Below are 72,089 nucleotides of genomic sequence, written 5' to 3'. Positions count from 1 at the left end.
CGTCCAGTGGTTGCAACTTTCCCCTCAAGGCGCCAACCAATTGCACCCGGCTCAGGCCGGCCCACTTGACGTTATTGGCCTTTGCCAGTGACCCCAAGCCTTCACTATCCAAAATTCCGAAGTCAATGGACGCCATGCTCCCGGTTGGGGGAGCAAGACGTCAGACGTAAAAAAACTCGCAACCACACTCGTCAACTACAAAAAATGCTTGTCGTGATACTAGCACAACCAACAACACAACAATTTGGCATAGCAGCGGCTCAGGTGAATTGGCAACCTACTTTCTGAAGTTACTTTCGTCCTGAAGAAAGTGAGATTCAAAATCCAAGTATTTTCGCACCATGCCACAATGACGTCACACAAACATTGGTATGGAGGCGTGGCTAAAATTGAAATATCTCAAGAACGCTTTGTCGTAGAGACGTCGGACCAAGACCATTCGACTCAGCGCCCCAAACTCTACAGGATATCAAATTTTCATTTTTCGCGGAGTTCCCCTTTAACACAGCCATCTGCATGCCGCACTCACACAGCCATCTGCATGCCGCACTTTCGCGGGTGTTTCCTCCTTCAGGCCGTACAGTACGGCCTTGTTTTGCCTCTGGAAGAGCTCGAAATGCTCCTCAATCGCAACAGCTGGGGCCGCTTCTTTGACACGTATTCGAGGACCTTGAGTAGGAGTGGAAGTGATTGTTTTCTTTTTTTTCTTTTGTTTTGTTGTCTGATGATAGGGAAGGCCTCTTTTACGGGCAAAGCAAAGCACAATCATCACCATGTATCAGTACAATGAGTAGGTTAACCCAACACGAATGAAAAATGAGAAATGGATTAAAAACAATATTTGTAAAAAATAAATAAATAAAAATTCAATATCGAACACGAATAAAATGAAATAAAAATATGTAAAAAAATAAAAATAAACAATATCGAACACGGAATTAATTCCGGAACTATCTACTCAACCAATTCATAATGCAATACCCGCACACACACAGTACGAGTGGAAGGAGATGTGACCGCTATGGTACTCGCCAAAGTACGCACGGTAACGGTCTCGCTAGGGGTCGGGTTTGGGGTTTCGAGGACCTCTACTCGTCTATCCAGGTCTTGGCAGATCTTCTTCGTGTCTGCAGCTTCAACTACCAAAGCAGCCGCTCTTTGGTCCTGAACGTCAGTTAATGTTGGCCAAAGCTTGATCAGTGCTTTTGACCACATTGTCCATGCGATGCGTCAGTGAGCGTACTGCATCCCTTTGCACATCTTGACTGCTGCTTTCGGTTTTTCTTTGTATCTCTACTTCATCATACTTGGCAGACAGGAAACCCATGCTCCCTTCTAGATCCCGTACGCTGTCTTTCAAATCTCGTGCCGTACATAGTACATTCAAGTGTGACTTTTCGGTACAGTTCATCGTTTTATCCAGGGCGGTTAGTCGAGCATCCAAAGAACTACGAACCGCTCTCAGTTCTTGGCGAATGTCATCAACGCCACTTAGAACCACACCAAGCTTCTCCTCCATCATTGCACTCATGCATGTCCGAATGTCATTCACGAGATAATCGGTACTTACGATATTACCACCACCATGATGGTCCAAAAAGGAAGGGGAGCCTCAGGTAGCGACAGGTTTGAAAGCTGATTTCGTAATCTCCGACCCACTGAGGGCATTCTCAACTGAATGGTCGGAGAACTCTCCAAGGTCGAAGGATGGCATTGGTTAGGCAGTCACAGGAGCTCCTGGCGATGACTCCGCACTGCTAGCTTGCCTTCGCTTCAATGAGGCATCCGGATCTCTGTGTGGGCTCCTAGCCAGGGCGCCGAGAATACGCACCAAGCTCTGAAACGACATAATTATAAAAGTAGTCACAGTATTGGAAATTGACCACGTGACCGGAACCACACGGCTCGCCTACACTTACCCTTCCACTAAGGCTATCACCAGGTCACTTCTGACTCAGGCTTCCTTGCCTTAGACAGGCGTGTCACAAACATTCATGCAGAGCTTCGAAATCTGCATCCGTGTTTCGAGTAGTCCAGCAACTGCGTAGGCTATTACTATGGACACAGTCCCGCCAAATGAGTACGATTGGCGGTCTGCGTGATATGTAGGGGAGATTTTGGGAGCAGGCAACGAGATTCAACAGTGTTCAATCTTCCTCCTCTTCTTATTATCAAATTAGACCAATGCTCGAAGGTTTTCATTGAATATTAGTGCGGTAGGAATGGGGATAAAACATTATAGAAAATGGCAAGTGCGCGTGAACCTCTAATCCATCAAAGTTTGGAAGATACAAAATTGTAAAGATTGAAATGTAGCCTTCAAAACGATGTGTCGATTTTCACTCATTACGTAAGTGGTATCCCGACGGTTCACCGAAAACGCGTTCATAGAACGATCATTCACAGACCGACGTTCCACTAAAAGACATGTCATAGAGTGTCAGATTTAGCGACTGGTCACTTCATCGAAAATCAGGTTCACAGAAAACAGGTTCTTCAAGGGCATGTTCACAGAATTTCCATTCACAGAATAGCAGTTTTCCCGAATGGCAGTTTCAACGAAAACATGATGATGACATCGATAATAATATAACTATCGCATTTGAATGCTTCCAAATATAGCAGTTTCACCGAATAAAAGTTTCATCGAAAACATGTCGCTGATGCCAGCGCTATAATAATTATATCATATTTGAATCTTGCATTAATTCCGCGGGGAGACGTTGCCAAGTGGTTTCAGTCACTGGAAGCTGACTTTTCCCCTGAGGCGGAGGAAATAGTGCTCTACTGTGAAACTTACAACACCGGCGGGCTAAGAGCGAAATGGACGAGTAAACACGCCTTTGTTTCACCATCAGTCGTTGTACGTCCAGACAAGAATAGCTAGTGGAAATCGTAGAAGCAACAGTATCCAGGAAGGTTGTCATCGCCGATTTGAAGCCGTAGTTAAAATTAATAATTAATGCCATCAAGATCGCGAACGGTATTATCTGCCTCAATGTTACTCTGCTTCAGGTGACATTGCTAGTTCAACAATATAAGATAACTGGTTTAACGCCTTTATGGTCAACTTACTGGATCTCTGTTAATTAACGTTTATTGTGACACTGTCGGCCGCCAAGATGATTTTCGGTTTCCAAGACTCGGCTTCTTTCTGTGGAGCAGCCTATGCACGTTTAGAGGGAACCCAGATTGTGCAACCAAAAACAATAATGGAGGACGAGGAGGAAGAGTACTCTTGGAAGGATATTTCGGCACATATACAGGACAACGAGTCATTGCTACGCTTCTTGGCGAGAAGGAAGGTGATTCGTAATGAAATTCAATGTAATCTATGCGAATTACCAGCCAGGATATATGTTCATCCATCGTCAAAAGGCGGCTATCAGTGGCGTTGCAATCGTTGCAGGTCTGCATGGCAGGTCGTAGCTAAATCAAATCTTTCCAGTGCCCCAGGAAAGCTCATGGAGATTGTGCTAGGCTTCTTCACATTATTTGACCTACCAACCTAATGCAAAGTGGAGATTATATCGAAAGCAAGATCTTATCTTTGGATAACCTCCAAATGCGTCGAAGTGCTTGGAAAGAAGTTGAAGTTTGGACCTTTGAATCTAGTATATTTGGATGTTTTCAAGCCCTATGCCGAATTTAACATGATTATTGCGTTAGAGATGAACACTAACTTTGCTGTGACCCTGCTGGACCGTTCTGTTGACCTTTCTGGCATGCACGCATTTTTACAAAAGTGGTTACAACCAGGAAGCCAGATCATTTACAAATCTTCCTCCATCAATCTTTCTAAGGAAGCTAACAGTGCCCGTGACTACTCGCATAATGATGTCGATGATCACACACAATTAACGTCAGTGAAGTACAAGGATACGCACGAGGCAGCTATATCCTGCTTCATTGATGAGATGCTCGCAAACCATGCTAGACTACATGGGCTCTTAAAGGAACCGATTGATATTGGAATTTGCGCTCAGGTGCTATCATTACAGCGGTATTTCTATATACAGTCTTCATTTCAGGCTATAAATCCGTTTGCAGTTTATCTCGTACATAGTAAATTGCCCGTATTGTGTGGTATTGAATAGACAGTCGTGTTGACCCTTCCAAGTATTTCATATCTATCCATAATCTCAACAATTCAATTCATTGTGCTTGTAAAACGAACAATCTCGTCATCGTGTTGCTCCACTCTTTGTTAATGTGTCGGAACCAATTGCACATACTTTGAAGTATTCGTTGTTTTGTTCCTCCCTTCCGTTTGGTCTACTGCTCGGACCAACTATGATATATTTTTGCTCGTGTACGTCTTAAACTTGAGGAAGAGAAGTTCAATATTTTACTGCAGGAGTGTATACTATGCTATTAGTTTCACCGACATGAATTTTCTGACGACGTCTGGTTTATCACTTATTGTGCAACGTTATATGGTCTGTGCATGTGATGTGCGTGTGTTTAAAAGAGCATGCCTGAGAAAACCAGAAAAGCTGGGCTATGCCATCTCTCCAAATTCGGTCAAATTTTGCAAGTAGGTTTCCTTTGGCGTCAACAACAACAATGCAAAAGGGCTCGTTCCATAACTTACGGACACCTTGGAACTGGCGTCCACCTCGAATTGGGCCGAAAATACGATTGAATATTGGGTCCAAAAACGAGCGTTGGTAAAACGTCCAAGATTGAGGTGAGAACAAACCACAACCATGCCAACATGACCTCACGTGAGTAGTCTTCACATCACCACCACATAGAACCATGTCTATATCCAGCAAAGCATTAAACATTATCTCCAAACATCACACAATTGCATCGCTAAAATAGCCAAATTTCAAGGACTATAGCCGGAACCATTTACGGCGTCTATTTTTCTGAACCATGAAATGCAGGACAGTGGACTACAGTCAGACCTCGCTTATCCGGTCCTCGTTTATCCGGATCCCTCGCCATCCGGAAGAAAATCGCTGGTTACCGATGTGCAGCATATGTTATGCATACAACATAACCGAACCTCGCGATCCGCATACCGGTGCATGATTTTGTGTACAAACTGGTTGAAATGTGTACAAAAAGCTTCGTCGTATCCGGTTGCATGTGCCTTGCAGAAGCTAGAATCAGGGAGTTGTACAGGCAAATGAGGTCCTTCATGCTGGGTGCATGTGGACAGCACTCAGTTGCATGCACTTGTCATTTTTCTCGCTTGTTTTACATACTGTGCACGCTAGTTGCACTGCATAGGACCCGTCTACATGTATATACGATGTCCCCTGCTTTTGATATGCCACATGCATATACAGTATGTGTGTTCAGTTATCCGGTTCCCTCGCCTATCCGGGTATTTTTGTGGAAAACAGATGTGTGCGGGTAAGCGAGGTCTGACTGTATCTCCACTACCACCCAGGACATGTCTCGTTAAAAGTGTTCCACGTTTTCTGGAAATACACAAATTTGATTATTTTCATGGCGACATTGCCAATTTCTAACCCGACGAAGGAAATCGCCTCCTCAAGCCCTCAAGCTCAAACACCAGGCACCGCTCCAGACGCCAGCACGCCAAACAATGCAGCGTGGTTACCTCTACCGAGTGTGACAAGAAATTCAAACTGACAACACTTGTAACTCCAAACAACAACCATTTCTTTTGCTGAACGACTCGAATTTCACAAGCAGGAAAGCTCTGAAAAAGTAGAAAAATGGTTGAACAAATCTGGATTTGTGCGATCGAAGCTCGATAAGTTTGCGTCCTGAAAGTGGCTGTGGGCCAACAACCTCGTGATAAAGCAGATCGACGAATTTGATGGAGTTGATGGACAATCAAGATCAGAATCAAAATCTGGACGATCATGTCGATCAGAAACATGATGTTAGAACACCTCTTCAAGCGCATCTCGCAATGTAATCCAAAACCTGCATCAACAGTGCGCCAACAATTATTGGTGGCACAAGAAGAAGCTTGTCGTTTGAAGTGACAAGTGATCACCGCTGCTTTTCCTTGTCAGAGTCAACAATACACTTTGTTCTGCAGCGTTGGGAATAGTGTTGAAGTAGAAATTGCTTAGGAAACGTGGCGGAGAGGCAAAAGCCGTCTTGCGCAGTTATGACTTTGGCCGTATTTCAGCATGGTCGAGGGAAAATTTCAAAAAAGTATAATTATTTCAAGAGAACCCCCGAAAAGGAAGATTGGGGCATGTCCTCAGCGCTAGAAGACGTGTTCTTCTATCTGCCGGTATATAGTTCTTGCCAATTGAGTAGGCAACTGGCTGTTTTGCCAGCGATTTTAAATTGACTATATTCAAGACGCTCATTTATGGCGTCAGGGGGTGATGGACCCTGTCTTCTGGGATCCTGGCGTGGCTAAGCGGTTATGAGCCAAGAACTCTTCTAAGGTGAGGCAATGTTGGCTCGATTATGTGTTCGTTTGTAACTTGTTCGTATACGCTGTGGCATGACTAGTTTCTCGACCCATAAATAATATAATATTTTAGCCACGTGTGTAAGTGAGCTCTATTTGAACAATTCGGGACAAATATAGAGCACTCTCATTTGTTGATATTTTTGCAATATTTGATGGGTATGCTAGTTTTAAGGTTCCCTGCAGAAACGTATTGAAGGGCTTTGCACAAGCGATCCACACCCCAAGGGGACCCTACCTGACCATTTTGAGCAAGATCCACGTGCACACACACTTTGGTGTTCTCAGACATGCTCCCTTAACCTACTTTGATGGTTTTTGTGTGTTTTGTGTGTTGCGGTTGTTCTTGTTGTGCGTTGGAGAGATAGAGTCGTTAGAAAGAAAAGAGATATTACACCTCACAACTCATGCTGTTCACTGTTAACGCATACTACTACACTTCCTTCTGTGCTACGTTTCACGGACGTCCCACTGCTGCTTAGATCATGTAGGCGTTGTCAAATTGATACTTCCGTGGACACTTTGCTTGTTAATTTTCTGCACTGGCGAGTAGTTTATACTTGCATTTAGTACAGGCACTATTGTTTGCCTGGCCCGTACAATTCCCCATACAAAGATTCACACTACTACGTTTGTAGTAACACAGCCCCATGTGTAGAAATGAGAGGTTAAAATTTATTTTACAAAAACCTCGCAAGTGTGGCGTGAACATCTAATCCATCAAAATTTCGAAGATACAATATTTTAAGGATTAGAAAGTGACCATCACAATGACGTGTCGTTTTGCCATAAATATACACGTGTATAGCGAAATACAAAATCAAGTTCCAAGATCGCGAACGGGATTATCTGTCCTAGTGTGACTCTGCTCCAGGTAACATTGCTAGTTCAACAATATGGAAAGAGTGAGTAACAAAATCATCACATTGTATAATTACGTCATCACTAGGGGACTTGTATAAACTTCTTCCGACACATAAACTGGTCCAAAGCCTGTTCCGCCAAGTAACTGGATCTCTGCTAACGTTTAGTGTGACACCGTCGTCCACCAAGATGGATACCAATGTCGATGACTCAGCTTCCGCCGGTGCGTCTGAAGGAGTAGCAGCCAATGCACGTGTAAGGGGAATGGAGATTGTTGAACCAAGTAACATACTGGACGACGAGCAGTGCAAGGAGGAAGAGTACTCCTCGAAGGACCTTGAGGGAGATATACAGAACAATCAGTCATTGCTACGCTTCTTGGCGAGAAGGAAGGTGATTGGTAATGAAATGCAATGTACCCGATGCGAAAGATCAGCCAGAATATTTGTTCAGCGAAAGTCAAGCAGCGGTCATTATTGGATGTGCACCCGTTGCACGTCTTCATGGAGGACTGTAGCTGAATCGAATCTTTCCAGTATCCCAGGAAATCTCATGGAGATTGTGCTAGGCTTCTTCACATTGTTTGACCTACCAACCTCGTCCAAAGTGAAGATAACACCGAAATACAAATCATATCAGTGGATACTCTCCAAAAGTCTCGGGATGATTGAAAAGAATTTGAAGTTAGGACTTGTACATCCAGTGTATTTGGATGTTTTCAAGCCAAACGCTGACAGTACGATGATTATTGCGGTAGGGATGAGCAGTAGCGTTGCAGTGACAATGGTTGACAGTTCAGGTTACCTTTCTTGCGTGCTGACATTTGTAGAGAAATGGTTAGTACCAGGAACCAAGGTCATTTACAAATCTTCCTCCATCGATCTTTCCCAGATGACCGGCTGTGTGCGTGACTACTTGTTTATTGATGTTGATGATCAGAAACATTGCTCATCAACGCAGCGCAAGGATCACGAGGCAGCCACTTCCTGCTTGTTGGAAGAATTTAAAAAAACCCATTCTAGACTACAATTACTGTTCAAGAAAACGCCAGATTTTGAAATGTGCGCTCAGGTGATAGCATTGCAACGCTTTTTCAACACCCAGTCTGTAGTTCTGTCCAAAAATCCTTTTGCATGTTATCTCAATGTTTTGCGTGAAGGTACTTCATAATAAATTGCATATATGTGTAGTCCTGAACATACCCTAGTGCTTGCACTTTCAAGTATCTCATACCTATTCATAATCTCGGAATAGGCAATGCATTACGCTTGTAAATGTGTTACCTTGTGATATTGGTGCACACATCTTTGTTTGTAGAAACCCACCCGTACGTTCGTGTCGTTTTGGTTTGCTACTGTTTGGTCTACTAATCCTGTCATACTACACCCAGTACAGTATATTTTGCTCTTGTACGTCTTAAAACTGACCACGAGAAGTTCAAGGTTGTACAGCAGGAGTGTACACGAAGCTATTAGGTTCGCGAACATTACTGTTCTGTCCGTGATCAACTGTCAATGGTTGTGCAAAGCTACGTGGTCTGTCTGTATGTGGAAATGTTTCCTGAACGAACTTTAGCGTAGACAGATTGATCAAGAGAACATCACGTGCACCCAGCCATTCGCAGGTAATTCTCCAAATAGAGAAATATCCTGCTCGACTACAAGTGACATAGGGAGACCACTTAACCCATTATGGCTGGAATTTCATTTAAATCGGTTCCATTTTAAAGGGGAACTGTCACCGAATATTTTCTTTGTTATACCTTTTAGTTCTTTGGCTTCTGATCACGATGGTGTTATTCGTTTTTCTCTTCGATGGCTGGAAGTGGGTGAAAACTTGAAAAGAAGGTCCCCAAAATTGTCCCGAAGTACCGAGTGACGTCACGCCTGACTTGACCTCCACGCATACAATCATCGTCTAAAACGAAGTCCAGCCCGTGTGCTGGTCGATCGAGCCAACTGTTCGATGTACGGTGCACGCTTGCCTTCGGAACTCGAACACTGATGTGTACGTTGTACACAATGAGAACGCGAAAATTGGGACAAAACAAACAAACGTCGACAGAAGTAACTTTAGTTTGTTGCACTGGTACTTCCTCCACGAAGCTCCAGCTCTCTGTTTTATTTGTGATTACGAAGGAATGGAAGGATGTTGGTTTGCTGTTAGTGTGACACACATACCTCGTACTTGAAAATTATGTCGTTGTATCGATGGTGGGAGGTTGGAGCCACGTTGAGTAGGAGTAAAAGAAAGGGGAATTTACAAATAGGGTAGACCTAGCTAGGGGAAGACGAACGCAGTTTCGCGCGGTGCCATCTGAATTGAACCAATTAAGGGACTGTAAATGAGCAGGATGCTTGTCAAGACAAATTGAATGTGCCAGGTTGCACTTTGCAAGCATCAAGGTAGTGTTGCAGAGTTGTAGTGGATGCAGCAGCATACAAGTCTAGATTTGAGATATAACGATCAGTACCAATTATAGGGCGATGGAGAACTTTTAATTTGCCTATATGGGTTTTGTTAATGGTGGACCAGGCAGGGAAGTACGTGACGAGGGGAAGAATGTATAATTTATAAAAATTGATCCGGAAATTTTGGGGCAAATGGGACAAGTGACTTGACATTATGCCGACAGATCGGCATACTTTGGACGACACATGATCAGCATGGTGAGACAAGGAGAGGGCGGAATCAGGTCACATCTGACTCAGGCTTCCTTGCCTTAAACAGGCGTGTCACAAACATTCATGCAGAGCTTCGAAATCTGAATTCGTGTTTCAATCGTCCAGCAACTGCGTAGGTTATAACTATCGACACAGTCCCGCCAAATGAGTACGCTTGGCGGTCTGCGTGATATGTAGGGGAGATTTTGGGAGCAGGCAACGAGATTCAACAGTGTTCAATCTTCCTCCTCTTCTTATTATCAAATTAGTCCAATGCTCGAAGGTTCTCATTGAATATTTCACAACACAGAGTTTCTAATACCATAGTGCGGTAGGAATGGGGATACAACATAATAGAAAATGGCAAGTGCGCGTGAACCTCTAACCCATTAAAGTTTGGAAGATACAAAATTTTAAAGATTGAAATGTAGCCTTCAAAACGATGTGTCGATTTTCACTCATTACGTAAGTGGTATCCCGACGGTTCACCGAAAACGGGTTCATAGAACGATCATTCACAGACCGATGTTCCACAGAAAGACATGTCATAGAGTGTCAGATTTAGCGACTGGTCACTTCGTCGAAAATCAGGTTCACAGAAAGCAGGTTCTTCAAGGGCATATTCACAGAATTTCCATTCACAGAATAGCAGTTTTGCCGAATGGCTGTTTCTACGAAAATATGTCGCTGATGACATCGATAATAATTATCGCATTTGAATCCTTCCAAATATAGCAGTTTCGCCGCATAAAAGTTTCATCGAAAATATTTCGCAGATGCCAGCGCTATATATCATATTTGAAATCTTGGCATTAGTTCCGCGGGGAGACGTTGTCAAGTGGTTTCAGCTCACTGGAAGCTGACTTTTCACCTGAGGCGGAGGAAATAGCGCTCTACTGTGAAACTTACAACACCGGCGGGCTAAGAGCTAATGGGACGAGTAAACACGCCTTTGTTTCACCATCAGTCGTGGTACGTCCAGACAAGAATAAATAGTGGAAATCGTAGAAGCAACAGTATCCAGGAAAGTTGTCATCGCCGATTTGAAGCCGTAGTTAAATGCCATCAAGTTCGCGAACGGTATTATCTGCCTTAATCTTACTCTGCTCCAGGTGACATTGCTAGTTCAACAATATAAAATAACTTGTTAAACGCCTTTATGGTCAAGTTACTGGATCTCTGTTAACGTTTTTTGCGACACTGTCGGCCGCCAAGATGATTTCCGGTTTCGGTTACTCGCCTTCTGTCCGTGGAGCAGCCTATGCACGTTTAGAGGGAACCCAGATTGTGCAACCAAGAACAATAATGGAGGACGAGGAGGAAGAGTACTCTTGGAAGGATATTTCGGCACATATACAGGACAACGAGTCATTGCTACGCTTCTTGGCGAGAAGGAAGGTGATTCGTAATGAAATTCAATGTAATCTCTGCGAATTACCAGCCAAGATATCTGTTCATCAATCGTCAAAAGGCGGCTATCTGTGGGGTTGCAATCGTTGCGGGTCTGCATGGCAGATCGTAGCTAAATCAAATCTTTCCAGTGCCCCAGGAAATCTCATGGAGATTGTGCTAGGCTTCTTCACATTGTTTGACCTACCAACCTCGTGCAAAGTGCAGATTATGTCGAAAGCTAGATCATATCATTGGATAACCTCCAAAAGCGTCGAAGTGCTTGAAAAGAAGTTGAAGTTTGGACCTTTGAATCTAGTATATTTGGATGTTTTCAAGCCCTATGCCGAATTTAACATGATTATTGCGGTAGAGATGAACACTAACTTTGCTGTGACCCAGCTGGACCGTTCTGTTGACCTTTCTGGCATGCACGCATTTTTACACAAATGGTTACAACCAGGAAGCCAGATCATTTACAAATCTTCCTCAATCAATCATTTTCAGCAAGCTAGCAGTGCACGAGACTTCTTTTATAATGATGTCGATGATCACACACAATTGACGTTTGTGAAGTACAAGGAAAAGCACGAGGCAGCTATAGCCTGCTTCATTGATGAAATGTTCACACACCATGCTAGACTAAATGGGCTCTTAAAGGAACCGATTGATATTCGAATTTGTGCTCAGGTGCTGTCATTACAGCGGTATTTCTATATACAATCTTCATATCAGGCTATAAATCCGTTTGCAGTTTATCTCAGTTTCTTGCGTGAAGACATTACTCGTACATAGTAAATTGCGGGTATTGTGTAGTCTTGAATAGACAGTCGTGTTGACCCTTTCAAGTTTTTCATATCTATTCACAATCTCAACAATTCCATGTATTGTGCTTGTGTAAATAATAACTTCGTCATCGTGTTGCTCACCTTTTTGTTAATGTGCAGAAACCAATTGCACATACTTTGAAGTATTCGTTGTTTTGTTCCTCCCTACCGTTTGGTCTACTGCTCGGACCCACTATAATATATTTTGCTCTTGTACGTCTTAAACTTGAGGAGGTCAAGTTCAATACTTTACTGCAGGAGTGTGTACTATGGTAATAGTTTCACAAATTATTATTTTCCTTCTTGAGGTTTTGGGTGTTCTTATTAATTAGTACAGTGTTGTTGTTTTTTGTAATATTTTCCTCCTTTTGAATTGAGTTTATTGATTGAGTTTATTTTAATTATAAAAAATTGATTTGAAGTTTTATTTGTTTGGGTCCGAAATTCTGTATTTTACACAAGCATTTTTTTCTGATTTTGTTTCCAATGTATGATTTATTGCATTTAAAACCATTGTGTTAATTTGCCCGTAAAAGAGGCCTGTCTACCCCACTACAACCGATATGCACTGTTCATTGTAATAGGGTTTTTCTTTTAGTTGTAACCGATGTCGTACTTATGTCATAAGCCTAGACCTCGTACTGTCGTGGACATGGAAATCCGGTCGCACGTCTAGCCGCCCCAGGGTAGTATGCCTCTTTGGGCAAAACCAACGGAAACATCTCATCCGTTCCCACCACTAAAGTGAGTTATGGCAACTCGTTCCCGCTTTCATTCAATCAAGTTTTAAAGGGGAAGTTAAGGCAAAAATCAAAACTTCACCAGTTGTAGTCTTCGGCGTGCTGAGTGGAATGGTCTTGGTCCGAGAAAGCTGAGACGCTCCCTTCCTACTTGAATCCCAATCGAACTCGCGCGCTTCCACCGAAACTGGGTGGCTGCGCCCTACGAGATGGGGATTTGTATGCAAAATGTCACTAAAAGCGCCATTTCGTTCTTAGAAAAGCACGGATGACCGCGATTGGCCCATATGTTGTATTCTTTTGGACGCTGAGTCGACTGTTTTTTGTCCGAAAAGGCTGTGATGCAGCGTTCCTCCTTTATTCCCAATCGAACATGGTTGTTATGAACCCTCTAAGATTCTCTAAATTGTCAGGATCGTACGACCACACGGCACGAGGACAACTCTTTTCCTTTACACAGTATATTTCACTTCATCTGATAATTAAACAATGAACACGAATAACACCAGCTATTTATAGCATGCAGAAACAGCGTACATGCAAAACATAAGCATATAAAACTGGACATAACAGCGTATACAGCAAAACGCACACAACGCATATAGCGTATGCCATGCAGCAACATCAGCGGTACAGCGGAGTCGAAATACAACATTTCAACGAATACAATGCCATAAGCGCGAAGGCCTTTCCCAATTGAGAACTGGTGGTTTACAACATTCTCCCCACCAAAGGGCTTCTCACCGCCGTACAACAATGCACACAAGTCAAAAACGATCCGGGGCTCTGACTACGCGCCCAGAACGCGTCATCTCCTGCTGCCGTGGTGGTGGTAATTGTGCTGGCGGTTCATACGCTGGCTGCTGAGGGACGATAGCAGGTTGAGCGGTATCGGCAAGCCCAGGAGCCACGTCCTGTGACGATACTTCTAATGGCACTAACCTTTGGATCGGCCTCAACAGGGTACTGGTACTCAACTTAACCTTGGCAACACGACGCTTGCCATCTCGACCAGGGAATAACTCGATGATCCGTCCCAAACGCCAGAACTGTTTGCGCTTGGTATCATCGAGAACAAAGACAACATCACCCACAGCTAAAGGGCGCGACATGGTCTGTTGGTGCTTGTTCAGCTGACTTAGGTACTCCACCTCCCAACGATTCTTGACATGCTTCGTGTCTGACTGAGGTAACGCAATCTCGCTGACATATGCGTAGCGTCCGGGGTACCTGCTGGCTTCGCTGACGACATCCAAATGTTACCCATCATCATTGCAAGGGTTACTGGTGGCTCATCCAGGCTATCAGACACATAAGTTAACGGACGACTATTCACCACTGCTTCAACCTCATACAAGATGGTCTCAAGCTCCTGAACCTTCAGAAACGCTGTTCCCATTACCTTTTTCAAGGCACTCTTCACTGTACCAACCATTCGCTCATAGAAGCCTCCATGCCATGGTGCAGCTGGAGGATTGAACATCCATGGCACACTCAGTTTGTCAGATGCCGCCTTGAACGTTGTAGCGTTGTCAGACCTGATCCGAGACGGCAAACTACGTCTCGCGACAAACTTCCGAAATGCCATCAAGAATGACTCGGTACTTAAACTATCGACCACCTCCAAGTGAACTGCTCTGGTGGTGGCACACACAAACAATGCTATCCATACCTTCGGAGATGACTCACCACGGCGCACGTACAACGGACCAGCATAGTCGATGCCGGTAGTTGCGAACGGCCTCTCGTGAACAACTCGGTCTTCTGGCAGCGGCGGGCAGACTTCTGAGGCAGCCTTAGCCTTGTAGCGGCGGCATGTAACACATCGCTGAGTAATGTTGCGTAGCGCTCGTCGACCCCCGATAATCCAGAATTTCTGACGGATAAACGACAAGACTCCTTCTACACCTTGGTGCATCCTTTCAACATGCATTTTCTCCAACAGCAAATCGGTCAGATGATGTTTGCCTAACAGGACTGGGTGCTTGGCTCCATACGCCAACTCGCTGTGCTGAAGTCGTCCCCCGGCTCTGAGCACTCCATGCTCATCCAGAAACGGTGCAAGCTGATACACCTTCGACCCGGGCTTCACTGGTTGACCTTGCTTGATCAGCTCAAGATCCTCAGCGAAACAGGCGGCTTGAACGATGCGGTACAATACGTTGTCTGCTGCAAAATAGAGTTCAGCACGAGGCTCAGTGTGCTTCCACTGCAACATCCGAGTCACCATGCCCTGTGCCCTCGACCATTTACTGAATCGGAGCCACCATTCCTTATCAGATTCTCGACAACAGGTGGTGGCTGACACTCGTACTTCTACACTGGACTCATCTGTAGCTGCGGTTGAGGATGCGGTGGGCCAGTCATTGGGCTCCGTGATCCAGGCTGGTCCGCCCCTCCAGAACGGACTACGGATCTGCTGTGCACTACTCCCACGCGACGGTAAATCTGCTGGGTTGTGAAGGCCCGGGCAATGGTTCCACACAATGCCGACCTTCTTCGATATCTCTTGGACTTGACTGACGCGGTTAGCCACAAATGTTTTCCATTTGTACGATGGATTACTGATCCAATGAACGGTAGTGAGACTGTCAGTCCAGCCATAGACTTGCGTGACGGTAACACGCAGCTCCTTCACCACAAACTCAGCGTAGCGAGCCGCTAAACATACTGCTTGTAACTCAAGGCGGGCTAACGTGGGCGGAGACACAGGTGACACTTTGGCCTTGGCAAATACCAAGTGCGACTGTCCATTGACGACTGCATACAAACAACATCCAAACGCTTTCTCACTGGCATCGGCGAAGGCATGAAGCGCAATCGGCGTGTCAAGATTGCAGCAAATCCAACGTGGTATGTCAATGCTCACCACTTCGGCCAACTCTCCCCACCATTGCGCACATGCGGCTGCGATGCCATCAGGCAACATATCATCCCAGTCGCCTCCGACTTTCCAGGCTTGCTGTAGCAGTATCTTTCCCGGCACAACTGCCGGTGCTGCTAGACCTAGCGGATCAAACACTGATGCAACACACTTGAGGAGGGATCGCCGGGTCCAAACAGACGGCCTATCGGACTCGCCTAGCGCTGCTATGCTGAGCAAGTCATCACTGGTTTTCCATTTCAGACCGAGGACTTTATCTCCGGCCTCTGGATCGGACGGGATTTCGTTGCCTCGCCACTTGCGTAACTCCATGCCAGCATCCGTAAGCACACGCACGCTGAACTCTTGCATCTCCTTGGCTTCCGAGGCATTTGACACACTAGAGACCAAATCGTCAACGTAGAAACTCGTGAGCAAGAGATCAATACGATCTCGCTCTTTGGGTGCAGACAACGCCCGTAGCTCCTTCAAGTGATGCTGAATCACCGCAGTAAGCATGTACGGCGAGCAGTTTACGCCAAATGGCAGTTTCGTTAGCCTCCAGGTTAACAGTTCATCGCTGTCGCTGTCGCTGTCGCTGTCGCTGTCGCTTCGACCGGGCCACAAGAAACGCAGGTACGGACGGTCTTCGGGATTAACCGCGACCATGAAGAAAGCCTTGCGGATGTCCGCTTGCAGCGCGCTCTTATATTCACGGAACCGTAATAGCATACCTGCGAGACTCGGCAATAGCGACGGTCCAGGGTCAACCATGTCGTTCAACGACTTGCCATCTGGAGCCGTCGCCCAGGCATTGAACACCACTCTTAACTTCGTGGTTGCAGCGTGCTCGCGGAATACACCATGATGCGGTACATAGTACCCGGCATCGCTCTCACATGGCTCCAGCTCAATTGCTCCAAGCTCGCGGTACTCCCTGATCAGCACATCATCATAGAGCGCACGCTTCCCATTCCTCTTCAGCTTTTCAAGAAGCCGCGTTGCGATGACTCTAGCTTGAGCAAAGTTATCCGTTGGGCGACGCTCATTTCGCCACAAGAGACCCACTTGGTACCCGCTGCCCTGGCGACATAGCGGGAAAGATGGCAGGTGCTGATGTTGTTCTGGAGGTTCATCCAACTGCCATAGTTGTTCAATGTGGGCTGTGACACATGACACGGTCACCGGCTGACTGTTTCGACTTGGTGCAGACGCTGGACCAGATAATACATTACCTATCTCTGTGTTCCACACCGTCTCACCATTAACTTCCTTCTTGCTGTGCAGTACCGCGTTGATATAGTCTGCACCAATCAGCATATGTATTTCGTCTGATGTCCCTTGTTGAGGCTTGTCACTCAGCTCTACTCCCCAACTGTGCCACTGGGCAATGGTCTGCGGACTTGCGCACTTCAGGTCCATCTCAAGCGTTGGTTTCACGAACGCGCGTACCCGAATGCTAGCGGAGCTACCCTGGATCGTGATGGCGTACTTATCCATGCGCTGTTGGGTTGGTTCCGCGCCGAACGGCTTCACCTCTACATTTTCAACCCCAACGTGTTCTGCATCGATTGCTGACACCAACGCTGCAGTCACGAATGACGCCTCAGCACCCGAGTCCAGGAACACGCGAACCTTCGCGTTTCGAGTTCTTCCCTCAACTCGTGCCACTCCGGTCATCAGCCGCACACTTGGCGAGTGTAGACAGCACGACCCAACATTCTTCTCCGTAACTATCTCAGTCGGTTTCTCCCGGCTATAACCTGCTCTATCCAACACCTCATGTATTAGCAGGTGGTGTTTCCTCTGGCATTTCGTGCATCTCGAGCCTGACCGACATTCTCTGGCCATATGGCCATACTTAAGGCAGTTCCAGCAGAGTCTCTCTCGCTGCAGAAAACCCTTTCTCCCTTCCAGTGGCAGCGACTTTAGCTGCTTCTCTGCATCTGCGACCGATATCGCCATGCACTGTGCCGACGCCGTGGGCCTTGGCACGGATCGTTCTACTGGCTTCCTGGCAGTATCACCCTGTCGTCCGTGCGCGACCTGGTAAGACGCGCCGTGCTCCTGTACCTGGCGCAGTGACATCCCGTAGCACTGCCATTCGACCAGGTACGTCTTCATCTCAGGTCCGGATTGCTCCAAGATTACCTGCTTTGCCATTGCTTGCAGCACCGGGGACATTTTTCCTATATCGGCGCTATACTTGGTGTCCACCTCGCCATCTTCTGTCATAGCGAGTGTGGCCCACACTTCTACTTCTCGGCAAACACGGACAACGTATTGGTGAAACGACTCATCTGACCGCTGCTTGCCTGTCAGCAATGTCTTCCACGCTTTATCCGGAGTCTTTCCGAGCGAGGCGAGCAACTCTCGCTTCGCTTCCTCGTAATTATTGCATCCAATGCATATCCTCTCCGCTTTGCTACCCGCTAGCGCGATGCGCAATCGCAGCAGCCATTCGCTTTCTTCGAACTTGTTCTTGGAGCAGATGTCCTCGAACAGGTCAAGATAACGCTCCAATGGCTGCGTTCCATCATATGAGGGGATTTTCATCAACGGTGGACGCCCCCCGCTGTTACTGGGAGCTTCCTCTGTACCTCCCATCGTGGCTTTACCATCACCCTCATACGCATTGGCGATGCGCTCGTTAATCTCCTTTAGTGTTTTGTCAAACTCGGTGCGGAGCGCCTCCTCTCGCCGTCTGGCACTGCGCTCCTCACGCTCCTCGTACTGTTGGAGCCTCTGCTCCACATGTTCCATCAACAACTCGCCTTCTAATCCTAACCGAACTCCATTGGCGATAAAGCTGGCTTCCAAATTGTGTAGTTGCTCTGCCATGCTCGCTCCTATCCTGGCGTGGTCGCCAAATGTTATGAACCCTCTAAGATTCTCTAAATTGTCAGGATCGTACGACCACACGGCACGAGGACAACTCTTTTCCTTTACACAGTATATTTCACTTCATCTGATAATTAAACAATGAACACGAATAACACCAGCTATTTATAGCATGCAGAAACAGCGTACATGCAAAACATAAGCATATAAAACTGGACATAACAGCGTATACAGCAAAACGCACACAACGCATATAGCGTATGCCATGCAGCAACATCAGCGGTACAGCGGAGTCGAAATACAACATTTCAACGAATACAATGCCATAAGCGCGAAGGCCTTTCCCAATTGAGAACTGGTGGTTTACAACAATGGTTGAACAACCGGTCACATGCTCCTGGGTGCCCAAATCACTTGGTCACCACGCCAGCAGGCGACAAATTTCACACCAAGGTTCAACTCGAGTTCAACTCGGGTGATAGGAGTGCACCAAAAAACGGTCAAACAGACTAGTAAGTTGTACCCTGCAGGCACAGCGACCGGGTGACTGGTGTACGCAGGAGCACGTGACTGCTTGTTCAACCATGTTCGATTGGGAATAAAGGAGGAACGCTACATCGCAATCTTTTCGGACCAAAACCAGTCGACTCAGCGTCCAAAAGACTACAACATATGGGCCAATCGCGGTCATCCGTGCCTTTATAAGAACGAAATGGCGCTTTTAATGACATTTTGCGTGCAAATCCCCATGTCCTAGGGCGCAGTCATCCAGTTTCGGTGGAAGTGCGCGAGTTCGATTGGGATTCAAGTAGGAAGGGAGCGTCTCAGCTTCCTCGGACCAAGACCATTCGACTCAGCACCCCGAAGACTACAACTGGTCGAAATTTGATTCTAGGGTATATTTCCCCTTCCGGCCAAACCGTGATGTCAGAGTTGGAACAATCTTTTTGTGATTGCGCCTTTTTCCGAATAGAAGGATAGGTGCAGCTACGGGGGACATAAGTTGATTATTCGCAAGGTGGAGGTGACATCGGTTGGAAAAATAATGGCAATCACGAACACACTTGAACATCACATTTTTCAAAGGTAACTCAAACGAATTTGATAGTGTTAAACTCTTTTGAAAAGAAGTCAACTAATGAATACTGAGAAGAAGTATTGTTTTCTCTTTTCCCTGTCGATCTCTAGAATGCGAGGACAAATTGATATGGCGATACTCATGTAACATTTTGTTGTACTTAAGGCGACAAGCAGGTACTAAAAAAGTACATTTTCCGAACTTTGAGGCTCCATAAGTATAACAAAGTGAATATGTATCCCCGCGTGCCAAAGCGTTTTGAGGATTTTGCGAGCATAATGCGAGAATTCATTTTAAAAAGCTTAACTCTCGTAATATTGGCCGGTGTTTCCGCCGAGTCTTGAGATGTTGCAATAAATAAAAAATAAAATAAAATTCCATTATTTCGCGAGCATATTCCGTCAGAGCGTACCCTGGGGCCGCTAGACGTGCGACTGGATTTCCATGTCCTCAACAGTACTAGGCCTAGCCTCTTGGCTTTAGTACGACATCGGTTACAACTACAAGACAAACCTTATTACAAAGTTCAGTGCATATCGGTTGTAGTGGAGTATACATGCCTCTTTTACGGGCAAATTAACGCAATGGTTTTAAATGCAATAAATCATACCCTGGAGAAGAAATCAGAATAATGCATGTGTAAAATAAAGTATTTCAGACCCAAACCAAAAAACTTCAAATATTTTTTTGCAAATAATCGACGTGGAGAGAACAAGTTTATAATAGTGTTAGGTATCCCCTCCCGTACCTTTTCTAGCTGGCCTGCATGCACTTGCGTACTCACCTTTTGTCTCCTTTTGTTCCGTAGGCCTGGGTGGCTACTTGCGCGTCCATATTTGCCATAGCTACCCAGGCCCTTTATCTTGCCGTTCAGACTTGATCTCACTCTCTCTTTTCTCACTCTTCAATGTAGTCGTTTCGTTCGTCTTGGTCTCTTGTCTCGTCGTCTATAATAAATGTCGTTCCCCCAACCTACCTGTTCCCGTTTTAATGTCTGGATACGTCGTCAGTCGTCCTGTTTCGAATTCAACATTGGCGCCCGATTATTGATCGACCCACGACCCTGAGATCATCCCATGCCCAGCCGTCCTCAACCGCCATTCGTCTCGTCTATGTCAACCTCGTCTCATCCATGTCAGTCTCGTCTCTCCTACGCCAAACTCGTCTCGTCTCTATCAACCTCGTCTCTCCTACGCCAACCTCGTCTAGTCTCGTTCAAGCCATGCCGGTCAGCTACCTTTCTCTCTTTCTTTTTTTGTATGCGTTCCTTCTTCGTCAATTTTTTTTCCTGAATTTTTTTGTAGTGTGTGTGCGCGCGTGTGTTCGTAAAACATTACCAAGTTAGGTGTCCGATCATGGTGAGCCACGCTCTAATTTTTGGATGTTTAGCAAAAGTGTAACTAGGCTGTATTAGCCGTGCAAAATACTAGTAATTCATGTTCCTCGTCAAACTCCAATAGTTATTACACACTATAAGTAGTACAGGAATAATCTGTAGTGCATTTAGTACACACGTTCGTGAGATCCGTGCGGGCGTGCAGTATGTGTGTGTGTGTTTTTTTGTCCGTCAGTCATTTTTTAGTACAGGAATAATCTGTAGTGCATTTAGTACACACGTTCGTGAGATCCGTGCGCGCGTGCAGTATGTGTGTGTGTGTTTTTTTGTCCGTCAGTCATTTTTTTTTAATCTTTTTCTCTCTTTTTTTTCTCTCCGCGAGGACGCGGGATTTTTTTCCATGGAGGGGTGGTATGTTAGGTACCCCCTCTCGTACCTTTTCTAGCTGGCCTGCATGCACTTGCGTACTCACCTTTTGTCTCCTTTTGTTCCGTAGGCCTGGGTAGCTACTTGCGCGTCCATATTTGCCATAGCTGCCCAGGCCCTTTATCTTGCCGTTCAGACTTGATCTCACTCTCTCTTTTCTCACTCTTCAATGTAGTCGTTTCGTTCGTCTTGGTCTCTTGTCTCGTCGTCTATAATAAATGTCGTTCCCCCAACCTACCTGTTCCCGTTGTAATGTCTGGATATGTCGTCAGTCGTCCTGTTTCGAATTCAACAACAGCAATAAATAGAACAAGTTCTGCAGTCATCGCCACACTACAACGAAATCATGAAAGTTTACCAGAATTAATTTTCTTGTCACATTCATCAGTGGAAAGTCGTGACTGAAGAGTAACCATGCTGAACAATAATTAAATATTCAATGATGTGTTACGAGAACAAAATACAGTGCCAAAATAGAATGAGGGAAGGGGAGACAATAGAAGTGAAGTGAGAGCTAAGTGCTACGGTTGGTGAAAAACTAATAATTATAACGCTAAAACTGTGTAGTGAGACAAACAATCATGCTGTGCACCTACGAAAACAATTTTAACGCAACTACATGTTTCTTCTGCTTACAAAGATCAGGCTTATGCAAACGAATACAAACAGCCTCAAGTACTTTAAACTGACTAGCATACCGTGCACGACAAAGAACAGAAAAACTAAAATCATCATACACCTGCAGACACTTAGGGTGAGACAACAAGTGAAGAAAAACGGCAGACTTCTTACGATCACAATCACCATCTGATTCCTCGTCTCCAACAACCGCAACCTCGTCCTCCGTCTCATTTCCCAACTCGTCCTCAGTGTCATCCTCCGTGTCATTCTCCTCATCAACACTGATCGGTCCCAGGCTTGCTTCATGTTGTTTAACCTCTGTTCGTTGACTCCTCCTTTGATCTTGATGGCAAATTGTTACCATTGTTGTTGTTGTTGTTAAATCGTGTGTTCCCAGTGTCCTCGCCGGTGCTTGATCTCCAGTACTGTAATAATTCATTGAATAATTAGCCGTTGATCGTCTTTGAATGTTGATTGTGTTACTTTCTTTGTTGAATTCCGTTCCCTTCAGCCTTCTTTCTCGTTGTTCACAATCAGTGCTTGCCTCATCCATATATGCACGTGCCACCGACACCACAGTCCCAGCCCTAGCACCGCCGATGTAGGTGGCGGTTCTGGGGGAGGGAACGGCAAAGACGGCGATGAGGGCATTACCTCATCACAGCGTCCACTTTGGTCTTGAGCTGAATGTTGTTGTGGTGTGTTGTTATCTTGTGTTATTATGGTGCATTGTGTTGTGGTGACAATATGCCCATTACCCGACTCAAACGCTCTCGATACGGGTAATGGAGGCACTATTGCCGATGACGGAAATTGTGCTAACGATGGCTGTGGCCGAGGGTTCTTCAGTGGCCTGCCGCGTTTTGGTCGCAGTGCCCGTGCCGAGCCAGTCAGCATATGCAGTGCGACGTGCTGCTTGATACATGCGTTCAGATGTTGAAGAGTCCTACAAACGTACCGACTACCGCATTGTCGGCACTCAAATTGGTATACCAATTAAATGCAAGTTGGGTTGGTAGGACATCCTTCCTCACCGTGAACGCACGTACAGTTGTGAAAACGGGTACAAAATGTACCGCGTAGTAAGTTTGCTGTACAATTTTCCGTACCAAGCGACTCATGAATGATGAGAGGTTACCTTTCCAGGGGAGAGAAAGATACGTTGGACATTTGTCCGGGCCAAAACGTTTTTCCATTTTATCCAACCTTTCGCTCATGAGTTCCTTCAATAGATCGTCAGGGTACCCGTTCTTTAGAAAAACGGACTTAAGGAAGTCCAGTTCAGTCAAGTTTTATAATTAAAATAAACTCAATCAAGAAACTCTATTCAAAAGGGGAAAAACAATAACAAAAAACAACAACATTGTAGAAAGGAAAAGGACATATGGAAACGAGTTAAGAGTAACTCTCCACCACTGTAACTAGATACTATATACAGTCAGAAAGTGCAACAACTAGGCACAAAACTGACAGAGTACTGAGACTCTTAACTCGTTTCCATATGTCCTTTTCCTTTCTACTTTTATTATTGGCTCAATACCCGAGTTTCAAACAACATTGTACTAAATATTAATTACACTGCAATTGATATACATTAGCTCAAATTTTCGGGCAAGGCCCATCATCAGGATCTCCAAACCTTGAGATAAACAAAATAAACAAAGTTTAAAAGATCAGAAAATTACGAAACAAGGCGAGACTCAGCCACCACGACCGAACTATCCACAAAACGTTGGACGGGGAAACCCCGACGAGAACGAGCACCACGGACACAAAGAATGCTAGATCGTAGGAGAAAGAGAGCCGGCACGCAGCGGACTCATGACAACAGAGTACAGTCAGTATCGCCTATAGCGTTGGTGTTTGATTTTGAGCATTTTATCACTACAAGCGATATATTTCTATGACCGATACTGCATGCAATGTATGCGAGTGGGGTGTCAAACGACTCAGCGCGCCGTGCACATACGCACTACATACATGTACAATGTCATGTAGCTGGCTGTAGCTCCTGACACACAAAATCAGCATTTCCTCATGATGGAGGCATATTTTGGCAACTTGTACAAGCAAAACTCACCAAACAACACTCACTGGACAAGTTCTTCAAGAAGAAGTAACACCCTGTTCTCCTCTGACATCGCTTGATTTCACATCAATCACTATAACCGATGCAAAAATAGTGTAATAAACGTCTTTTGAAATAAGAATTTGATCACTATAGGCGATATATTACTATAGACGATTATTACTATACGCGATAACTGTGTATACTTAGTTATGGCAAATGAAAATGAATTAGAGAAATTGATCACTATATCCGGTATATTACTATAGCCGCCAACCTTATAGGCGATACGGACTGTATTCTCTACCAGAAGACTCACATTGTAAGCGACAGAGACGTTTTAAAAACGTGCACAACGGACTACAACCACCATGAGTACAAAACACTACAGTTCTCTACTTTAAAGCGATCATCATGTCTGACCTGATGTGCGGATCCAATGCGTTTTCCCCAATTCTTACTGCCAACCAATTAGATCGGCTACAAGTCATGCAGAATCGGGCGGCAAGGGCCGGGGTTTCGGACTCTCGCATCACACCTCCGCGCGTACCCTCCTGCCGAAATTGGACACCTTTAGAGTATACGAGATATTCAGGCAGAAGTTCATCATTCTTGCCTGGAGGTCTCGGAATGGGCACGCAAGTTCTGACCTGTAACCTCTTCTAGTTCCTTCGTCAGCTGGCCCAACTAGGTACACTCCACCATTGGTCTGCGCCAACCGCCAGTTTGCACCAGGTTCGGCAAGGGTTGCCTCGCGTTCCGGGGCGCCCAGCTGTGGAACACCTTACCCAGCGATATACGTGCTATCCGCACGCTCCGCCAGTTCCGCGCCAGCATGATTCCGCACACCCTTAGTACATAGAGTACCTAGAGTAGCAAACGTCCTGTTTGATGATCAGCTGGCTTAGTTATTCTCCACCTCTATCCTTATTACATCCCTCACCAATTTCATTTATTACTGCTTTCTATCTGCATTCCGCACCTTTTCATTGGGCAGATCTGCCCGTTTGGTTTGCGAATTAAAATAAACACAACAACAACAACAAGAAGAATCAAGCGCAACACCAAGTACTGGTCTCTTTACACTTACAGTAAGTATCGAAAAGTGGTGAATATAAGTGGTGAATATTAGATAAGTGGTGAATAAAAGCGGTGAATATTCAGCAAAAGTCATCGCTTAAGTAGATAGCCAATTGTATTCTTTCAATTCTGACTGTTTTCCAAGTAGAGGAAAAGGTTTTACTTGTAAGTCCTCGGGCTAAGTGGTCAATAATAAGTGGTTAATATAAGCGGTAAATATGTATAGGATATTGTCCAAGACGAGGTCTATATGGGAAATATAGGCCGAGTAAAAGACCGAGGTCCGCCGAGGAGCTATTTTAACCTTTTTAGTATAGCATTTGTACTATAGTGTACATAGGATGTTGCCTATTTTGGGTACAAGACTGTAAGAACAACAGGGTGCAGCATCTGCAGCACAGTAGCTGGGTGGTATATGGGGTTGCTTGAGATTCATACTGTTGTGGGTTCGAATCCTGCTTGTTCTCTTCCTTTGTCTTCTTTCTTTCAAATTTTCTTTTTGAAGTGGAGAGAAAAATTCTAAGTCCCTCCAAAGTCGAAAGATTACAATGCCTAAGTGGTCGATACAAGCGGTCGATACAAGCGGTCGATATTACGGCAATATGGGTAATATAGGACCAGTCAAGGATCACGAGAATTAGTGGAGGTCAATATAGATGAGTGATAAATACTGATATTTGGCCACTTAGGGATCACAAGTTTCTGTGGCGGTCAGTAATAAGAGAGTGATACTACTAAAAGAACAATTATACATGTACTACTGTGTCACAAGGCAAAACAACAGAGACCAAAACGTTTTCTCGTTACTCCTAGTTTCGCGTTCATAAACACTCATCAGACGATCTGATATGAACGCGAAACTCGGAGTAACCAGAAAGATTTTTGAAAAACTTAGTCTCTGTTGTTCTGCCTTGTGTAGTGCTAGTGTGTGTGTATGTTGTCACCGTACATGACTTCGTAAGAGCGCGAGTGGCTACAACCCTGCAATGCATCTTTGGGCAAAAATAACGGAAACGTCTCATCCGTTCCCACCACTAAAGCGAGTCATGACAAATCGCTTGTGCTTTCATTCAATCAAGTTTCAATGTCTTCCGGAAAAAAGGTGATGTCACAGTACGAGCGCTAGCCTCTTGACTTTAGTACCACATCGGTTACAACTACAAGACACACTTTATTACAATGTACAGTGCATATCGGTTATAGTAGGGTATACATGCCTCTTTTATCTACTGGAGCACTGGCTGACAGACAGCAACAACAGGTGCTCCTATTCCGGCCGTACTCCGTCTTGTGCGAGCGTCACGTTCTATCGTCATGGCGAGCGTCCGTGAAGCTCGATGGCAACAAACTGACAGGTGAGGGCATGCAGACTTTGCAGCGCGAGCACATACATGTAGCCGCTAGGTCTACCTGCGCAAGTCGCAAGACTGGCAGTCACAGTGAGTGCATTCGATTAGACACTTGAATCAATTCATCGTGAATCGATTCAAGTGCGTAATTTCTTCCAAGTAATCGAACCGCGTAAACATGTTGAATCACAATGAGTTTTGGTTACGTGGTCATCACGTTGTACAAAAGGTCAAAAGGATCGTAAGTCGTTGATTGCACGAAAAAAATCCTTTTTGAAACTGACTTTCTTTTCTTCGCTTTTCTTTCACATGTAATTGTAAATGATATAGTTCCTTTCGCATGCAGAAGATTCCATGTTTCCTTTGACGCTAGGTGTTGCCAGAAAAATGGACTATGCCGAGGCATTCCCTTGGATCTGGACGCTGTTCGATGATGACAAGACAGAAGAAATGCTGTTCCCTGCTCGGTGCGATATTGCTCCGCTTATGATGTTCCTTGCTTGTTACCGGAGCGCAGCAATGCCAAGAGCAACACATTTTGCTGAAGCAACTCACCACTGTGCCCAGTTGTGCTATGCACGATTTTCGCTAGCATATTCTTCTCCCTCCTTTATCTTGCCTTTCCCCTATTTTGTTTCTGGAAGAGGTTTTGTGGAGTTGTGTTCATGTTTCGGACCAGTTTATTACCGTCATGACTTCTTAACACGTGGCTTCTTTTCCCGCCACTGCATTGCCCGGGTGAATCAGAATCGCCCCTGGCTATTTACATCACACCATGTGAATCGGTGGAATCGATTCCGAAGCGATTCCAGGGCTCATGACATAAAAACGAACGACTATAATCCAGGCGAATGGATTCAGGAATCTATTCAAGTGTGTAATCGAACGCACTCAGTAGGAGGATCAGCCCGCTCGATCGATTGTACTCAACTTTTGATCATTCCGGCGCAAACGCAGCTGGGCCGACCCCTAGCACCAGCTAGCTAGCGCTGCTGAGTGCTGCGTACGTGCCGGAGCTGTCCAAACTACTGTCTTGATTTACTGGCCAGCACAGTTTGAAGTAATACTAATAGTTGAGAAAGCGAAGGTCAACATTAGTTGAGTATTGATGCCAGATGCACTCTGCTGTGTAGTTTTGAACGAATGTCCTCCACCCGTCTCTCTTGATTGCAGTGGCTTGGACGTGTTAGTGGTCACGATTTCCTGCATCTTTCAAATAATTGTAAGCAACAGCCCGCGTGCTCGGCGAGTTTGCCGAAGTGAGCGTGAACTTGACGAGGCTCAACGTCAGACTTCAAAGAGTTGAATAGAGGAACCCTGTCTCGCCGATCAATCATGAATGCCGAACGCTGGTGTGTGCTGGCGTTCGTAGCCTTGTGTAGCTTGTTGGGGGTGGCTCTGGGGCACAGCCACGTGTGCCCCAGCACGCAGGTGAAGGTATGTTCAAGTGGTTGGAAAAGCTTCGCCAACAGACGCTACATCTACTGTCCCGCATCGTCCGGCAATCAGGCCCTGATCTATGCTAAGTGCGATACATGCCGGGAGAGTGGCGAGTCGCTTCTGAAAGAGGTGGCGACGACTGAGGGCCAGATCACGTTTGATCTGTCGCTGTGTACGCAAGGAGACAAACTGGACAACATCGGCAGTGGTTTCGGCCTCCACACGTACTGTGTGATGTTCCTTGACGATGTGATCGAGGGCATCCTCGACAGCAACGTGGAAGAGCTGATAGCGGAACTGAATACGTTGAGCGAAGCACCGAACATCACCCTAGTGAATGATTCGCAAGAGGGATGTGGGATAGTGCGCTATCCGTACGTGGTGACGGAGACACTGGGACTCGACTTCTACAACGCGAGCCAGTATGACGTGTTCCTGAACATCACGGACAATGACCCTGAGACGTGCATCAGGAGTGCAAATACCACCGTAGCTATTTGTAAAGATGGCATCGATCCCATGACAAAGGTTAGTGCAGTGAGCAAGTGCTATGCTCTCTTCAATGATTATGTTATGTATGCATAAGCAGGGCCAGTGGAGGCTACTCACATACAGTACTCACTGCAGCACTGTTTTTTTTTTTTTTTCTTTTTTTTTACGAGAAACCACGAACCTCGAGAACAGAATACTGCATGGTAGAGGTGGTTGCAGACGCAACTGTGGTGGTGAAAACTGGAGCATCTCCGCCGACCTGAGGTCTCGGCTTCAGCGACACTTCAGAGCACCAAAAACTGGGGAGGAGTAGGCACAGGGGGAGGGGAGGGGGGGGGGGGTACATTTATATAGAGGAAGGAAAAACGGAAAGATGATACATGTGATAGAGGAAGAAAATAAAAAATAAAAAATAAAAAAAATAAATAAAATAAAATAATAAAAAATAAAAAAGGGGGGAGCCAGGGTGCAAGCAGAGAGGGTGTTCAGGGAGTGTTCAGAGGGCATCTGTGGCTGAACGCCAGTCTCGGCTGCGGAGCGACTTGTAGGCGCCTTCCTTGAATGCCTGCATTCCCTTCTGCGTGGGAAGGTTGCGTAGCAGGGCAGATGGGAGACGATTCCAGTCTTGGATCGTGGCATGGGGGAATGATCGGAGAGCACTATTACGGGCTCCGGCGTGCAGTGTCGGTGCTAGTTGGTGCTGGTGCTGGTTCTTTTGCTCTTGGCGAGTGGAGCGCCGGTGCTGGTTTGCAACTGCCCTCGGTGGTGTCATGGTGGTCAGGATTGGGGGACCGTCGATCCAATGCAGCTTGTACAGGAATGTGAGTGCTGCGACTTGACGCCGAACAGTGAGGCTTGGGAGGTATGACCCTGGGCCGATGAGCTTTAGGGCTCGGTGCTGTACCCGGTCCAGCTGGTTCAGGGTAGACTGGGACGCACCCAACCATGAAAGCGGGCAGTACTCAAGTACTGGGCGGACGAAGCCGCGATACACTGCATACTTGGCCTTGCTGTCGAGAATGGGCAGGGCCTTCCTCATGAAGCCAAGACGTTGGTGACCACGGACTGCAACCTGTCGAATGTGGGAGCGAAAGGAGAGGCTCCGATCAAAGAGCACTCCGAGCAACTTCAGCTCCTCCACTTCCTCTATGGCCACCCCATTGAAAGTGGCTGGAGGAATCGGCCAGGGTTGACGGTGATGCGAAATTGTCAAGACTTGCGACTTTGTCGGCTCGAATGCGATCTTCCAGCTCTGGCCCCATTCAGCTAAGGCATCCACAGCAGTCTGGAGCTGCGCTAGGCCAACTGGGAGAGCGGTCAGGGATGGGATGCACTGATAAAGCGTGGTGTCATCTGCATATATGGCGAGCTGGGTTGTGGCTGGGAGGTGGTCCTCCATGTCATTGACATATAGGAGGAACAGAGTGGGGCCCAGTATGCTCCCTTGCGGCACACCTTAGCTGATTCGGAATTTAGGTGAGGTTTGTCCACTAACAACGGCCTGGATTCGTCTATCCGCCAGGTAGCTGTGGAGCCACTTGAGGAGGTTCCCGGACACTCCGTAAGCCTTTGCCTTGTGAAGGACACCTGCGTGGGAGACTTTATCGAAGGCCCCCGCAATGTCGACGGCAACAATACGTACAGCACCGCCAGCAGCTGCTATCTTGCTCCATTGGTGGTGTAGTCCTGTTAGGAGATCAGCAGGTCCTAACCCTCGACGAAAACCGAACTGGTGGTTTGAGAGTATATTATTTCGTTCGAGAAAGTTGGTGAGAGCACGGTTAACAACTGCTTCCATTGTCTTGGAGATGAGCGACAGGAGGGAAATGGGCCGATAGTTCGATGGGGCTGACTTTGACCGTTTCTTATGGACTGGGACGACACTTGCCACTTTCCAAGACTGTGGTTGTGTCCCCGACGTCATGCACTGGCGGAAGAGCAAGCATAGTGGCACTGCAAGGTGCTCAGCGTTGGCTTTGAGGACTCTGCCCGGAACTGCATCAGGGCCTGACGCTTTCGAAGGATCAAGGGCCCTCAGCAATTTACGGACCTCAGCAGGGCGGAAGCGAATACTTAGGAGACGGCTTTGGGAGCGAGGCTGGACAAAGGGGAATTCAGATTCCTCATTGAAGTCCTGTGGGCCGAGGCTGCACTTATCGGCGAAGTACTGACCAAGGCACTTGGCCTTCTCCTGACTGGTTGTGTACTCAGTTCCATCAGCAGATCGGAGTGTTGGTATATCAGCGCTGCGGCCCTTGCCACCCGCACGCTTGATAATGGACCACCATTCCTTGTCCCGAAGGCTACCAGTGGTGAGTTTCTGCCGGAGCATGGTAATATGCCGTTCTCTGTTTCGCTGGATGGTACTGCGTGCAGAGGCTGCAGCTGTGCGGTAGTGTGCTTTCTTATCAGCACTGTCGGGATTTGAGCGCATCTGGTGCCACAACTGTCGCTTGGTGTTGACTGCAGCTGTACACTCCGGTGTCCACCAAGGTTCGTCGGAGGGGCGCGATGAGATAACTCTGTTGGGTATGAATTGTGCCATTCCTTCGAGGATCCTCTTGGTGATGTTGTCGCAGCTGAGATCCGGTTCAGGTCCGAGCATGCTCTCCCAGTCTGTTGTTCGGTAGAAGTGGGCAAGCCGCTCCCAGTCTGCGCGGTGGTATCGCCAGACTCTACGCGATGTCTTGGGCTCACGGGTGAGCTTCACAGGAAAGTCAACTTGGAGGACAGCATGATCAGAGAGTCCAATAGGCGGGTGTGCCTTAACAGTTGCTGGTGAAGGGAAATCAGACATCACCAGGTCCAGGGTGTTATCACCTCGGGTGGGTACGTCGACATGTTGACTCAGGCCATGGTACTGTAGCAAAGCTCAGAGCCAGCATGTGCATGATTGAGCAAGAGGAGGGGGGGGGGGGGGGAGGATGTGTTATCAGGTCAGTTTGTTTGCGGGGGAGGTCTCATAAGCAAATTAGTGACTGGGGGAGGGGCGCTCTCGTCCCTTCATAAGCAGGCAGGTGTATGACTCTGTGTGTGTGGATCGGGTGGGGCTATACATGTATAATACACAGATGTCTATGCGCAGCAATGAATGGGTTTCTATGAGCAGACACGGAGAGTATTGTAGTCGTTTTCGAGTGAGAATTTGCGCAATAAGACGGCCTTTTGAAAATGCCCCCCCCCCACCCCCCCCCGGACACAGCTAGGGAGCTCCCGCAATTTTCCTCATAATTATAAGTTTCGAATACTGAGCCTATAAATATAATTAGCTAAAATAGAAGAAATCACATGGAAACGAGTTATGAAGCAACTATTCACGACTGGAACAAGATAATAAGCAATCAGAAAGTGCGATAACAGGGCACAAAACTGACATGTTACTGAGATATTCAACGACCGGAAATGTGGAACTTAGCTTGGGCAGATTTTCGCTGCGCTCACCTTCCCCTCATTAGTCCTACCATAACCTTCAACCTTCCAAGCTGGAACGCTGTTGGTTTGCGCACTGAAGGTGTGTGAGAGCTAGGCCTCCGGTCGTTGAATATATCAGTAATATTTCAGTTTTGTGCCCTTTTATCCCACTTTCTGACTGGCTTTTTATTTATTTTTTACAAATTTCACTATGCTCCCGAATGAATGCGGAAAGTGGTGGCGGGGCCATGCTGCTCAGCCGACCTTGGTGGTCTCGGCGTCTGCACAGACAAAGCTTGCCAGGAAACATAGAGAAGGACATAAAAGAGAGGGAAAAACAAGATGAGAGCAAGACATGCATACGGAAGTGCAGCGCCCACTAATAGCGCCCACACATCCACTGCAGAAGGATAAAGATTATTATCTTGTTACAGTCGTGGGTAGTTGCTTCATATCTCGTTTCCATGTGATTTCTTCCATTTTAATTATACATTTCTAAGTGATTGAATAACAAATGCCCAATTTCGGAAAATATTTGCGTAAAGTGATCTCAGATTTTACGTGGTATTGATCCTGGCCTAACGGTTTTTTGAAACCAGAGGTCTGGACTTTTGAAACACACTGCTAGGCATTACTCACGTTACCTCGCTGCGGACATCCTTTGCTGCTGCGAAAGGTCACAACGTGCCATGCCTAGCCCAGTATGCGGTGTTGTCCTCTTTTCTTTTCGTCTGTTCAGGCGAGGAATATGTTACCTGCACAGCCGTTTGCAGTACTGCGTTATGAGTGCAACGACTGTGGTCTTAACAGGACCACCGACTTTGTTTCTGGCACGACAATGCCGAGATTCGAGTAAGTTTTTATTGAAACATGCATGATCAACAACACCAGCTGAACTGACCTCCAAGGCAGGGGCGTACATAGAGCGGTTCCCGGGATGCCCGGGAACCAGTAATTTTTTTTCGATGTGGGTAGATCTACGGAGAATGTTTCGATCCTGGCCAGCGTGCAGTGCATGTATGCCTAGGCGCCTGCAGTCCGCCTGACGGTCAGAGGACGGTGAAATGTAGGTCAGATGTAAAAGTTCTGCTGGGGCATTTTCGTGACACAATATAGATCTACTGAACTAAGTTAGTTACTTACTGGGTGCAACAAATTCTCTACAAAGACCATGTAGACCTACTAGTGACATCAATTCCTCGATCTCAGAGTCATTTCCTTTGCAGTTTGTTTAGACAAAGTAACGTTAGTTGGTTACATTTTTGACGATGCTTTCGCTTCGTGGAAAAGAAAAATGAAGCGTCGACATCCAGAGGGCCAGCGCTCTATTCAGAGCTTTTTTGGAGCAGGAGGCAAAGCGTGTAGCCAGTGACGAAGGTCAAGCGATAGATGAGATTGCGGACGCACCTGCCTTGCAAGTGGAGTCTGCAACGAGCAGCACAGGGGACAGAATCGTCGGCGAAGCTGTAGAGCGACCGCTGTTAGAAGCTGCTGAATCTTCCAAGACTTACTTTAGTGGCATTGTAGTGTGTTGGAAAGGATATTCTGAAAGTGTACTTCCACAGTGGAATCCCTGTTTCCCCCGAAATTTGCCGGACATGGAAAAGATTTCCGTCATCGACAATTATTGTGCGCCACTGAAGGCGAAGGATTTCGTTTATCGTGCGTGTCCAGACAGCGCCGCTTTCAACTATCCTGCCGGGTTGGAGGAGTTTCCCTGGGTAGTCTTTTGACCGGCGTGCCATGGTGGCTTCTGCTTGCCCTGTGTGATGTTTACTCCAGATGATTCAAAACTTGGGCAGCTTTACCGCAGTTCTCTCGAGAATAGTTATATTATTGTACAGTCAACTTCGCTTATAACGACACTCTCCGAGGGGCATCAGAAAAGTGTCCTTATTCGCGAAGTGTCGTTATACCCGAAGTCCCATTATAATTATGTATTACAGTTGGAAGGGACTTTGCTCTGGGCATGGAAATGCTGTCGTTATTCGCGAATTGTTGTTATATCCGTAGTCATTATTGGCGAAGTTGACTGTAACCCGACTCAAGACTGCATGAAATCGTCCCGCTGAACAAAACATCCATAAAAATGCCTTGGCAAAGTTGAGTCTTTTTTAAGTCAAAAATGCGTAGCAGTGACATCCAGCAGTTTATGCAGAAACTCCGTCGGATACGTATACGAGCACTAGCAATTGTGTGTAGCCATTGGCGGACTATGCTTGGCCAATCGTCAAAGTATGCTTTTGATTATGCCACAATTATGCCAACAAATATGCTGAATTATGCTGAATTATGCTTGGTTCCACTATGTATTCACGCTGTACATAGAGGATTGAGAAACCACGCATACACACACGGCCATGCCCTAAGCATAATTTTTGTCTAAACCGAAAGATTATGCCGACCTTACACGTTGGAATCAGTATAATTATTATGCCTGAGCATAATTTTTTGACGAAATCTCAAGATTATGCCAAATATTATGCCGGCATAATCCGCCAAGGGCTATGACAAGGAGTCGTAACTGGGGTATTTAAAAAAAAACATCTGCAGGCTTTCTGACAATGCTGTATTATACCCCTAAGCATAATTTTTGTCTAAACCGAAAGATTATGCCGACCTTACACGTTGGAATCCGTATATTATGCCGGAGCATAATTTTTGGACCAAATCCCAAGATTATGCCAAATATTATGCCGGCATAATCCGCCAAGGGCTAATTGTGTGGAATTTTGTTTGATCAGTTGGCATAGGAACCACTCCTGGAGGCGAGCAGTGTACGCCCCTGCAAGGCTTTATTTAATTGGAAAACTGCGCCCCCATCTTATCATGCATACCTTTCGGCAGTCATCCCGTACCCATGATAAAACACTGCGCTGGTGATCAGATCCAAGATGTTGGAAAGAGAACTGACATCACAGCCTGCCGTTGATGAGGATTTAGACTTTATTGTATGCCTGAAGTGATTGTGGATTTTCAACTCTCGATTACTCTTAGTTTGACGATCGATTGCTCGATTATAGTCGCTAGCAAACATTGTCATATTGTCCAAAGGTCACTCCATCTCCCCAAGCTATATCTTCGTACTTGGTCCGAGTTATTAAAATGTGCGCTTCGCTTCGAAAGTCAACCGAACAAATTCAAATAATCTCTCAACTTTCCAGCTACCTAACACTGTCCTTCAGTTGTCGATTTGTGATGTTGAAGAAGAAATGGCTACAACTCCAAAGGAGGCAGCGCCTTGGGATCCTAGTCGAATTGAGCATTTTGCGTCCAAAATTTGTCATCAGAGGACTCCTGTTGCTCCTCGCGCAACACAGAGAAGGCCTGGTTCTGAAATCAACACCCTAATGCGATGGGGAATTGTCACAGAGTACCAGAAACTCCTGGCCGATTGTTCTCGAGTGCCTCCTGGCTGATTGAAATCGCTGCAGTCGCTGTTTCCTTGGCAGAATTTCAGCAATGCTGGTGCAGAAAGCACCAGCATCGCCCCGTCCAGTTTGCTGATCTCTCTCGCAGTCGTTCACGATACGGCGGGCGACGAAATATGATCACAGAAGAGATCGCCGAGAATTTTATCGAAATAAATACCCGCCCCTGAGCTAAGGTCGCCTTTCAGGCGCAACCTGGCTGCAGAACCGAAGCTCAGAAAGGATGAATTATTCTGCGGGTATGTTGCGTGAATGGTGCAGAGTCCTCAGAGCCGCGATCGCGAGGCGTCATCGCTACATCAAACTAATGCTAAAGCTCCGTCACAAGACTGCCAGTCTCCGGGCCCGCGGGGCTAGTGCAGTGGATTCGTGAAACAGACAGGGAACAGCACGCATAGTCTGACTCCATGACATGTCGACACAGATCAGACTCAGCACGCACGCGGCACATGGCGATGATAAGTGATTTTTTTATGCGTGGTTGTGTACTTGTTCGCCTCAGTTGAAGGTATCGTGGGAGCGTCAGGCGAAAACAACACCGACAGCCAACATTCTGGCAGTCGTACTGCACGAGGAGGGGGCGAAATCGATCGTCTCAATCGTGCCTATGGAGTGAAAATATCAAGGATTCGCAGCGTAGCTTGGAAGAGATGAAAAATGTCGACGTTTTGCAGGTTGATGCACTTGCAGATGCGCGCTGAGACATCAGCAGCGACGAAAACTAGAAGGTCAGGCCAAGAAACGATACAGTAGTTATCTATCTACCGTCTCTTGGCTGATTTTTTAGTAAAGGTGCTCCTTTTTTACATATGCTTGAGTTTTGAAGTGAGGCGCACATTTTAACAAGTCGGACCAAGTACTACAGTAGAAATCAGATAAGATATACCTCCCTCCCTCCCCCCCCCCCCCCCCCTCAGAGAATGGGAAAATGTACATTCTATCCGAGGTGCTTCTCATTCAAAATTGACTTCTGCGGCCAAGCCAAAACGATATATGTACATCACTGCTGCCCAGTTCAGCCCATACACAGTAGCTGTTTATTTTTGTCCATATAATTAGGCACTTCCCCAAGAAGCTAAGGACTTTTCTTCTGTCCGCCTTTTTTAGAGCCTTGTCGCGCCTTTGCTTTGATTTTGTATTTCTCATTTTGTTGCAATCACTGCTTATCCATGCCGGTTCCTTTTTCTTCTCCTCCCCTTCTTCCTTCCTTGCCGTGGTTGGTTAACACCCTCTCTCTTTCCATTGGCCGGTGTTCTCACTGTGCTATGAGATGCTGTAATAAGTATATGTTATCACATGGCTGCAAGGGCCTTATGGCATAGTAGGGAGGTTCCGGAGTACGATTTTTCGTGCCAAAATCCGTGGAGGCGCTGCGGATATTTTATACGTCGTTTTCGAGCAGTGAAAAGTTCCGGGGTACGGAACTTATGTATTTGCGGTCATTGCCTAGGTTACGATCGCAAGCACGTCACATTCCCGAGCTATGCCTTTTTATTTTGAAAATTTGTACCGAAATCAAAACTTCCCGTGGAAAATCGATGTTTCTCGTACCAAATTTGTACGCGAAAAATCTTTCTGCACCCGATGACGCAAAATCTCCATACGAAACATGGTTCGTATGAAAGCCAGTCCACACGGATTCTCCGTGCCGAAAAATCGTATGGAGCACGCCTGGAAAAAATCCGTAGCGGCCATACGGATTTTGGCACGGAAACTCGTACTCCGGAACCTCCCTATTAGGGAGGTTCCGGAGTAGGATTTTTCGTGCCAAAATCCGTGGAGGCTCTACGGATTTTTTATACGTCGTTTTCGAGCAGTGAAAAGTTCCGGGGTACGGAACTTATGTGTTTGCGGTCATTGCCTAGGTTACGATCGCAAACACGTCACATTCCCGTGCTATGCCTTTTTATTTTGAAAATTTGTACCGAAATCAAAACTTCCCGCGAAAAATCGATGTTTCTCGTACCAAATTTGTACGCGAAAAATCTTTCTGCACCCGATGACGCAAAATCTCCATACGAAGCATGGTTCGTATGAAAGCCAGTCCACACGGATTCTCGTGCCGAAAAATCGTATGGAGCACGCCTGGAAAAAATCCGTAGCGCCCATACGGATTTTGGCACGGAAAATCGTACCCCAGAACCTCTCTATTATTGCCCCGAGAGGTTAGCCCGGGGGCCGTAGGACCGAGGGCTAACCTTGAGGGGCAATAAACATGCCATAAGGCCCGCAGCAACCATGCGATAACAAATTTATCACATGGCCCACAGAGCAGACCATTGGGCTGCTGTTGAAATTAGCCCAAATGCCAACACATTATGACCACAATGTATATTGATGTGCTATCATTATCAAAACCGGAAAAATGAAGATATTTCTCCTACACCCTAACAAAAGTCTGCTCCAGGCCATCAGAGAGTATACAGTACTGAAAGACGGAGACAGAAAAAGTGCCGGCACCGCATCGTCATAGCAATAGACATTGCAACGGCAATAAAATACAGCAGAATCATAATTTCAGTTGAAAAATTAAGAGTGCTACCACAAAGAGTTTCTTAAAAAAGGTAACTTCCTTTGCGGTCCTTTTCCGATGCTCCGTTTGGTGTAGACCAGGTGTGCATTGGGGTCGATTCACATGACTGCCAGTTGTATCGATTAGAGATTTATCTGGCGCTTCTCCTGATCTGTTTCATTCGTAATCAGATCCGCTATTGTTGTTATAAGAGAAAATCTGTGGGTGCACATCCAGTCCATTTGCAGATTTGTGTTCTTCTCTTGTGATGTGCGTATACATGGTGTGTGTGTGTGTGTGTGTGTGTGTGTGTGTCTTTGTGTATGTGCATGTGTGTGTGTGTGTGTGCATGTGTGTGTGTCACTTCGTGTGTGTGTCTATGTGTCTGTGTGTGTGTGCCTGTTTCGGTGTGTGTTTTTCTGCACAGGCGGATCTTACGTCGAGCGAGCTATGCGGCTGACGGCGGTCCACAGAACGCTATCTTCTACAATCGGCTTTCCTGCCAGAACGTCTTCAATGTGTCCAACGCCATAAACCTCTACTGTCGTACTGTAGAGTATTGTGAGAACTGTGTCTCCTATCTCAATATCATGAGTGGACCGATTAATGCTGACGACGTCTATATTCGACGCGGTAACAAGTACTTCGACCTATCCCTGTGCTTCAAAGTCCACGATACGTACACAAACAGCGACGGATTTGTGTTTGCCAACGTCACGATTCCGGAGTTCAACAAGACTTCCTCCGGACTGTACTGCGACGTCTTCTACGACACCGCCAGGCGTGAAGGAAAGGCCGGTGTTCCCCTTCTCAACTATGGTGAACGTAGCTCCACCACGCCGTCCGGTGAAGACAGCGGTGCGTCAGTGCTGACGCTCTCCGCTCTCGGGTCCTTGCTGCTCAGCGTATTGGCAGTCATGGCCATTAATTGAAGGCCGTGCATGCGGACGCTCTCTGCTCTCGTCTCCTTATAGCTCAGCGTATTGGTAGCCGTGGCCATTAATTGAAGGCTGTGCATGCTAACTCTCTCCGCTCTCGTCTCTTTGCTGCTCAACGTATTGGCAGCCGTGGCCATTAATTGAAGGCCGTGTATGCTGACGCTCTCCGCTCTCATCTCCCTGATGCTCAGCGTATTGGCAGTCGCCACCATTAATTGAAGGCCGTGCATGCAGATCCCTTGTCAGTACTCTTCAACACGCACTGGTTATAAGCATACCCCCCTCCCCCATCCCGTCGTTCAGACCATTTAGCTGCCCCTGCCCTATACACATGTGCGTGGTTACTTTTTCATGCCTTTCCGTTACCAGCATCACTTTTGTGCGAAAATCCTTTCGTCCCCTCTTTTGCATTTTGTTTCTAGGGTTTGTTTAGACACGCTGCCCCGGAGTCTGCTGATCTGCTCTGCATATTATTAGCCATTGTTCTAGGCGAACTGATTCTCTCTAGATGCTGAGTTTCTTTACACCATGTTTAGCACTGCGCCTGTGTGGTGAGGGCCAAGCGGCAACAAAACCGCGAATGCTTTCCGACTTCTCCAATTCGTTTGTATATAATGAGCTCCACTGGCGTTTAGTGTTCATATTGCTACTGAAGTACATGGTACCTGTGGTTTACAGAATGGACTCAGCAGTCTCTAGTTTTTGATTTCGGTGTTCAATTGCATTCGTGTGTTTCAATTTTCAAACCTTTATTGAGACACTCCAAGGCGCGTCAACCTCGGTTACTCTCTGAGCATCCAACAAGCCTTGATGTCCTTGCTGTTCTGTATTACGCTCTGCCTCCGTGGTGTTGAGCACTGTCATCACACTGGGTGCATCCTCCGGCAAAACTTTGTTGATATAATTATTCTCGCGATGGCCAGTGGCCGCTAAGAGATGATAATTATTGAAGGTATTGTTGCTCATCATGCAGTTTTCGGTAGCAATCCCAGATGCCACTGGACCTATGGCAAGGTCATTTCGGGCATGGCCACAAAGAGTCGGTGGGGGTTCCATGTGTTGACGACAGTGGCGTTTGCACACCTGTCAAGTACTGATAGTGTTTTTCGGGATTGTCAGTGCAAAATCCCTGGATTTACTTCAATACGGGATATGTACTCTTTCCCATTAGTCACTTTAACTTTTTCTGGTGACGTCATTCATCAAGAAAGACCCATTTTACACAAGTTATACAATCAAATGTGCAATATACATGTACCATCGCTAATAAGCATTTCAGAGACATACCACCACCGGGACAAACTGTGCGTAACCATTCTTCTTCACCGTTGTGGCCGAGATCCTAACCCAACTGCGTGCAGTATGCCAGAAAATCGTAAACACAGCAATTCACCTCACTTTCAGTTATTCGTGATTTTCGGGAGGTCATCCAAAATTGGATAATCGTGAAAAAATCGGTAAAATCCCTGTCAGCACTTGGCAGGTACGATGGGTGTCCAAAGAAGTGTATTGAAAGTCCATGATAATGTGATCTGAAAGATGATTGAAGAAAAATCCAAAGTCAACCCAGGCAATTCTTAGCAGTCACTACTATCAAAGAAGATCATTATTTGCAATAGCGTAACTTGGAAAGCCGGTTAAAAATCCCAGACCAATCCTACTTGTAGAGTAGGTCGATATTAACCAGAAGGTGCGTCTACAAAGGCCGTGTACGGCGCTCATCCAGAAATGATAAAGCCCTGGATCGCCCACGCAAAAACAAGGCCGGGCAACTGCGGAAACAAGTACGAACCACCTGACCAAAACGAAAGAGATCTTGTATCTTAAATGACCAATGAATACTGTAATCCAGAATGATGCATGACAATCAAGCCGACCAAGTTCTTTTTAAAATATCAAAGCCCGCAGACATTCGTGCCACACAAGCCATTGGTGCTGAAGACCAAAAGTGTGAATGCACATCTGTTAAAATCCATAGGTATGCTCTCTTCTTCCGGCTTTCATTCCTAGACGTCTGTGCAAAAGGTTGCCCCTCGACAACACGAATGCTGATGGGCGAGTCACCGTAACATCAAAAATGTATCCTGCTGTCGAGACCAGAAACCTCTTGCACAGATATCCAACCTGACTTCTTCTCTTCCATTGGCCGAGGCTCCGAAGAGCGACTCACCCTCCAGCGGCAGAAGGAGGAGCTCAATCCGGACAATGGGTAGAGCAGCGCCCATGGCATTAGCCAGAAGATCACGCAGCGTGTTGTGTGGGTGGGATAATCCCCTCTAGGATACGTCGCTGCGTGATTCAAAGACAGTACTGCTCCACACACATGTGCTCGGCAAGTCGCGGAGGGGCCAGCCGTCATCCAGCTGGATACCCCCGCCTCTGCAGTTTTGCCAAGTATCAGGTGCTGTGATGGGCTGAGGAGGTCCTTTAGCGCCTCACTCCTCTGTGGCAGCAATGAGTTAAAGCGATAGTGCTCTGATTGCTTCAGGGACTTGACCCTGGTCACCATCTGCGAGAGATCACTTGCAAACGAGCCGGCAGGTGAATCAGGGACGGACCCTTCAGGTGGAGATCCACTAGGAATGTGACCGTGCAGGTATGATAGTGCTCTCCAGGGCAAACTGTGGGATAACCAAGGGTACGAACTTACAGAGACGCTCCGTTTCCAGCACGACAAACACGTCGTGAACACCAAAATATCAGCGTGAAACAGGACGGTGAGAGCATAACCAACTACATGTAGTCGACAGGTCGTAGCTGATGTGCACGAGATTGCGGTCATCAGTCAGTCAATTACCAAGTCAATTTGGAATGAAATCTCGGGCTCAGATGAAGGGAGCGAACACTTCTCTTGTTTTGTGTTAGCTTGGAATGGATGCATGAATGCGGCGAATGGGATTTTCCGGCTTTAACCACTTTGTGGTGGATCTCATCTACTCAACTCCCACTAGGGGTGTGCAGATAATGCTCGAAAAGGTGGCAGATTCTGCTCGAAAAGCAGTGAAAGTGGCAGAATCATATATGTTGGACTCAGTAGAGCGTCCAGCCCCTATATGATGTCCAACCCCTATATAGAGTCCATTGGTCCAAAATCCACTGTACAGAGTCCAAAATTGGAATCAACTGTGAGCTCAGTTTAGATGGACATCACTCCCTGTATAGAGTCCAGCCAATTGGCTTCACCCCTATATAGAGTCCATTGGTCCAAAATCAACTGTACGGAGTCCAAATTTTGAAATCAACTATAAAGATTAAAGAGTCTTTATGTGGACAAAACTCCCTGTTTAAAGTCCAGCCAATTAGGCATCCCCTATCGAGTTCGAAATTAGACATAGGATCTGCTGTAAGCAGTGAATATTAACCAGAAAACGGCCTCTCCCTTTAATCCTTTACATCATTCACTTCTCAAGATAAAAAATATGTATTGAGGCGCCACTGCAGCCACTTCACTACATGAAAAACCCTACAAACACCATCCTCAAATCAAGTGGTCTCTTCGCAGACGCTGCAAATTACAATATCTCAATCATGCAGTGTTGAAATCAACTATAAAGATTAAAGAGTCTTTATGTGGACAACACTCCCTGTTTAAAGTCCAGCCAATTGGGCATCCCCTATCGAGTTCGAAATTAGACATAGGATCTGCTGTAAGCAGTGAATATTAACCAGAAAACGGCCTCTCCCTTTAATCCTTTACATCATTCACTTCTCAAGATAAAAAATATGTATTGAGGCGCCACTGCAGCCACTTCACTACATGAAAAACCCTACAAACACCATCCTCAAATCAAGTGGTCTCTTCGCAGACGCTGCAAATTACAATATCTCAATCATGCAGTGTTGCCAAATTATTGTGCACGCACACACACACATGCACACACCCACACAACGCCAAGAAAATACCTAGAAAAAAAACAAGAATCGAAAGAGAATAATGGAGAGCCCAGGATTAATTATTTGTTTTCAAACTATTGCGCGCGCGCGCGCGCGCGCGCACACACACACACACACACACACACACACACACACACACACACACACACACAAACTTATACAACGCCAAGAAAACACCAAGAAAAGAGTAGAGACACAATACACACGCAACTCCAACAGCCATGCAAACGTCCACCCATTTACACGTAAAGTCAAGAGGGATAACAAATAATTATACGAAACGAATGCATACGGGGACGGGTACACGCACGTTTACATACATGTAGTAGTGTAAGAGAGTAACATAGTGCAGTGGTCAGCATAATACTAGCACATGCTGAGAGTGCAATAGCAAGCTTCACCATTGCTCATGGCCATGCAAATGTTCAGCAGCACTCAGTTCTGCAAGCTTCTGAAGATCAGCACACCTGCAACAAATAGATAGCACAAGGATACGCTTATTAACGTAATGATGCATGGGAGCACACAACTACCAAGTTCTCAACGAATGTGATGCTCAATGAAAATCAATCCACTCAAAGACCTGTGAACAGGTGACGGTGGGGACAATAATCTATTAGTAATACGAGGAATAAGATCGTTTGTGCACACTCAAGACGCACGGACACACCACCATACATGTAGTGTACACAGTGTTTCACTGCAAATACTTCGAAGTAAATTGAAATGAGATGATTTGAACAATCTGTACAGCGTTGCCGTCAGTCAGTCTTCCCCAAGATGGAAATGCAATGATTTGTTGTCACGAGGCAGTTTCACTGACACAATGTCATGTTCGTGACATCAAAACGGTTACTTCAGGGAATACGAGTATTAGCTTGAGAAGCTTTTTCTTGTCATTGGCATACAAGCAATCCTCCTACTACTACTAGTACACTGGCACTGCGTTTGTGGATCTCATTGTATTTGACATCATACTATAATTTGTAGAGGAAGAGTGTCGTGGAGTTTCACATAATTTTCACAGGGATAAAAATACATTTCTCATGAAATAATTATAATAATTGATGATAGCTAGACGATCGTATACGATTGATGCAAAGTCCTTGCAGTCCTTGAGGACTATTACGAAGTGGTTGATTACTTTTAGGGCATTCATTCAAGCAACATCAAACAAACACGATACGCTCCTTGAAAATGGAAACAAATTCAAGCATAACGACAGAACAGCAGACCAATCGAAACAAGTAAAAGCTTCCTTACCTCAGTCATCGTCCTGCCATGTAGTTGGACAGCCTTTTGACACGGTGGTACAGGCAGCTCTTGTCCAGTCAAACAGGGGTATCCTTGTGGCGTCGAACGAAAGAGAATGTCAGTGTATCTGACTCGTCAGATTGGAACTGTGCTGAACCTTTCTCTTTCTCCGCTTTCTGCTTTCATCCCTCGCTCTGATGAAACCGTTCAAACGTCTTACTGGCAGCAATGGCCAGCCAAACAGGGGATCCTTGTGGCGTCGAACGAAAGAGAGTGTTAGTGTACCTGACTCGTCAGATTTGAACTGTGCTGAACTTTTTCTCGTTCTGCAATTTCTGCTTTCATCCCGCGCACTGATGAAACGTCTTCAGAGAACCACAAGACGCTTTCCAGATTTGATTTTGAACGTCTCCTTATCCTCCTTGGTTACCTCGAGACAGATTACTGTCAGCAACTGCACAGCAGAACTGGCAGCCATGGCTGAAGTGAAGAAAGGAATGCGCTGCCACGAGGCAAGCAAAACAGAAAATGTGTTTGTTCTCTTTCGGGCACAACACACAGGACGGCGTGACTGGATAAACTGGACTCCTGGACTGTGAATAGGGGACTTGTAGAAAAAGTGTACTCCTTATAGGGGATTGCGCGGCAGGATGAAGCTGATCAAAACTGAGTGGACTCCTGGACTCTGTATAGTGGATTTTGGACCAATGGACTCTATATAGGGTGCTGGACATCATATAGTGCATGGACTCTATACTGAGTCCTACATATATACCTTATGGCGGGCAACTCCTCGAATTCTGCTCCATTTCTTTATCCAAATACCAAACATGCATGAAACTTACCAGAAAAATTACCGAATTCTGCCAATTTCTCTGCCGACATTATCCGCATATGCCTAAATCCCACCGCTTTAAGAGGTGCATTTTCGCCTGGATCCATAGTGGGTGGTGATGTTCCTACGGATGCGAAAAAAACTCGTCTCCCGGTGACCAGCACGTTAACGGTAAGCCGTTAATGGTTTTACCTTATTCTTTTGTCGCCACTGTCCACCTGAAAGGGATTCAGTGCAGCTTTATTGCGTGTCGAAATCGTTACATACTGATAAGAAAGAGCTTGAATATCGAGTAAATCGCTAATCTCATAACCCATTTTGTCTTGTTGTTTGTTGTTGTTTGTTCTGCTTGTATTTATAGTCAAATTCAATTATGGATTCCACCGAGAATTTCAAAGTATTAGGAAATTAGAGGCCACATGCCACGTACTGCTCTTTTCTCTCCGAAACTCAACACTTGCAAGCCAGATATAAAAGAAAGAAGACATCATCAGTCACACCACCGGGACTCGAACCTTCCTCGAGGAAGGATAGACTTACTATCACTGTGGATAAGAGTCATACTGTAGCTCAGTTGGTTAGAGCATTGCTCGCGAATAGCAAGGTCCCTGGTTCGAGTTACGGTGGTGTGACTGATGATTTTTTATTTCTTTCATATAATTACGGCTTGCAAGTGTTGAGTTTCGGAGAGAAAAGAGCAGTACGTGGCATGTGGCGTCTAATTTCCTAGTGTATTTTTAGTCGTTCAACCAAACAGGCAATGGTGCCTTCTCAAAAGGACAAGTCCTCAAGTATACTAGTAGTAGAGGTTGTTAGATTGACACTTCCGTGGACGCTGTGCTTGCTAATGCTCTGAACAGCTTACCAGTGTAATCCTGCGTTCACTCATTGAAATTGACTATTGTTCGAGGTTACTCAATGTACTCAATGAATACTTCACACCAAACAGTTTGAGCTCACAGTGGTCTAGGTGCAGGAAAATACGCGAAAAAGTGATCGCGAAATTGATAGGTGTGGGGTGAACCCCTTTTCCTTCACATTTTCGAAGACACAAATCTGTAAGGATTAGAGCCTGACCCAAATGATGACGTGTCGATTCACTAAATACTTAAGAGAGCATGTCTGAGAATACCAAAGTATGTGTGCAAGTGGATCTCTCCGATTTCGCTCAAAATTTGCAGGTAGGTTCCCTTTGGGGTGTGGATCGCTCGTGCAAAGCCCTTGAAAAAGTTTCTGAAGGGAACCTTGAAATTTGCATACCCCTCAAAAATGGCCGAAATATCACATTATTTATGGGTCTAGAAACGAGTCACGGCACAGCGTATACGAACAAGCTATGAACAAAACTCCATCAAGCCAACATTGCCTCACCTTAGAAGAGTTCCTGGAGCAGTACCGCTTAGCCACGCCAGCATCCCAGAAGACGAGGTCCATCACCCCCTGACGCCACAAATGATCGTCTTGAAAATAGCCAATTTACAAGCGCTGGCAACACAGCCAGCTACGTCCTCAATTGGCCAGAACTATACACCGGCAGATAGTAGAACACCTCTTCTAGCGCTGAGGACATGTCCCCCATCTTCCTTTTGGGGTTTTCTTGAAATAAACTTTTTTGAATTTTTCCACTCGACCATGCTGAAATACGGCCAAAGTCATACCTGCGCAGGAAAGCTCGCCCCTCCGCGACGTCTCCTCAGCAATTTCTACTCCAACACTACTCCCAAGGCCGCAGAACAAAGTGTAGTGTTGACTCTGACAAGGAAAAGCAGCGGTGATCACTTGTCACTCCAAACGACAAGCTTCTCCTTGCGCCACCAATAAATTTTTGTGCGACTGTTGATGCAAAAGTGACTGAAGGCCTGAGCGCAGTTTTTGAATTTTATTGCAAGATGCACGGTGAGATCGCTTGCTCTGTGACGTAGGATGACGCTTCCTGGATCACGACACGCGGCCATCGATCGCGAACGTGTTTGGAACGCTACTCGGAACAGACCATGATGGCAGAGGTAAGATGAGCTTCATTTCCTGCTTGAACTGCTGAGAACCCCCACAAACTGTCCTAGGAGTGTTGCAATGGCAGCAAGCCGTTGAAATATGCCCCTCGTACAGCATGGAGAGTTATTCGTCTTTCACACTTACCTCCTGGAATTCCGAATATAGTCCAACAGTAAAGTCCCTTGTTTTCATGTCGATGCTCGACAAAAGCGGCTAGCTCGGTCCCTTTGTGTTGACTGGCACGCGAGTAGCACTGGCTGCACGCACTTGTTGCGTGAACTGCATGAGAGATTTCTTACGTCATAAAGAATGTGATTTCATCATCATTTCACTGGTCTTCGACCTACATGGTCAGGGAAAGTCCCGGTTCGTAGGCCTACAACACGGTCAGCGTGTTCTTGAGCGCAGTAACAACACAAGTGTGATCACTTCCAGACCAACGGGCGTTCAAGGCAACAAGCGCACTTGACAAAGGTGACTCTGAAATCTCGTGAGCTGTGATCCACGCGACTTGGCATTCTTGCGTCACAAGGCACGTGATTTCACCGTGCATCTTGCAATAAAATTCAAAAACTGCGCTCAGGCCTTCAGTCACTTTTGCATCAACAGTCGCACAAAAATGTATTGGTGGCGCAAGGAGAAGCTTGTCGTTTGGAGTGACAAGTGATCACCGCTGCTTTTCCTTGTCAGAGTCAACACTACACTTTGTTCTGCGGCCTTGGGAGTAGTGTTGGAGTAGAAATTGCTGAGGAGACGTCGCGGAGGGGCGAGCTTTCCTGCGCAGGTATGACTTTGGCCGTATTTCAGCATGGTCGAGTGGAAAAATTCAAAAAAGTTTATTTCAAGAAAACCCCAAAAGGAAGATGGGGGACATGTCCTCAGCGCTAGAAGAGGTGTTCGACTATCTGCCGGTGTATAGTTCTGGCCAATTGAGGACGTAGCTGGCTGTTTTGCCAGCGCTTGTAAATTGGCTATTTTCAAGACGATCATTTGTGGCGTCAGGGGGTGATGGACCTCGTCTTCTGGGATGCTGGCGTGGCTAAGCGGTACTGCTCCAGGAACTCTTCTAAGGTGAGGCAATGTTGGCTTGATGGAGTTTTGTTCATAGCTTGTTCGTATACGCTGTGGCGTGACTCGTTTCTAGACCCATAAATAATGTGATATTTCGGCCATTTTTGAGGGGTATGCAAATTTCAAGGTTCCCTTCAGAAACTTTTTCAAGGGCTTTGCACGAGCGATCCACACCCCAAAGGGAACCCTACCTGCAAATTTTGAGCGAAATCGGAGAGATCCACTTGCACACATACTTTGGTATTCTCAGACATGCTCTCTTAAGAGAGCATGTCTGAGAAAACCAGACCATATGTGCAAGTCGATCTCTCAGATTTCGCTCAAATTTTGCAGGTAGGTTTGCTTTGGGGTGTAGATCGACATTCCAAAGCCCGCACAAAATCTTTTGAAGGGAACCATGAAATTGGTATACCCCTCAATATTGGCCCAATATTGGCACGATTTATGGGTCAACAAACGAGCCACGGCACAGCGTGCAAGAACAAGCTACGAACAAAACTCCATGAAGCCATCATTACCTCACCTTAGAAGATTCCTTGGGGCAGCACCACTTAGCCACGCCAGCATCCCAGAAGACGAGGGCAATCATCCCTTGACGCCACAAATGATCGTCTTGAAAATAGCCAAATTACAAGCGCTGATAAAACAGCGAGCTACGTCCTCAATTAGCAAACACTATACACCGGCGGATAGTAGAACACCTCTTCTAGCACTGAGGACATGTCCCCCATCATCCTTTTGGGGTTTTCTTGAAATAAACAATTTTGAATTTTTCCACTCGACAATTCTGAAATACGTCCAAACTCATACCTGCGCAGGAAAGCTCGCCCGTCCACGACGTCTAGTCAGCAATTTCTACTCCAACACCACTCCCAACGCTGCAGAACAAAGTGTATTGTTGACTCTGACAAGGAAAAGCAGCGGTGATCACTTGTCACTCCAAACGACAAGCTTCTCCTTGCGCCACCAACATTTTTCGTTGCAACAGTTGATGCAAAAGTGACTGAATTTTTGCGTGTAGTTTTTGGATTTGACTGCAAGAGGAATGAAGAAAATCACTTGGATCGTGACGTAGAATAATGCTTTCTGGTACACGACACAATGCACACGATCACGATCGTTCCTGAGGCGCTATTCGAAACGGACCATGAGGGAGGAGGTAAGAAGCATTTTATTTCTTGCATGCTCTGCTCAGAACATGCAGAAACTATCGTTATAACGCTAGCAGTATTGCATTGGCAAGAATTCTTGGAGATATTTCCTCTTGCAGTAAGAACAGGGATGCAATTTTTCACACTAACCTCGCTCATCCCGAACATGGTTCAGCAGGAACTACGGCTGGTTTACATGCTGATGATCCACGTAGATCTGCAACAGCAAGGAATGAGCGTGGTCCATGCCATCAAGGTCGCTTGGAGTTGACCAGCGCGCGGCCAACACTGGTTGCATGAAGTATGTGGCGCGGCCACATGGCAGATTTCTTACGTCATGAACAACGTGATTTGACCCTACTCGCCCGTCTCTGTGCTGCATGTTGAGGGAAAGTCCCAGCTGGAAGGCCTACAACAGGACATGCGTGCTCTTGAGCTGGACATCAAGATGCACTTGATCCGATCTAGATCAACGGGTGATCCATGTAAGTGCAGGAGCGCTTGATCAAGGTGACACGGAACAATGGCACCTATGCATAATTTTCCCGCGGTTTTTTGTGCGGGGCAACTTCACGACCTCGACACTGTACTTGCACCACGCAGCGCAGCATGCAGTCTCATGCATGCACGCGTGGAAACTCTGATGATCGTAGAGCCCTACGTAGATCTACGTACCTGCTTCGCGTTTGCTGAGGCTGAAGTACAATGTACAAATTTTTTTCCTTTGTGTTGGTGAAGAATCAAACTCAAAGCAAGACATTTATTTCCTTCTTGGAAGGCAAGGGTTGTCACAGTTTGCTGTTGTGTATAAGTAGCAAGTTAGTTAGAGATCAGTAAGCAGCTGACACAATCATGCCAAGCAACGCTCATTGTATCGTCCCTGGCTGCTCAAATCGTAAAAGCAGCTGCAAGTTTGGTTTGTTTGAAACTGATGATGCGAACTCGCAAGGACGAAAAGTGTTTGTGAAGCGTCGTCTATGTGGATCAGACCTGGCTCGTGTTGGCTGCGGAGGAACAGCAGAGGTCTGTAAAGCTGTATCTTTTCATCGTTTGCCTAAAGATTCGGATCGACGCCGGCATATCAGGGCCGAGTGGCTTGCCAAAATACCAAGAGTCAACACTCCTCTTTCTGGAAACTCGTATGTCTGTGGGGTGCACTTTCCTGGTGGTCGACCTGTGACGGAGGACGAGCCACCTTCCCGTTTCTTGGACAAAGCCGTCGTAGTGAAGAGGAAGAGCCGTGTTTCGACAGGCGAAGTCAGTCGACCCGTTGAAGCGATTGATATTGATGACGATGTTGATTTACCAGTCACAGATGAATCGGTGCCTGAGGCTGCAACACTTTTAGCTGACCATGATTATGGTGAAGTTCCCGTTCTCCAAGAGAACAAAATAAAGACTTTGGAAGCACAAGTGGCTAAGTTGCGGTCCCAGTTGGAGCAGGCCTTGTACAATTTGGATGAATCGGAAGAAGCTTTGCGGAAATGCCAACTCCATTACTCGAACATCCGACATGACAACAAGATTGTACTGTTTTACACGGGCCTGAGTTCTCTGGCGTTTGACTTGTTGCTGGATCAGTTGCGGTGTGGATGTCAAGACATGTGCTTTGCTACTAAAGTGCCAGCTGATTTCCTTGGCCAGGACAGCCGTGGCAGACGAAGAGCATTGGTGTATGAAGACGAGTTGCTATTGACCCTTGTCAAACTTCGGCATGCTTTCCCTGAGTCAGATTTAGCACTGCGATTCGGAATAGATCAATCCACGGTGTCCCGAATATTTTCAACGTACATTCGTTGCATGTACTTCTCTATGAAAGAAGTGGACATTTGGCCGAGCCGGGCTCTGATTGATCGCTACATGCCCGACGTCTTCAAAGACAAGTACCCACGCACCCGGGTGATTATTGACGCAACAGAGTTTCCCATTGAGAAGCCAGCCAACCCAACTGTACAAGCAGCCACCTGGTCGAATTACAAAAACAGGAACACTTTCAAACTGTTAGTTGGTGTGACACCTACCGGTGCAATATCGTTTCTGTCTCCTCTTTATGGCGGGCGCATTTCTGATAAGAAACTGACAAAGCGAAGTGGGCTAATGAAGTTGATGGAGAAGGGTGATGCCATCATGGCCGACCGTGGTTTCGACATTGCCGATCTGCTACCGGAGGGTGTCGATCTCAACATACCCCCGTTTCTTGGTTCTCGAGATCAGCTTGATGAAGAAGAGGTGATCGAAACTCGGCGTATTGCTAGCGTGCGTATTCATGTGGAGAGAGCAATGGAAAGGATCAAGAACTTCAGGATAACTCACTTCTTATCTTCCGTGTTGTGCCCTTTGGCTGAGCAGATCATATTTGTGTGTGCATTCCTCACTAACTACATGGAGCCCCTGGTACCTCCGCCTGTTAGTAAGCCATCGACACAGTCTGCGCACTTTTCCTCTGCTGCAGAAGTTGCCCAGATATCACCAGATGCAAACATTTCTGCAGTGGCTGTTTCAGCTGGCACATTTCTTTCACCTGCCATTACTGCTTCTGCTGCTGCTTCCGCTGCTACCAAGTTGTCATCTGCTGTAGCTGCTACTTCTGCTGCTACGAACGTGCCATCTCCTGTAGCTGCTACTGCTGCTGCTATCAGCGTGCCATCTTCTTCTGTAGCCGCTGCTGCCTATGTGACCACTCCCGTATGTTTGTTTTGCAAGCGCTCAGATGGCCCACTTCTTAGAGTTTGTAGGTCTTGTAACTCACGCTACCACCATATGTGTCAGAATGATGATGAAGATGGGCGTCTATGTAATTCTTGCTTTATGACCAGGCCGCTCTGTTGAAAGCTTTTTGCGCATGCCGATATTCCTACGTGGCCTCGGTATTTTCTTCCCCTCTTTTCTTTGTGTTATGTTGTGAGTAATGGTGCCCCTACACAATGATGCTTATTTCACTCAGGACTTCGTACTTCGAAGTAGAAGTAGTGATGCTCCTATTTGTCTGTTTGTGCTGTTCACCAGGTAGGAAATGTGGCCTGTGACTGCTGCAAGTGCCGCTTACTTTGAAGTAAATACGAATACTCATGTAACGTTCATGCCTTTTTGAACTCCGTTGTAACACGGAATGGCGAGCTATTGTAAACCAGTTGTACGTGCCGTTTTTTGTAGTGGTTACCAGTAATGGCAGTATAATTTACTATAACGCACTGTTTACAGCAGAGTTCCACCGTCTTGGGTACATGTATACAACACTACCTAATCATGTACAAATGCAGGAAGCCGGTAGCTGATGGAACTATCCACCATCTAATCACGGCGTTTATATCAAGAAGGAGCTACAGAACAGGGCAGAACAGAAAAAGCTATAATAAAGAACATAGAGTGCAGCGTATAGAACAGTTCAGACACACTTACAGAAGAAAAGATTGCCACAAATCAGGGAAGAATGTAAACAGTCAAGACTACAGGAACTGGAGCAAAGTGAGCAATGGTCATCTCAGATGACGAGGAATATATCTATTACCAAGAAACTTGATCACAGAGCCAGTTTCGGGAGAACATGATCAAAATAAAATGTTCGGCAAGCTGCGAGAGTTTTCTTGACATGCACTTCACAAAATGAAATGCGCTCAACAAAAAGATCATTGCAGGGAGACCACACTACAAAGTCACAAAATTGAAGGCCTGCAGCAAAGAGCTGCATTTGCACTTGTGTATAGTAGGCATGTGTTGTTTTGAGAGAAAGCACACCATCCTTGTTGGACAAACAAAATGATGCAGTAGACCCAGCTACCTCTGCTAGACTTTGGTCTCTAGCAACAAACGGGCATTTAATCTCGAGCAAAAGTGATGTATCACCATCCCTAACAATGCCATCGGGACTGGCACCAAACCAGCATTCATCAGCATGCACAAATAAGCCACATGCAACAACATCTATCAGCTTGCCAGACTTGGCTTGGTGGGCTACGTAGGCACATCGTGCCTCTTCTTCATGATCAATCCCCCATCTGGTTGCAGGAGTGGTGAACGCCGGCCGATCAATGATAGTTTTTATGAGGGATGACGGGTCAGTCTGAGGTCGTCGATGAGCTACAGTATGGGCAATGGAAGCTGTAATACGCTTCTTTCGTTCATTCCTCCAGAGTTCACTTGTTGTTTGGGATGCAGTGGCTTCTTGCAGGGCATTGGCTTCTTCACAAGTAAGTATGACATTGGACTCGTACAACAGCATCTGCTTGTCCTCAGTTAGCCACTCGCAGTCAGATGGCACAGGTGTCACATCACCTGATCTGCTGTGCTCAACCTGCCACTTGTCCTTCTGTTCCCCTGCCCTAGCCAGTCTCTCCTTTTTCTGCGCTTGGGCTCTGTGCAACCTGTCCTCCTTCTGCTTAGCAGCAAATCCTGAGCTACCAGCAACAAGAGGCAATGCTAGGTGGATGGAGTTGGAGTGAATGGTTGAGTTGGCGTATTCCTCCACACGCCGGGCAAAGTCCATCCGCTTTGCAACAGCACGAGGGTCAAGTACTTCTGCAGCAGAATGCTTACGTTTCTTTGGCGCAGATTTGTCAGTGGTACTGCCACCTCTACGCCACTCCATGTCTTGAACCAGCATGGGCTCACTCTTTTTACCTGCACCTGCAGGAGGCTGGTTCCACTTTTGCAGCATGTCCGTGCACGTCGGAGCGTCACTAAACCCAAGCAGAGTGAACTCGGACAAGCCATACATCAGTGCAGCTATATGCTTGCAACTGGCAGTAACACCCTTGCCAGCAGGACAAGTGCACTGAGCACCAACAACACTGGTGGCAGATCCTGAGTCACACTGAGCAACGAGCCGAAGTTTGTAGTCAGCTTTGGTCTTCATTTCAGGCTGACAGCGGGCACGGTAGTACACACGGCTGTTGGCCTTCATCAGTTCGATTTTCTGGACATAACCTGCTCGATACAGACGAATTGACTTGCTATCAGTGGCAGCAAGCGCTTTGAAATTCTTGGCAGGTCCATCGCTGGTCATAGTGTCCACGAAATAAGAAACCATAGTTTGCATGGAGAACGACAGGGAGAGTAGCCTTCCACTCGCAGATTTAATCGGCTGCCACCCAGTAACAGGAAAATCCAGAGGGTCGTGGGGAATAACAGCAAGCGCTGCAGCTGGCGGAGGTGGACCTTCCTTGCCATCACCGTCGCCTTCAGAGAAATGCTGAGCAAGTCTGTAAACGACACGAGCAGATAAATAACAAACTCAGATTCACAAATAATTTCAAAAAAATAAGATTTTGTTGTGGGAAGAAAACAACTCACCTCGCAACTAGATCGGCTTTCTTTCCCGACTTCTTGAGACCATACTCTCCACACTTCACCTTCAGAAGGTTCAAGGTGAGCTGGGAAAAATCCTGACTGACTGCCATCTTCCTGTCAACTAATATCGATACTGTCTTCCACTGCAACGACTGAAAACAAAGGAGAGCCTCGCGTCGAGCAAGTTGCCCCGCACAAAGGTGCGAAGTCGCGATGGCGACCTGGCCGCCATGTTTTATGCATAGGTGCCATTGCTGAACCGTGATCTAGGAGACCTGGCATTCTTGTGTCACGAGGCACGTGATTTCATCATTCCTCTTGCAGTCAAATCCAAAACCTACACGCAAAAATTCAGTCACTTTTGCATCACCTGTTGCAACGAAAAATGTTGGTGGCGCAAGGAGAAGCTTGTCGTTTGGAGTGACAAGTGATCACCGCTGCTTTTCCTTGTCAGAGTCAACAATACACTTTGTTCTGCAGCGTTGGGAGTGGTGTTGGAGTAGAAATTGCTGACTAGACGTCGCGGAGGGGCGAGCTTTCCTGCGCAGGTATGAGTTTGGACGTATTTCAGAATGGTCGAGTGGAAAAATTCAAAATTGTTTATTTCAAGAAAACCCCAAAAGGATGATGGGGGACATGTCCTCAGTGCTAGAAGAGGTGTTCTACTATCTGCCGGTGTATAGTGTTTGCTAATTGAGGACGTAGCTCGCTGTTTTATGAGCGCTTGTAATTTGGCTATTTTCAAGACGATCATTTGTGGCGTAAACGGATGATTTCCCTCGTCTTCTGGGATGCTGGCGTGGCTAAGTGGTGCTGCCCCAATAACTCTTCTAAGATGAGGTAATGATGGCTTCATGGAGTTTTGTTCGTAGCTTGTTCTTGTACGCTGTGCCGTGGCTCGTTTGTAGACCCATAAATCGTGCCAATATTGGGCCAATATTGAGGGGTATGCCAATTTCATGGTTCCCTTCAAAAGATTTTGTGCGGGCTTTGGAATGTCGATCTACACCCCAAAGCAAACCTACCTGCAAAATTTGAGCGAAATCTGAGAGATCGACTTGCACATATGTTCTGGTTTTCTCAGACATGCTCTCTTAAATATATAGTGGAAATGCAAATTCTAGCGACAAAGCCGGAACTGGTGTTGTCAAGAGTACGTGATCCCCACTTTTGGTGTGCTCTAGAAGTGGCGGCTAAACCAACTGAACAGTATTGTAACAGTAAGTGATGAAATCAACACACTGTTTGTGTCATCACTAGCGGACTGTATTAACTGTCTGCGACACGATTATTCATCTAAAGTCTTGGTATCCATGTCACTACTTCAAATCGTTCGCTGCTAATGTTTATTGTGATCCCGTCGTCCGCCAAGATGTATACAAATGCCGGATACTCAGCTTATGCCGGTGCGTTTGGAGGAGCAGCAGCGAGTGCCAGTCTAGAGGAAACCCAGATTGTGCAACCAAGTGAGATACTGAAGGATGAGCAGTTGAAGAAGGAAGAGGATTCTTTGAAGGACGTACCTGCGGATGTACGGAACAACCGGTCATTGCTACGCTTCTTGGCGACAAGGAAGTTGATTCATAATGAAAGACAATGTGACAAATGTAAAAGACCAGTTCTACTCTACGCTCGGCCATCGTCAGTCGGCAGGTGTCAGTGGAGGTGCAGCGTTTGCAAGTCCTCATGGACTGTCGTTGCTGAATCAAATCTTGCCGGTATCCCAGGAAACCTCTTGGACATCGTGATAGGCTTTTTCGAACTGTTTGACCTGCCAACCGAAACCAAACTGGTGATTAAATCGAGAGCCAAATCATATATTTGGATACTCCACAAAAGCCTCGAGCTGCTTGAAAAGAATTTGCAGTTTGGGTGTGTGCATCAAGTGTATCTAGGTGTTTTCAAGCCACGAGCCGAATGCACGATGATTATTGCCGTAGATAGATACAGTAAGATGGCATTGACAATGGCGGACACTTCAGGTGACCTTTCTTGCGTGCCGAGAATTTTAGACAAATGGTGCGGACCAGGAACCAAGATCATTTATAAATCTTCCTCAATCGATCCTGCCCGGCTGACTAGCAGTGCACGTCACTACGTGTATATTGATGTTGATGATCAGTCACAATTGACGTCAGCACAGCTACAGCAGTACAAGGATAACCACCAGACTGTCATTTCCTGCTTCATTCAAGAAGTGGATGAAACTCATAATCGACTACTATTACTGTTAAACCGAGTGCCGGATTTTGAAATGTGCGCTGAGGTGCAGTCCTTGCACCGCTATTTCCAGATGCAGTCTGTGGTTCTGGACAGGAATCCGTTTGCATTGTATCTCAGTTTTTTGCGTGAGGGGATTACAATGTAGGGGTAGAAAATTGCGGATCTGTGTTGTCTCGGATATGCCCCAGTGCTTGCCCCTCCAAGTATGTCTTGCCTACTCATCAACTCGTACAATCCATTGAATTACGCGTGTAAAGGTGTTACCTGATTTTGTTGTGTACTGTTTTGTTTGTTTGTAGAAACCAACCCGTATGGTCGTTTGGTTTAGTTTAGTTTAGTTTTGTTTCTGTTTGGTCTACTTGTCCTACCATGCCAAGTACAATGTATTGTGCTCTTGGACAGCTTACACTTGGTTGGTTGGTTGGTTGGTATATTTTATTTTACTTCGCCAGAATGAACAGGCATTGCTGCCTTCTTGCCTGGACAAGTGGATTGTCCAAGCTCTCACAAAAAGACGAAGGAAGGAAAGAACTATTACATGAGAGTGTGAAGCATGCAATCTTATAAGAGATAATTCCATGAGAGTATGACGCATGCATGATGAGAGAGGAGAGATAGATTCGAGAGAGAGATAGATAGAAACAGAGAGAGAGGGAGAGAGAACGAGAGAGATAGAGAGAGAGACTGTTTTAGTGCCTGGACAAGTGAATTGTCAAAGCTCTTACAAATGACCAACAGCAACGGGAAGAACAACAGCAACAGCGACAACAACAACAGCAATGGCAACAACACAGCAGCAACAAACACAAAAGAGAGAGAGAGAGAGAAAGAGAGAGAGAGAGAGAGAGGGAGAGAGAGGGAGAGAGAGAGAGATTGAGAAAGAGGAGAGAGACGGCTTTACTACCTGAGGATGAAGCGAAAAGGCAAATCCAAGCACCAAGTTCGCTAATGGAATTATCTCTCCAAAATTTACTCTGTTCCAGGTGACATTGCTAGTTCAACAATATCGTAAGAGTAAGTGACAAAATCATCACACTGTATACTTTTGTCGTCACTAGGGGACTTGTATAAACTACTGTAGACGCATTAACTGGTCCAAAGCCTTTGTCGCCAAGTTACTGGATCTCAGCTAGCGTTTAGTGTGACACCGTCGGCAACCAAAATGGATTCCAATGTCAGAGAATCAGCTTCTGCCGGTGCGTCTGAAGGAGTAGCGGCCAATGCACGTCTAGCGGGAACCCAGATTGTGCAACCCGGTATGATACTGGACGATGAGCAGTGGAAGAAGGACGTGTACTCTTGGAAAGACCTTGCGGGATATGTGCAAGACAAGGAGTCACTGCTACGCTTCTTGGCAAGAAGGAAGGTGATTCGTAATGAAAGACAATGTGACAAATGCGAAACATCAGCCAGAATTTATGGTAATTCACGGGCCAAAGGCTGGTATCAATGGCAGTGCAGCCGTTGCAACTCCACCAGGTCCATCGTAGCTGAATCGAATCTTTCCAGTGTCCAAGGAACTCCCATGGAGATTGTACTAGGCTTCTTCAAATTGTTTGACCTACCAACCTCGTCGAATGTTGAGCTCAAACCGCGATATGCTTTCAGATCGTATCAGTGGATACTCTGCAAAAGCCTCGTGTTTGTTGAGAAGAATTTGAAGTTAGGACTTATACATCCAGTGTATTTTGAAGTTTTCAAGCCGACAAAAAGAAGAACGATTCTTATTGCGGTAGAGATGAATAGTCACTTTGCAGCGACTATGGCGGATAGTGTAGGTGACCTTTGTTGCGTGCAGACATTTCTAGACAAATGGTTACGACCAGGAACCAAGATCATTTACAAATCTTCCTCAATCGATCATTCCCGGCTGACTAGCAGTGCACGTGGATACTCGTGTACTGATGTTGATGGTCATACACATCGGACATCAGGGCAGTACAATGATCACGAGGAGGCCATTTCTTGCTTTATTGGAGAAGTTCAAGATACCCATGCTAGACTAGAATTACTGCTAAGGAAAAATCCGGAATTTGGAATGTGTGCTGAGGTGCTGTCGTTGCGTCGCTATTTCAACATCCAGTCTGTAAGTCTGGACCAGAATCCGTTTGCATGTTATCTCAATGTTTTGCGTGAAGGCACTTCATAATAAACTGGGCATTTGTGAACTCTCGAATATACCCTAGTACTTTCAGTTGCAAGTATTTCATACTACGCAATCATAATTTCAGACTGCTCAATGCATTACGCTTGTGAAAAGTGTTACCTTGTGATCTTGTTGAGCACGTTATTGTTTTTTTTTGTAGAAACCCGGCCGTACGTTCGTATTGTTTTTGTTTTGTTTCTCTTTGGTGTACTTGTTCTCATATACCCAGTGTAATTTATGTTGTACTTGCATGTCGTAACAATAGCGACGAGAAATTCAAGATTTGACTGCAGAAGTGTACACTAAGCTATTAGTTTGTAATAGTTTCACGAACATAATTTGTTCTGCCTGCGGTCAGTTGTCAATTTTTGGTGTGCACGTTGCCTCTATGTGTATTTGTATGAGAATATGTACCGTGATTCAACTGTAGCCTTGTCACAGCGATTGTAGGAAGATGATCTGAACCGAGACCTTGGAAGATAGTGCTGACAAGATTTGGGAATTTTTCTACGAACAAGATGCCAACTATTTACTTCAACAAATTAAACTGGAAAAGGATGAATACATCAAACATTCTAGCAACAGCTGGCGATAATGAGATGGACGCGACATAACACGAGTACACATGACAGTGCAATTCTACTTTTAACCTACAGCCCAGAGCCACATTTCGAAAGATACCCAACATGGGTGAATGATAATCAAATGTAAATACAATTTGCACAACGGTTTGAACGTTCACGAAAAATAAATTACTTGCATGACTTGCATGTCCTTGCATGGCAGGAGGAACAAGGCAGACTCCAACATTCTGCAGCCGTTGCATTTTCGGTATCGCGGTGCCAGTTCCGTTACAGAGGCCGTAGTCCGCACTTCGTCCAGCTCCGCTAGCCACCGCCCCCTTGTCAGCGCAACCTCGGCCACGCGCTGGGCTCATTTGCATGGCCGCGTTGACGAAGCTATGGGTCATCAACCAGCCTAACATCTGCACCTTGTGGCTCAAAACTGGCCGTCCGTGCGCTACTAAGTATTATACCTCGCTCCATTCCCTCCTTGTTGTTGTTGTATTGATATTTCACCAAATGAACAGACAGAGATGCCTTCATAGGACAGGTTCTCACAGAACGATGAAGGGATAATATGCAAGGGAAAACAAGAAATGATAATAATATAAGACATAAAGGACCAAAAGAAGAAAAGGAAAAATTAGACGAAGACATGGAGTCAGAAGTAGAAAGAAAATAAATTCATGGAGTCAAAGAATAGAAAGACAATTTCATGGAGTCACGAACACGTGGTTGATTTTATAGACATGCATGCTCAAATGATTGATAACTTGAGAAGGTTGGAATTTGTGGCAGATAATCAAAGTTTAACGAGGATATTCACAAAGTAAGTATATCAATGGCAGAAAGAGCTTTTCGGAAGGGACCAGGGACACCTATCCCTCCAAAATTAGAGGGGAGCGCGTTGTGAGCAAGTTCGACACTTGTCCCCGTGTGGTGCGCAGATCCTCCTGAACAGTCTTAGGGGCCGTTCGGGTGAATAATACTTATTGAAGAAGTGTGCTACAGGAAGAGTTATTGCATCGATGAACGCATACGACAATGTTGTATGTATATTTATGTGGTAGATTAACAATGCTGAGTAGAGAGAGCAGCCGGGCAGTTGGAGTCAAGTGCCGGTGTTGCAAGGTGGCTAGGTGGCTCGTTTTAATAAACAACTTTCCCCTCTAGCGAAAGAGAGCGCGGAGAAACGTTACATTTCCGAACAAGCACGTTACTTCTCCCGAACCAAATGTCTATACACAAGCTGGCTATACGTATCATTAATATCATGCTGGCGCTAAGGTTTTCCGGGTGTTAAAGGCCGTCTTGAGTACCTTTCGGGAAGGGACACGATACTTTACCTTTTAAACCTTTTTCTTTACACATAATTGAAGGGCGACATTTAGCTCTTGCTTGGCAGTAGCTAGCATGTTATCGGCGAAACTCCTTGTTCCTAAACACTTTTCTTTACTCTGGATTCTTGTATATTCATTTCGTTTCCTTTTCCCCTCTGCTCATTTTTTATTTTCATTTTCATTTTTATTCTTATTTTACTAGGAAATTCCCAACAGGCATCATCGCTTTCTTACAGGGAACCATAAGAACGTCTTGATGGATGATCAAAATTCAGCACGTGAATTAGAAAGGTGGTAAGCAGGTGGCAGTGCATTTCACCAGTCAGCGCCTACGTAAAAAATTGCACTGGAACCATAGCGTGTGCTAGCAAGGGGTAAAACAAGCGCGGCAGACACCTGACCACGGGTAATGGCAGCAGTGTGAGCACCGTGAGCATGAACAGTAAAGCGGTCTTGTAGGAGAGAGCAAGCAAGGCCATTTGGGCAGCGATACACAAATAGATAGGTCTTAAAATTGAGGCGCTGTTCAAGTGTGTATTCTGTAGAGAAGGGCAGTTGTGGTCATTCTATACAAAAAAAAACAATTCTCTGTAGCGCTAAGCGGCTGGCACCAGTAAGTTTGTTATAAAGAGCTTCCGACAAACAATGTACATATGCGGAGCTGCCATACTCAAGAGTAGACTGAATTAGATAAGTAAATAAAAAATTCCCTGCATAGTAAATCTGCTGTACAGTCACTAGAAATACATCATAAAGGTTCATTAAAACTATTTTTCGTAAACCCTCTCTATTCCCTTCTTCTTACCTCTGTAGTTTGGCATCGACCAGCCCCATTTCTATCCTGTCGTAGAAACAGTCATGCGTTCTGGTCCATCGTATTAACACTCAACATTGTCCCTGAACATTCCAGCAAGCATAATTGGTTTACTTTCGCACGGGACACTCGCAATGGCATTGTACTTCCCAGAGCCTTGGCCGTGCTTAACAAATCTCTTTTGTTTGTTTTTATGAGAATTCGCATTACCAAACGGGCAAAAAGCCCAATTACATGGAAGCGAATAAAAGAATGCTAAGAATGAGGTATTGGGGTAGATAATATTTCAAGTCGAAATACTGATCCCGGGAGGTACTACAAATAGATACAATGAAAATCTGAAAAGGCCATGGTACTGTCGTTTACCATGCTGGAAGCAGCCACATGTAGAAGAAAACAACAAGAAAGACGTTTTATCTCATGTATTGGACAAACAGAGCTAACAGGAAAAGACCGTTCGTTATAATTATGCCTATACATACTGTCCGTGTACACACTTCTGTCCGTATATGTGCGTGTGTGTGTGTGTGTGTGTGAGTGCATGTGTGTATACCGGTACGTGCGTGCGTGTGTGTGTGTGTGTGTGTGTGTGTGTGTGTGTGTGTGTGTGTGTGTGTGTGAGATCCGGGCTTGAGCGAGCTGCAGTGACATTCGATGAAGTCGCCTCCGAGTTTGGACTGACAGTTAGTCTCTCCAAGACCAAGTTCATGGTGATCGGCAGAGACATTTCTGATGCGGACCTCGCCCCTGTTTGTGTTGGTTTTAACGAAATCGAGTGCGTAACGGAGTTCCGCTACCTTGGGTCGATCATCCATACGTCTGGCCGGTGTTCGATTGACATCTCCTCCAGAATTGCGGCTGCCTCCCGTGCGTTTGGCTCCCTGTGGAAGCCAGTTTTCAGCAACCACCATCTGTCCGTTCGCACCAAGAAGAATATCTTCAATGCGTGCGTTGTCACCATTCTGCTGTACGGAGCTGAGTGCTGGGTACCCCTCCAAGCCGACATCCGGAGGCTCTCCACGTTCTATATGCAGTGTCTGCGTACCGTTCTTGGCATAACAAGGTTAGACGCCTGGCAAGAGCGGATCAGCAATGATCAGTTGCTGGAAATGTGGGGCGATAAGCGCCCACTTGCTGTGCGGATTCGCCAGCGACGACTTGAGTGGCTGGGTCATGTTGCTCGCATGCCACCAGAGCGCATTCCGAAGATTCTGTTGTTCGGTCTGCTCCCATCCCGCCGTCCACCTGGCGGTCCACGCAAACGCTGGAAGGACTGCATTAGTGCAGACCTGAAGGCCCTGAATGCTGTGGAGGGATGGTAGGATCGGGCAGATTCTCGCCCCGATTGGCGCTGCATGTACTGCTGTTTTGAGCCCGAACCACCCACACCCAATGTCCATTGCCAAATATAGGATTGGCACTTCTCTCGCCCATCAGATGAGAAGCGTCACAAATGCTTGGCAGAACAGCAGAAACCAGTGTGTGATCAGGCTGGCGCTTGCCAATGTCGTCTCTGCTAACATTGGTTCCGCAGCCCTGGTGGATTGGCTACCCATGGGTGTGACCAGGGACCTGCTCCCAACATCGAGCACCCCGGCAACCCGATCGTTCCGCAGTGCAGGATCTGTCACCGGAGTTTCAAGTCCACCAGCAGCTTGGCCAGACACAAGTGCGACCGCACGAAACGAAGGACAGTGGCGGAAAGGGCCGACTTCCCGTTTGAGTGCCCTTGCCAAAGGAAGTTCCGACTACGTCACCATCTAGTGCGCCATCAGAAGTGCTGCTCCTCAGCCTCTTCCACCCCTCTCCTGTGACGGGGACCGTGTAACCTATCCAGGCAACGTGTATCAAGGTCAAGGTGTGTGTGTGTGTGTCACTGTTTCTCTTCTTTAATAAAAACGTTTATGGCCTGAAAGTGTACGGGTACACGACTGCTGCGAAATCGGTTACGCCTTTGGAGGAACGTACACGGGCTGGCAGAGTGTTCCACAGCGCAGGTTCGCGGAAGAGCGGTCGGCCAGTGCCTGTATTCGTCCTGGCCAGCGGGAGAATGAGCCCGGCGTTGGCATGATGTCGAGTTGTGGCCGTGGTTGCGGGCGTTAGCTGCTTTGAAAGCACTGTACTACATTGGCCGTTCAGGCCGCGCCAGATGAGATCGAGGAGTCGGTGGTGTTGTGTCTCCTCGATTTTGCGGAGGGATATGCTCTCCCTTTGGTGGCTTACCGAAGATGTGGGTGGTATGGTGAACACAGCGCGGATGGCACGGTTCTGAAGACGTTGGAGTCTCCCTAGAACAAAAGCTGAGAGGGACGTGCTATAGGCCACACTTCCATTATAATAGGTCGGGCATCACAACGGATTTTAGGTATTGGACCCTGGCCCTTTGGGAAAGGGATCACCGGGCTCGCCACAATGCTCCGACTTTTCTGTTCACCTTCGCTGTAACATCGTGGATATGGTGGTCCCAGCTCAGTTGCTCGGTGATGGGTAAACCCAAGTACTTTGCCGCAGTACGAGCAGGTAAGCGGGTCTGATGGCAATTTACTGCGATACTGGTTTGCGCATCCCTCCCACAGATGGACAGAACTTGACTTTTGCGTTCATTCAATATCAGGCCGCGGTTTTCGAGCCTTTCCTGCATATTCGTATTGCCTCTAACTGCCAATGGAAATTAGGACAATATCCAACATTAGACAGTTCATAGACCGTGCAAAATGCCCTGCCAAGCTGTAGCCTCACTCGCCTCCTTTGCTAGTTTATCTCGCCACTCTCCTCCAATGGAAAACATAGTGATAAATTTCACCTCGCTGATGCTTCCGAATATAATGTTCTTTCCTTCTCTCTTCTTTTTTCCTTCTCTTGCCCTAGCTGGGTAGAGCCCCCTTCTTTGCATTGGCTTCTACCATTGGACTGTGAAATAAAAAAAAAATAAAAATAAAATATAAGATCTCAATGAAGAGTTCATACTTATACAAGGCGCGTAGTCATTAAATACTTGCCTCTGAGCATGCACACGTCATCACTGGAATGGTTTCTCTCTCAACACCTTTTTCTCGTGATTATGTTCAGTTAGAGGACACCACCAAATGGTAGATAAAGATAATCAAGGTGATAAATAAGTGATATTTATTACTATCGACAAAGTCCCTCCGAACGAGTGGGCTTGGCGGTCTCCAGGGGATGTCGCGAGAATTTCTGAACAAGACAACGAGATTAAAGAGAGTTCAATCTTCGGCCATAAACTGTGGTAAATATTTTACGTTTTATTGTGCAATCAGATCAATGTTCTAAGTTTCCCATTGAATACTTCACATCACTGAGTTTGTAGTAACAAAGCATGTGCAACAAAGTGCCACAGACATGGGGGGTAAAAATGGTTAAGAAAATTGCAGGTGCGCTGGGAACCTCTAATCCATCACAGTTTGGACGATAAAAGAATTTTTAGGATTAGAACGTCACCCTCCCAATGGTGTGTCGACTCGCACTTATTAAAATGATATACGTGTATATAAAGAAAATGCAAATTCAAGCGACAAGATCGCGAGCGGTATTTTCTGTCCGAATGATACTCTGCTCCTGGTGACATATGCTAGTTGAACAATGTCGTAAGCGTAAGTCACAAAATCATCACGTTGGGGAATTATGTCTTCACTAGGGGACCTGTATAAACTGCTTCCGACAGAATAATTGGTATAAAGCCTTTATCGTCAGGTAACTGGATCTCTGCAAATGCTTGATGTGACACCGTCGTCCGCCAAGATGGAGTCCAATGTCGCTGACTCAGCTTTTGTCGGTGCGTCTGGAGGAGTAGCGGCCAATGCACGTCTAACGGGAACCCAGATTGTGCAACCAGGTATGATACTGGACGATGAGCAGTGGAAGAAGGAAGTGTATTCTTGGAAAGACCTTGCGGAAGATATACAGGACAAACAGTCATTGCTACGCTTCTTGGCCAGGAGTCCAATGTCGCTGACTCAGCTTTTGTCGGTGCGTCTGGAGGAGTAGCGGCCAATGCACGTCTAACGGGAACCCAGATTGTGCAACCAGGTATGATACTGGACGATGAGCAGTGGAAGAAGGAAGTGTATTCTTGGAAAGACCTTGCGGAAGATATACAGGACAAACAGTCATTGCTACGCTTCTTGGCCAGGAGGAAGGTGATTCGTAATGAAAGACAATGTAACGACTGCAAAATACCAGCCAGAATACATGTTCATTCAAACTCAAAAGTCGGGTATCGGTGGAGGTGCAACCGTTACACGGCTACATGGCAGATGGTAGCTGAATCGAATCTTTCCAATGCCCAAGGAACACCCATGGAGATTGTGCTAGGCTTCTTCACATTGTTTGACCTACCAACCTCGTCGAATGTTGAGCTCAAACCGCAATATGCGTACAGTTCATATCAGTGGATACTTTCCAAATGCCTCGGGCTGCTTGAGAAGAATTGGAAGTTAGGACTTATACATCCAGTGTATTTTGAAGTTTTCAAGCCAAAAACCGGAAGTACGATTCTTATTGCGGTGGAGATGAACAGTCACTTTGCCGTGACTATGGAGGATAGTGTTGGTGACCTTTCTTGCGTGCAGACATTTTTGGACAAATGGTTAGGACCAGGAACCGAGATCATTTACAAATCTTCCTCAATCGATGATTCCCGGCTGACTAGCAGTGCATTTGGATACTCGCGTACTGATGTTGATGTTCAGACGCAACGGACATCAGGGCAGTACAAGGACCACGAGGAAGAAATTTCCTGCTTTATTGGAGAAGTTCAAGATACCCTTGCGAGACTAGAATTACTGCTAGAGAAAGAGCCGGAATTTGGAATGTGCGCTCAGGTGCTGTCGTTGCGTCGCTTTTTCAACATCCAGTCTGTGCGTCTGGACCAGAATCCGTTTGCATGTTATCTCAATGTTTTGCGTGAAGGCACTGCCTAATAAATTGGGCATATGTGTAGTCTCGAGTATACCCTAGTTATTGCATTTCCAAGTATTTCAAACTACCCAATCATAATTTCAGACTGCTCAATGCATTACTCTTGTGAAAAGTGTTACCTTGTGATCTTGTTGAACACGTTGTTGTTTTTTTGTAGAAACCCACCCGTTTATTCGTAATGTTTTTGTTTTCTTTCTTTTTGGTGTACCTGTCCTCCTATACCCAGTGTATTTTATATTGTACTTGCAGATCTTAACAATGCATGCACACGGCTGACTCGCGCTGTGCATATGGCAAGATGGCGTCTTTTTACGCAATTGTTTTCGAAAAAGGTTTCGATGGTGATCCGCGTACGCGTCATGCTGCGACCGTACTTGCGATCGTGTTTTGTGGCGTTTTTTGAATACTGTTCTTTTTCTTGTAGGCTCATTCGAAGCTAGCTCGCTTCATTATCAGCTTTGTTTTTGAGCTTTAGAAGGCAAGTTCCCCAGAAGTATGTCTGTGAAGTGCTCTATTCATTGGTTCGATTTTGTAGAAGTGACTTACCTGTCCCACCTGCCACCCGCTCTTGAAGAGCGCCCCAGTTCCACCTTAGACAATTATTTATTTTAGAATCAGAATGATTATACGTTTGGGTTACGATTGCGTTCTCGCCAAGTGGCGATGATGGCGTCAATACTAGTATACCTCACCTTATGGACGTGACTAACCTGCTCAAGCATCACACACGGAAGCCGTTGAAGCTGAGGTTCTACGTACCTTGTGTCGAATTTCCAATCGCAGCCAGTCTAGTTGAACTTGTGAATTTAGATTTAATTAGAGTTTCTGCAGTTTCGACTCACCTGCTCCAGCCTGCGGTGCGTTCTTGAAAGAGCGATCATGGTTTACGTACCTTGCATGCTAACCAGCCATGTTCCGAGCTTGGATGCCAGTATGTCCAGCTAGGTGATATTTTGCAGCGCCTCACAAAGTAAAAATACTGCAGTGATTTATTCATTTCTTCAAATGTGTGGATACCACTTACCTGCACAAGTTTCACCTACCTTGTAAATTGTGGATACACAACATTCATATGAATCAAGAGAACATGTCAGAACTACTAGAAACACAATTGAATTACCTGCACCAAGTCTGGATCCTGGAGCTGTCCGGCCCTGCTGCTACGAACTCTGCCAAGTCACTAGCTAGCTGATTTCTTGCGCTTGGCAGCTGGCACGATCAGCTTGTTGGGGGTAGGCAGCGCTGTCGTCAGGTACTGAGCCACAAGAGTCCGGAGACGGTCGACATCCTTGTTCGTATTCTGCAGTGTTGCTCGCAGCAGGTTAAACTTGTCGTGGATTGACTCACCGCCTTGCTCTCCGAGAGCACCAAGTGCCATGCCGAATCTCTGAACACAAGGAACGAGATGACACTCAAGCAGATGCAATTCGGGCGTGACAGGACGCTTGTGCCGCACAACAACCTCCGACCGCACGTTCGCCATGAAGGATACGATCTTCTCTTCCAAGCTCTTGACCATATCGTCGTCTGCAGTGATAGTCGATGCGAATATGGCTCTGCAACTAGTGTACTTGCCAAAGAGAGACGCATACCGAGCGGAGAATTCTTCGGCAGCTTTCAGTAGTTGATGCGAAGCCTGCGTGGGAGCAAAGGAGGCACCATCCGGATTTACAACAGAAGCAAACACTGTCAATGGAGCAGACACAATCTGTTGTGTCACTGATGGCTTTAGTGCTTTGTTGATGTGGTTGCCAACGAAAGCACCCGAGTGATAGGCCTGCCGATCTATTCTATGCTTCACCAGTACTGGCTCGAATGATGAAGCACAAGGGCCATTCTTAACCTTTGCATTCACAAGCCGTTCCTCCAAACTAGATATTCGCACATTCATGTCGTTGAGCTGCTGCTGCTGCGCTGCCCAGTGCTGTTGTAGCTGAGCAGCTAGGCCTGCGTGCTGTGCTTCTGCCACATGATTGGCTTGCATGGCCTGAGCTGCATTTAGCACTGCCCATTGTAGCTGTGTCTGTGCGACATAAAGCTGCTGCTCTTGCTGTGCTTTCTCTGCTAAGAGTACCCACAACTCTCCTTGCATCTTAGCTGCATCGTTGAATGTGGAGCTCGAAGATGTGCCTGTGCTTTCTCTGGCTAGCATCAGGTCAATCTCCTCTGCATCTCGGACCATAGCCCCAAAAAGCAATGGAAAGATTCCCAGGTCGAGGTGCAGGATTGGGACACATACATAATCCAGTTCATTTGGCAGGATTTGTGGGCGAATACCGTTATTTAACTGTTTGGCGTTCTGCAGCCTTGAGCCAGATTCCACAAAACGACCCAAGTCCTTTTTCAGTATGTCGAGCGTTCTGTCGGGGAAGAGAGTGGCAGGGGATGGTTGCATGTTTTTCTTTGTTGCCAAACAGAACAGACAGGGCCTGACTCAACTTGCTCCACACAAGCGATACAATTTCATCATAAAATCGTAGTCCACGAAGAGGCAAACTTTGATTTTCTTTCCCTTCCAAGAACAGCTACGGAGTCTGTCGACTTGGTCTGCATACGGTTGAAGCGCCGTGGCTAGGTTTGACGGAGAGTCTTTCGCAGCAAAGACCAAGAATGGAACTGTGTTGCTAAGGGAGTTGGGGTGGAGGACATTCACAATCTGGAAGCAAAGCTTGAATGAATGCCCTCCATGGTCTCCACCTATCTTCACCCAAAGCTCATCTTCTGGGCAGGCACCTTCCCAAACTAGTGTGCCAGCTTCCTCATTCAGCTCGACAAAGTGAAGAACCAGCTCCACCAGGTTGTCAAAGCAGACAACAGGGCTCATGATGACAGTGCCCGAACTGTCTAAAAGGGGAACTTCCTTGGCGACAAGGGGACACGGCAGCTCCTCGGACAACTGCTTCCGCATCTCTCTTTCGGACTCCAGCGACAGTCCACACAATCTCAAATATCGGCGAAGCTTGCGCAGCCCATTCCAGGGTAGCTGGAGGTCAGACTTGATGGCAAGACCGATGCCCTTCTGGAGCCCCTCTGGTAGCAAGCCGCCCTCACGGATAAGGTCTTCCCGTTGGCTTCGGCGAAGGGACTGCAGAGCATGAACGCTCTGCGCTTGCTTGCCTTTAGCTCCTCCGCATGCTGCCTGCTGGATGCCATCGAGTAGGCTCTTTCTTCGCCGCAGCGTGGACGATGAGGCATCTGAAGATGACACCCTTGCCACAGGAACCCTGTGCCACACTGATGGGCTGCCACGCGTCCGCTGCTCAAGTCGGCCATCCTCCGCTCGAGCTTCAACTAGCCTGTTAAGGAGCTTGGAAGCAACATCACCTTGCAAAAGGTCATGTGGTGCAGCCCACACAGTTGCCACGGTGCAGGAAGGCGTCAAGTAGCGCTTGGGTGGCGGGTGTTTGGCGAATGGACACTCGGCAACATGGCTCTGCAAAGATGCTAATGTGGCTCTGGCTGGACAACCCTCGAGCGCTGATTCACCAGCATTGTCACAGGATAGGACAATTTCAGACAACGTCACCGGAGCAAACGGATGTACAGACTGGTATGACGACAAAAGAACAAACTTTTGCAGGCGTGGCAGGACGAAGAGGTTTCCAGCCAGCCAACAATACATTCAGCACAAACTAATTTACTGCAGCAGGGAGATTGCACAGCACGACTTGCAACAAGACCGCAAATGTGGCAAATGAGTGCGCTCGGCACAAACGTGAAGCGGTCCGGCGACAGAGGCAAACAATAAACATAGTTGTCAGTGACCAGAGATGCGACCTTCTCTTGGTCAATTTCAACAGCATTGGTGCAAGTAGATACAGCACTGTCACCATGACTGTGTCATGCGTGCACCGCGAATCGTTTTCGTTGCCTTCTTTTGCCGTCCACATTTTCTGCTTGCAGCAATGCTAGTGCAGGTGCTACATTTGCTGTCTGTCGGTGCATACCATTCGTGAACAGTTGGCAAACTTTGCCCACAACCACCTGCATTGCATAAGCCTTTCGTCAGGGTCGAATGCAAAAAATCAAAACACGATTTGCAAATTTGATTGGGATGCACTACCTCTTAAACCTCTTCAACTCTAACGTTGAAGGCACGGAATATATCGAGGGAGTGTTCCTTGACGGTGTAAGTAGTAGCACTCCATGACTTGTGGCCTTTGCGATTTGTGGGTAATTTGCAGCCATCCAAACGACACAGGGAATTTTCATGCTCCACATGAAATGCATGATCAAGAGTAGAACTCATCGTAACACTTTACAGAACCTATGCACACAAATATGAAAAAATTCAAAAACAACAGAAAGTAAATAATGAGTGAATAAGCGGCCAAGAACATGGATCTGCCCATCAGAACACGACTAACTTTTCTCAGCGTGGAGACGAAGGATGATTCTGTCTTCAAAAACCTGCCAAAGCAGCGGCGTTTGCTCTGGTAGGGTATGCAGGCGTCTCCAAAATCACATCGAAATCGTTACTCAACTGTCACTACGTAGCACTGATCAACAACGAACTCAGCAAAGAAACAGCTGAATCGGGAAAGAAGCAGTTTTTTCGGCTCGTCCGCATCAAGGTACCGTTATCCTGCATGCATAGGACTAAATGAACAGATTCTTGTTGTTATGTGCAGCTCAGAATGGTCTCGACACCGACAGATATCAGTGGTCGCGTCAAGTGCAATTGAGAATATTTTTGAATTTGAGTGAGGGGTTTCCCCACATTCACGGCCTTGACGTCTGTACTCATACCCGTACTTCCATGCGCGGATTCATGTACACTGAGACAGCCGTGCTCTACTGACTTCTATAGTTTGGCCTTCACCAGCCCCATTTCTATCCTGTCGTAGACACAATCATGTGTTCTGGTCCGTCGTATTAAACTGAACATTGTTCCTGACCATCCCAGCAAGTATAATTCGTTTACTCTTGCACGGGACACTGGCAATGGCATAGTACTTCCCAGATCCTTGCCAGCTAGTTTTACCAAATCTCCTATCCTTTCTGCGTAATAATTCGCAGTGGCTCAAGCTGCCGATGGAAATAAAGACAATATCCAATATTAGACAGTTCATAGACCATGTTAAATGTAATGCAAAGTTGTAGGCTAACTCGCCTCCTTTGCTACCTGATCTCGCCACTCTCCACCATGTAAACCATAGTGATAAATTTCACCCCGCTGATGCTTCCGATTATTATGTTCTTTCCTTCTTTCTTTCTTTTCCTTTCTCTTGCCATGGCTGGCTAACGCCTCCTCCTTTTCATTGCCTTCTGCCATTAGACGGTAAAATAAAATAAAATAAATTATTATATGTAGAAAGGAAAAGGACATAAGGATACGAGTTAAGAGTAACTCTCCGTCACTGTAACTGGATACTATATACAGTCAGAAAGTGCAATAACTAGGCACACAACTGACAAGAGTACTGAGATATTCGACGTCCTGACACCTAGCTTCAACACATCTCCGTAGTGCTAACCGACAGCCTTCCAACTTGGACGGTTCAAGGTTATGGAAAGACCAAAGAGGGGAACGCAAGAGCAACGAAAACGAGCCAAAGCTACAGTACCAACGGAACAAAGAATCTTTGGTATTTATGACCCACCCAAATTGGGTGGTGTGCTGCTTTGCTGCTTCGAATTGTAGTTAGACCGCTTTGTCAAATATCGTATTGATCTCGTCATCGCCCAGTAACAATCGACATTCTTTGTTCCGTTGGGACTGTAGCTTTTGCTGGTTTTCGTCGCGCTTACCTTCCCCTCTTTGGTCTTTCCATAACCTTGAACCTTCCAAGTTG

General features: G+C 46.3%; 2 protein-coding genes and 1 long non-coding RNA gene across 3 annotated transcripts; 2 read left to right on the top strand and 1 right to left on the bottom strand.

Moving 5' to 3' along the window:
- The first annotated feature begins 27,582 nt into the window (after window positions 1-27,582).
- Window positions 27,583-39,595, top strand: LOC135828165 (uncharacterized). The gene is made up of 3 exons (XM_065340613.1): window positions 27,583-28,528; window positions 32,643-32,755; window positions 38,274-39,595. The coding sequence occupies exons 1-3, from the start codon at window positions 27,896-27,898 to the stop codon at window positions 38,776-38,778; spliced, it is 1,251 nt and encodes a 416-aa protein (XP_065196685.1). The 5' UTR covers window positions 27,583-27,895; the 3' UTR covers window positions 38,779-39,595.
- Window positions 39,596-42,589: 2,994 nt separating this feature from the next.
- Window positions 42,590-44,215, bottom strand: LOC135828561 (uncharacterized). Its single transcript, XR_010555709.1, has 2 exons — window positions 43,942-44,215; window positions 42,590-43,145 (listed from the first exon to the last, which is right to left on the bottom strand). It is a non-coding gene; the product is annotated as an uncharacterized LOC135828561 (long non-coding RNA).
- A 5,621-nt stretch (window positions 44,216-49,836) lies between these two features.
- On the top strand, window positions 49,837-52,035 carry LOC135827887 (uncharacterized). Its single transcript, XM_065340323.1, has 2 exons — window positions 49,837-51,669; window positions 51,991-52,035. The coding sequence occupies exons 1-2, from the start codon at window positions 49,837-49,839 to the stop codon at window positions 52,033-52,035; spliced, it is 1,878 nt and encodes a 625-aa protein (XP_065196395.1).
- The last annotated feature ends 20,054 nt before the right edge of the window (window positions 52,036-72,089 follow it).

This window comes from Sycon ciliatum, chromosome 12 (assembly GCF_964019385.1).
Source record: "Sycon ciliatum chromosome 12, ocSycCili1.1, whole genome shotgun sequence".
Classification (NCBI taxonomy): Eukaryota; Metazoa; Porifera; class Calcarea; order Leucosolenida; family Sycettidae; genus Sycon; species Sycon ciliatum.
The sequence above is the reverse complement of the archived record's forward strand: the minus strand, read 5'-3'. Positions and strand labels throughout refer to the sequence as shown.

What these genes read in the sequence shown, in the direction of transcription:
- LOC135828165 (XM_065340613.1), top strand. Translation starts at nt 27,896, where the DNA reads ATGAATGCCGAACGCTGGTGTGTGCTGGCGTTCGTAGCCTTGTGTAGC. An exon ending in GCATCGATCCCATGACAAAG is followed by an intron (nt 28,529 to 32,642) that starts GTTAGTGCAGTG and finishes TCGTCTGTTCAG; the next exon opens with GCGAGGAATATGTTACCTGC. An exon ending in ACGACAATGCCGAGATTCGA is followed by an intron (nt 32,756 to 38,273) that starts GTAAGTTTTTAT and finishes TTTTCTGCACAG; the next exon opens with GCGGATCTTACGTCGAGCGA.
- LOC135827887 (XM_065340323.1), top strand. Translation starts at nt 49,837, where the DNA reads ATGCCAAGCAACGCTCATTGTATCGTCCCTGGCTGCTCAAATCGTAAA. An exon ending in CTGCCTATGTGACCACTCCC is followed by an intron (nt 51,670 to 51,990) that starts GTATGTTTGTTT and finishes GCTGTTCACCAG; the next exon opens with GTAGGAAATGTGGCCTGTGA.